The sequence below is a fragment of the Nicotiana tabacum genome, chromosome 8 (genome assembly GCF_000715075.1).
Source record: "Nicotiana tabacum cultivar K326 chromosome 8, ASM71507v2, whole genome shotgun sequence".
In the NCBI taxonomy this organism is placed as follows: Eukaryota; Viridiplantae; Streptophyta; class Magnoliopsida; order Solanales; family Solanaceae; genus Nicotiana; species Nicotiana tabacum.
In genome coordinates this window covers 65,532,337-65,604,425 of record NC_134087.1, presented here as the reverse complement: position 1 = coordinate 65,604,425, position 72,089 = coordinate 65,532,337, and the positions used below count along the sequence as shown (strand labels likewise).

Here is a 72,089-nt window from a genome sequence, read left to right as displayed (position 1 = left end):
GGTTCGAGGCTGAATCTCTTCAACCCTCACCGACTCAGCGGCCTTTGGGGCCTTGGTGTTTTTCTTCACTCGGGCAACCAACTTGGAGCCATCGTCTTCATCTTCTTCTTCTTCCTCTCTTAGTTGCTGAGCTACATCAACAGGCAGAGGGACGGTGTCATTCTTCGGCTTACGAGCCTTGCTTTTCTTGGGTTTCGGGTCCTCGGAGGTAGAGACACTTTTTCTCTTTTTATCCTTCGACAGTTTGGGGGCCGGGGGAGAAACCTCCTCCTCCCTGGATGGAGGCCTCATGACAGTATCTTGTCCAGGGCCTGTATGAAAGGAAATCAAGTGAGTATGAAAAGAAACATTTTAGCAAAAAATCGTCAAAAACGTGAAAAGGGGCTTACCATGATTTTTGGTCTCCCATCGGCCCCTTGCCAAATCACTACATGAGCGCTCAACGTATGAAGAGGTCGAAGCCAGGTCTCGAACCCAGCTCTCGAGGTTAGGAATTGCACCGGGAATCCAAGAGACCACTACATCGTAGAAAGGGATATCGATGAGAAGAAGCAAACAAAACAAAACAACAAAATGGAAGCTATAGGTGGGATTGTACTTACGCTTCATATTCCATTTCTCAGGAAATGGCATCTTCTCGACCGGGATTAGGTCGGAAGTCTTCACTCGAACGATCGGCCTATCCATCCTCAATCCTTGTCCTCATCTATGCTCGAGAATAGCACCTTGGTAGCCCGACGCTGAAGTCTTATTAACCCGCCTCGATAGAGACGAGGGTTGTACAACCTGATGAGAGGGTCGAGGATAAAAGACATCCCCTCGACTTTGCTTGCAAAGAATCGGAGCAGAATAACAATCCGCCAAAAGGAGGGACGGATTAAACCTAGGGTTATTTGATATTGACGGCAAAAGTTGATGATGATGGGATTGACAGGGCCCAACGTGAAAGGGTAAGTGTAAACACTTAGCAACCATTTCACATGGGTAGTGATGTCTTTTTCGGGGCCCAGAATCACCGCCTCTTTATCTTCCAAATGGCAATCTTTCTATCGAGGTCACTCTCAGTTATCGAGCATATATTTCTCGACATTGGCTCACATCGACCTGGGACCTAGGAAGTTTTCTCGACATTGAAGTCGGAAGTAAGGACACACCCCCGGGAACGCACTCCTCAAGCCGCGGTGCCACCAGTGTTCTATTGCCGGTCGGCCGCGATAAAGAAGCTTTTTCCTTTTGAGGAATAGTTTTCGATATTTTGGCAATTTTTGTGTGAGTTGGAAGAAAAAGGGAGATGACAGGACTTGGTGTTTGAGAGGAGATTAATAATAAACCCTGGGAATTCTGAAGAAATGAGGGACTTAAGAGGTGCAAAAGCTTAAGAGATTAGAAGAAAGTAAAAGTAAAGATTGATTCAATGAAAGAGGGGGCCTATTTAAGGGATTCACGGTGACGGTTCAAAGCCATTGGTGCCCGACCACCAACTGACTCTCATTAATGACTTGGGGAACTGTACCGATGGGGCGTTTCAATCACTTCCGCCGCCTACATCATGAGGATGTCGTCATGACAGAACAAAGTACAAAATCGAAGGCTTGATTCGTTTCTTCTCATTACATTCCAAGAAACGAGGGGACTATCTGTATACGGTTAAAATCGGGCCTACCCGATTCTACTATTTGATCGAGACCAGGGAGTTGCATCGAAGGTCGGCACCGCAGTGGATCAGACCGGAGCACGAGGACGAGGTACCGAGGTCAAGAATCGAGGTGCCTGTCGAGATCGAGGCTAGTAGCAATCGAAACCAAATAGGGCAGACGTCGAGCAAAGCACAATAACAGAAAAGCGAGATATCAGTGACTGGTCGAAGATCATGGCGGAAATCTCGGAACAGATCAAATCAAGGGTGGTTGTTTAGGCTAATCATGAGATTTACTTCCCTAATTAAAATTGTACCATAGATAGGATTCATCTACTATATAAAGAGGGTTCTAATCATTTTGTAAGCACCTTACATTCACGCATATCAAAGCAATACAATACTTTCTGTCCAATTTATATTCTTGTTCATTTGCTTGTTATATTTCTAATTGTTCTTGCACCTATCAATTCGAGGGTATTCAAGCTCGAGGGCTGAATTCCGTTCAAACACTGGTTTGCTTTATATTATTGTTAATTTCTATTATTACTCTTTACATTTATCAACTTGTATTAGGTAAAATCACGTTTCCTTAAAACTACATTATAATTTAATTGTTATCCAATTTTAAAGGTAAACACTACTTATTAAATGTATAGCTTTGGACTTAACAACTTATTTATGATTTATTTGAGTCATACAATGATATCAAATTGTTATATCCCTGCAAAGAACACGTTAAGAATACTATTCTTGAACTATTTAAAGAATTCCACTAGTACAGTAAGTTTGAATCATTTTAAAAAGAGTGAAATATGTGCTTTTCTCATCTCAGTCTATAGAATTGTTAACTTTACATTTTTTTATTGATTTACGTATACTTTCACCAAAATACCATTACACCTACAACTATTCGCAAGTGGAGTAGCAGCACACACATTATCTTATGATCCTCTCATCCACTAGACAGTAATTATGGTTCTCACTTGGAGCAGTACACACATTATCTTATGATCTTCTCATCAATAAGTTCCCATATATATTTGTAACTTTAGGTCACTATGACCTAGGAATAGTAGTCATTTGAATTGTCACGCTGGATACTTTGAGAAAAGTCAAACTGTTCCAATTTGTAGGGATAACTACTTATCAAATATACTTGACAAAATAAAGGAACAATAAAATTTGTTCCTGGTAGAATAAGAGCAATAGCTATTTTAGATATTTGCATATTCGACCCATAACAACTATATTATCGACAATAACAGTCAAACACGCAAGTGATAGAAACACTAATTAATGTCTGATTAATGTTTTTAATAAACCCAATGTTAAAATTGATCAGTCAAAAAGTAATTAGTTGAAATAATAACTTCGCACACCATTCTCTGTGTTATATTTGTACCGGGTGTACAAAGGAAACCAACAAATTGTACCAACCCGATAATCTGAGTTAAATCGGGAAAAAAAAATCAACTATAGTTTGGTTTGATTTAGTTTGGTGTTGGAAAAAAACCCGACCATAATTGGTTTGGTTTGGTTTTAACTAAAGAAAGTCAAACCGAAACCAAACCAACCCGACATTAAATATATAGAAATTTTAGATATATTTAATATATAAATATACTTATTGTGATGTAATTTATAAATATTTCTTAAAAAATTTCATAATTTTATCTTTTAAGATATTATTTCAAGGTTGGACTTAGAACTTTTGAATGTTCCAATAAGTTTTATAGTCATTAATATTAGTAAATTAAATAATGCTAATAAAAGCCTAAACCAAAATCAAATCAATACTAATGCTAACAAAAGACATTCATTTTAATACTACGAACATGAATGTATTGAATATCTATTTTTTCTTTTGCAATAATTTAGATAAAAATGCATAACCTATTTTTATTTTTTCTTTAGCATTTAGTCATGTAATTAATACTCCCTTATTAGTCTACTTATTTTAACATGACTAAGAACTTTTAGATTATGTTTATTTTTATTATGGTTTTTTTAATTAGCAATGTTTATATACATAATATTATTGTCTTTATTGTTGAATATTTTAGGATAATGCCATGACACATCTCATATTTTGTATTATTTTCTTGAAAAATACTTTAGATAGTTGTATCTTACTAGGATTAAAGAAATATTTTGAGCACAAGTTATGTGTTTTGTTCTACGAAGATTTTACCGAAAAAAATCCGAGAAAACCTGAATAACCCGAAAACCGAGAAAAACCGAAAAAAATCGAGATTGAAAAACCTGAGTTTTATTGCTTTGGTTTAGTCTTTAAATTTAATAATCCGACACAATTGATTTGGTTTGATAATTATAAAATCCGAACCAACCCGACCTATGTACACCCCTATTTGTACCTTTGAAAGTCTTTTGCAACCCTCTGTCCTCAAATTACATCTGTCTATATGTCCTTTAAATAATACCAATACTTCAAAAAACGTAAGAAAACAGTAAATATTTGAATGTTGTAAAATAAAGATCATAAAGTAAATAAACCGAAGACAAGTATGGAAAGATTGATATATTATGCAATTTCAAACTGATGTACATAATGAACTGAAATCTCCTCTATTTATAGAAGAAAGAAAGCAGTTGCGAGGCTTTTTAGGAAACAGCTCCGAGGCTTTTCAGTAGCTGCTTGTAAGCTGTCTGCATGAACTACTCGCAACTAATAAGAAGCTGCTACAAGTCATTTTATTGAGTTGTTTGCAACCTGCCTGCATCAGTTGCTTATAGATAAACTTCAATGAAATACTAAATGGATAATCTTATTCAGGAAAATTATTTACGACGGAGTATTAAATGAACATCCATAATATAATAGTTTCATAACATGAAATGAATAGCTTTTTTGTTTTGTTTTTTTTCTTTTGCGGTCTCTAAATATTAGAACCTGTTTCGTCACCTGTTCCGTCATGCTTTGCCAGTAAGTTTTGTACGCCGCTTATTTTACTAGAATTACGTGCTTGTAGGAGTGGTAAACGGGCGGGTCAGATCGGGTCGGATATGGTTCAAATCAAAAACGGGTAATGAAAAAACAGATAAATTATCCGACCCGAGCCATATTTAATACGGATAAAAAATGGGTAACCATATTATCCATGACTTCTTGTATATGATCACTTTTGGGAGAATTTTTAGTCTCCCTAACTTGAGAACCCCCAATTTGAGGATTTACAAATGTAAAAGTTAGACTCATTGATTATCTATTGGTTATTCATTTTCTAAATGGATAATATGGTTCTTATCCATATTTGATCCGTTTTTAAAAAATTCATTATCCAATCCATTTTTTAGTGGATAATATGAGTGGTTAACTGTTTTCTTTAAACCATTTTGCTACCACATATGTGCTTGTATGTATAGCAAATATATGAGGGCGGCTAGCGATCGAGTAGCTCTAGAAAGAAAAAAAAGAAGAAAGTTTAATATAAAAAGCTAGGAACTGGTTCCAAACTTTGATTATGCCATACGTAATCAAAAGTTCAACATAAAAGAGCTAGGATTTGGTACCCTTCACATCTTATATGAAATTAATCAACGAAGTGTCAAGAATAGATAGAAATCATGAATGTAGCATGGTCTTTTAGGTAGTCTCTTGCGAAAGGAATTTAGTTTCGAAGACTACAAACATTCAGTACAAGTCTTGAGCTTGATTAAATGCACTCTTCGATTTTAATTGCCCCCAAAACAGCTCTCACCTTCTTCTTTTTTCTGAAATGTTTCTAGTTCCTAAAAGAATGGAGTATTTCTCTTTCCTTTCTCCAATAAATGTGATTGCCAAAACAGAGAACTCTTTTGAAAACGGACACTCATAATATTTTTTGGTAATTAAGGAATTTTATTACCAAGTAAATATTTACAGCATACACCAAGAGAATAAAAAAAAAAATGCACTCTCTTTTGTTGGACATGAAGCCCCAACATAAGATTTCTTCACTACCCCCTAATCAACTACACCCCTTCCTAGATTATACTGGATACCAGTTCATAGTACTTAGGTAGACTTTCAGTTTTTTACAAGTTTGAGCACGTATATGAATCTCCTGTACTATCATTTTCACTATACTCACTACATTAATTTTTTTTCTTTTGAAATATACTATTATTCCTAGTCTGCCAGACGTAGTAGACAACTGCAGCCAAAGTAATTCTGTATAGCTCTGCTCCAGCACTCTTTCCTGTTGCTTTCTCCACTGCCCATTGCACTTCTTCATGTCATTGTTTCTTCCTTCTCACGATCTCTTGCCAGTGTGACAATTTCTGCCATATTTCCCATGATACTTCACACTCAAAAAATAGATGTTGTACTGTTTCATTGCTCCTTTGACATATTGAGTATACTGTTTCATCAACTAAACCCCATCTTGCAAGTCTGTCCTTGGTAGCTAGTCTGTCTAGAATTGCCAGCCTTATGATGAAAATCCATTTAGGCATTCCCTTGTTGTTGCATACTAGACCTCTCCATGGCACCTTTTAGAAGTCCTTTTTTGCAGTTTTTTGAACAGCTTTTTGGTAGAAAATTTGTCTATCTGCTTCACATCCTTTTCTGAATATCCTGCCTCTTCAAATTGTGTCTTTGCTTTAAAAATATTCTGTATTACCAGGATGCATTATTTGGCTTTGTGTCCCAAATACATTTCTCTTTTATGTAGTACGTATGAACCCACTGCACCCACATTTTCTCCTTCTTTTTACATATGTTCCATAGCAATTTACATATAGATGCTTTGTTCCATAGCTCTATGTTTGTGAAATTTAGTCCCCCTGCCGATTTAGGTACACATAACTTGTCCCAAGCTATCAGTGCCTTTTTTGTTGGCTCAGCATTCTCCGACCATAAAAACCTTCTGCATATTGTCTCAATGAACTGTATAATTTTCTTTGGTAAATGAAGACTTGTGCCCAGAAGTTTTGGATTGTACCTAATACACTTTTGATCAATGCAGCTCTCCCTGCATAGGATAGGAATTTGATTGTCCAGCTTTGCACTCTACTCAGCATTTTATCAATCAGTGGCTCGCATTGGATTGTTGATATTCTTTTTGTACTCAATAGGACACCAAGATATCTAAAAGGTAGATCACCTTTAGTATATCCTAGTATTTCCAGGATCATTTGTTGCACCCTGTTGTCTACACCACCAAAATAAATACTGCTCTTGCTTGTATTTGCCACTAGTCCAGAAGCTTTAGAAAATCTTTGAAACTGATTGTGTATTTCCACCACAGATTTTTTCTCATCCTTGCAGAATAATAGTAGATCATCAGCAAATCCCAGCTGTATGAGATTCATTTTAGCACACCTTGGATGGAACCTAAAGTTTTTGTTGCTTCCTAGTTGCTTTAGCAATCTACATAAGTACTTCATTGCAATGACAAACAGCAATGGTGAGAGTGAGTCTCCCTGCCTTAGTCCTCTTTTTGCTTCAAATGGCTTGATTCGCTTTCCATTGACAATGATTAAGTATGATCTTATGCTAATGCAGGCCATCACCCATTTTACATACTTCTCTGGCAGTCCCAACAGCCTCATTACCTGTTCCACATACACCCATTCTACTGAATCATAAGCCTTCTTCATGTAAATCTTTAGCATACATCTGGGTGATGTATTCTTCCACCCATAACCTTTGATCAATTCATGGCTCATTATAATATTATCAGTGATCACTCTACCTGGTACAAAGGTTGTTTGGCAATTATCTATCAACTCTGGCAAGACTTCCTGCAGTCTGGATGTTAAAATTTTGGATATGATCTTGTATAGAACAGTGCAACATGATATAGGTCAGAACTCTTTAATATTACTGGGATTTTTCACTTTTGGTATTAGTATTATAGTTGTGCAATTGATTTGCTTACACATCTCTGGGTTCTCAAAGAATTCCAATACACCTTGAGTCACCTCCTTCCCTATAATATGCCATGATTTCTTGTAGAAAAAAGCATTGTATCCATTACGGCCTAGGGCTTTGTTGTCATCAATATCCTGAAGTACTTGCTTAACTTCTTCTTCAGTTACTGCTCTTATTAGACTCAATTGTTGCTTCCTGTTCAGGTTGATCCCCTGCTTCATCACTTCTGAACTTACTGCTGGCAATTGCATTACTGCTGTTCCAAGTAGTTGCTTAAAAAATTTTAGAATCTCAGTTTCCACATATGTAGCTGTATTTAGTAATTGACCTGAATTATTAAACAAACTACCAATATGGTTAATGGCTTGCCTACTCTTAGCACAAGCATAAAAATATGTTGTATTTGCATCTCCCAGTTTGAGCCATTTGATCCTTGATTTTTGCTTCATTATGCTTTCCTCAATTCCACTCCATTTAGCTAGCTCCTTCTTTGCCTTTTTTTCTTGTGTTATACTTTCAGTATTGCAGCCATGTCTATCAATTTGCTTCTGAATCCCCTCCAACTTTATTCTTGCTTCTTGAATTCTTTGCACAGTATTGCTAAATTCTTTCCTATTCATCTGCTTCAGTTTGTTCTTTAGTATCTTGAGTTTCCTCCATACTTTGTTCATTGTGTTCCTTCACCTCTTTTTCTTCAGCATTCATACACAGCATCCTCAAATTCTTTATGTTGTACCATACAATTAAAGAACTTAAAATGTCTTCCTCCATATTGTTGCTCATAGTCCAGTGTTATACTTAATAGGCAATGATCTGAAAACTCAGGTTGCAGTACCCCCCTTCCATTACAGGCCATTTTTGGATCCATGCAGCATTAACAAAAATTCTATTAATTTTACTGTGGACATGATTATTAGTCCACGTAAACTTCCTTCCAACTGTTTTTAGTTCAGTTAATCCATTTTTCCAGATGAATTCTTTAAAGTCTTTCACTTCAAATTCCTGCACTGGTGTCCTTTGACCCATGTCTTCATTAGTTAAGATGGTATTGTAGTCCCCCATTAACACATAAGGATCAGTAATACCAGCTATAGCTTTTCCCATATCTTCCCATAATATTTTCCTATCCTGTATAGTATGCATACCATGAATAGCACCAAATTTGAATTTGTTACCACTTTGCATCTCTGTAACCCCCCTATTATATATTGTTGATGCATTTCATAACACTCAAAGTCTACCCTTGTCTGATCCCAAGCAATCCATATTCTACCACCTGGAGCATTTGTATAGTTTGTTATCCATCTCCAACTATTAAACACCTTCTTTTTGACACCTTCAGCCTTTGTTTCTTTAACTCTATTCTCTAAAACAGCCATTAGTACCACCTTATTCTCCCCAATAAATTTTTTTAGTTCTTTTTGCTTATACACCTTATTCAGTCCTCTAACATTCCAAGCTATGATGTTCATCATTATATATTTCTTTGATTCATGTTATCCCCTCTGCCGCTGTCTCTAGGCAGTTCCCTCTCTTTGTCATGCTCCCCTGTCATTTGAACTAATCTTTGTGCAGTGTCTACCAAGGCTTTGAAAGCATTGCCAGTGTTGATTTCCTTCCCATCTCTCCCATCTCCATTCTTCTTTGAAGCAGACTTGCCTTTTGCCAATTGCCATTGTTCTTCACTTGAGTTGTTACTCTGAATCCCTTCACTATTCTCTTCCAATTGCTCCAGGAATCTGCCTATTGTATCAATTTTATCAGTCTTTGGGTCTAGCTTCCTCACAACTTTTCATATCTTTTCCTGATTCTGCATACCATATGTTTGTTGTCCCACATCTTGATTCTGCATTTTCTTGTTGTGGCATGAGTGACCAATTTGACAGCAAGTTTGATAGTATTGGGGTTTCCAGTCATATTGTACCATTTGCTCAATCACTTTACCATTAGGATCAATCAGTTTAATTGTCCCTGATAGAGTCCTTGTGTCACACCTCCTTTTTACACACCCGAAGGTAGTACAAGGGAGTTTTTCCAATTAAAGTGATATTATTCGAAATGGGATTAATTTATTCAATTTTGTTCAGAGTCGCCACTTGGGATAGTTTATTTGGTGTCCCAAGTCACCGATTTATTTTAAATCCCAAATCTAGGAAAATTTTGACTTTCCTTTTTGAAGTCTGCGAACCAGAAATTCTGAATAAGGAACTCTGTTAACCTGGGGGAAGGTGTTAGGCATCCCCGGATTCCGTGGTTCTAGAACGGTCGCTTAAACTATTATAACTGGCATATTATCTGATTTTAATACATGTTTTAAACTATTGTGCATTTTTTCCTTATAACCGCATTTATTTAATTATTGTTACATATTGTGAATCATGTCACGAGAGCCGTACTCACGATCTACAACATATTTAATTTTTTTAAAGATTAAATTGTGGCCAGGTCACATAACTGTACCCCGGATTTTAGTAACTAGGTGTCACAAACTACGTTACGGGAACCGTACCCGTAGCTATGACAATTATTCAATTAACGCACCTAAAGCAAACTACGAAAGTTCAAGCCAATTTCTATTTTTTTAGCTTGCGTTTTCTATCTCTTTTATACATATACATACTTCAAAAGTTTTTGTAAAAAGGAAGATATATATTTAAATTTGCTCGACTTATGTAACTTAATGTACAAGTCATGAAAATACATAGACTAGTAAAAAAGGATTGGATAAATCAGGAGACAAAAAGTCCAAGAACAAAAAAACGTGAGGCAGAGAGGATAGGGGGCAAATTTTGACGTTAAACTAATCAAATAAATAAAGTAGATTGTGGTTGTAAAAGATGGAGTGCACAAACAACTCATTAACAAACTATTGAGGAATCATTATGCCTACGAGTTGAAACATGTGATACTATATATCTTTATATTTTTGCTACTAAAAAAACTATATACCTCATGATGCCGCTTATCTTATTTCTGAAAGTGGAGTATAGAATATAATTTACGGCTTGTTTGCTATTAAAAGATAACCATTGCTGGCCATCAGATCCTCGATTTAAGAGCAAATTTGCTTGGATTTTACTCTCTTCCTCGATGACAAGAAGTGAAAATTAAAGAAAATGAGTAAAGACTCCCAAAGCAAATAACAGATTCCAAAATCTTTACAGCATTTACTTCGTCAACATTTAATCTAAAGTTTAACATTTTCGATTCATTACACTACTTTATTCAAATGGAAACCAAACATTCATCCATGACACACTAGAATAGCAGAAATCGTATTTTTGAGCAAATCCAAAAATCTAAAAGGAATTCAATAACTTTATATAGCCATTCAGCAAAACATAATACAAAGGATGTGGGACTGACCTAACAGAGTTAAGCGGACACCAAGAGATAAGCCAAAGAAAAGCAGAATCCAAATCACATGAGGAGCTCAAGAAGCAATTTCAACAGTAGCAACAGAGCAACAAACCTTTACCCGAATCCAACTGAAATTTTTGAATTTTGAAGCCTTTGCTTTCAGCTCTTTTGAGTGTGAAGAACTTTCAAAGTGAGTCTCTCAAGTGTTAGGTGTGAATTCAGGTGTGCATTTTCAGAGAAGCTTCCGTGGTAAAATGAGTGTGTGCGACCGTTTTTCTTGGGAAGAAAGGGTGAGATCTGTTGTATTTGTCTGTTGGTTGGAGAAAAAAATCCAAGAAGAAGAAGAGAGCTCTTTTCTATATATAATTTTTTTAAGGTGAGGTCTTGATGTGTGTGTTATAGGTAGAGAGCATGATGAAGAGTGGGTGGAGGAAATATTTTTTTTGGGGAGAGTGGAGAACATGAGTGGGGAAAGTTGGGAGAGTGGGGAACATGAGTGGGGAAAATGGGAAAAGTGGGTAGTGAGTGGAGAAAGTGGGGAAAGAGGGTAGTGAGTGGAGAAAGTGGGTAGTGAGTGGGGAACAAGAGTGGGGGAAATGGGGAAAGTGGGTAGTGAGTAGAGAGAGTGGGGAACATGAGTGGGAAAAATGGGGAAAGTGGGTAGTGAGTGGAGAAAGTGGGGAAAGTGGGCAGTGAGTGGAGAAAGTGGGGAAAGTGGATAGTGAGTAGAGAAAAGTAGGAATAAATTGAAACATGGTCAAAAATAAGCTGCTCACAGCTTCCCCTCTTTGCTCGAAAACATGAAGAGTTTTCGGGCAAAGATAAAGTGAGCAACTACAAGCAATTTTTGCCCGTTTGAAACTCCATTTGGAAGCATTTTGGAAAGGTTTGACCGAACCTTGCTTCGGAGGTTGCCTACATATCCTTGGCTATAAAGAAATCAGGTCGGTGTAGTTCTGAAAGTTTTGGTAGCTGGGATTACCGGGAAACTGTGGTTTCACTGCTGTTGCTGCTGTTTCTGCTTGCTGAGCTCCTTATTACACAAAAAAATGGAAAAATAAAAAGCTAAACTAGCTAAGCCTATCAACTATGAGTTACAAGATTCTCATCTATTAGTTTTTTGAAGCTTGATATTGAGTCTTAGCTGGTTCTTGTTGTTGGACTCCGATCTGAATCTTGATGCTCATTAGCTGCAATCGCTGGTTCATTCTTCAGCTTTTGGATCAAGGCAGGACATGCGAAGCTTGTGACTTCAATCCTATCTTAAGCAGTCCGCATCTTTTCTCCGCTTCTGCACTTTAGAGCTCACTTATTTTTTCTTGTTTTTCTTTTCTTTTATTTGAAAAGAGACTTCTTCTTTTGGTCGCCTCGAAACTTGTCCCTCAAGGTAAAAACCTGCTTAGGCACCAAAACAAACAAACAAACGAAATTTTTCTGCCCCGGTTTTCACTAGGAAAATTTTGTGAGTTATTGCAACAAAATCTAAATTATTTCTTTATTGAAAGCAATAAAATCGGGATTGTGTATCCCAGAGAAAAAGAGATTATGGAATGGAGACCCTATATCTAAAATGAAATCAAATGGGGATCAGAGGCCCCAAGTTGGAAAGATTACCAGGTTATGCTGGAAAAAATGATCGGGTTATGCCGGAAAGGTCTTCGGGTTATGCCGGAAAAGAAAAAGGTCCTCGGGTTATGCCGGGGAAGACCACGGGTTATGCTGGGAAAGTCATCGGGTTATGTCGGGAAAGTCATCGGATTATGCCGGAAATAAAAAAGGTCCTGGGGTTATGCTGGGGAGGTCCACGGTTTATGCCGGGAAATTCATCAGGTTATGCCGGAAAAAGGAAAGGTCCTCGGGTTATGCCGGAAAAGAAAAAGGTCATCGGGTTATACCGGGGAGGTCCACGAGTTATGCCGGGAGAAAAGAATAAAAAAGGTCTCTGGGTTATGCTAGGGAGGTCCACGGGTTATGGCGGGAGAACATGAAAAAGGTCTCTGGGTTATGCCAGCGAAGTCCACGGGTTATGCCGGGAGAGTCATCGGGTTATGCCGGAAGAAAAGAAAAAAAACGGTCCCTGGGTTATGCTAGGGAGGTCCACGGGTTATGCCGGGAGAAAAAGAAAAAGGTCCCTGAGTTATGCCAGGGAAGTCCACGGGTTATGCCGGGAGAGTCATCGGGTTATGCCGGAAAAGAAAAAGGTCTTCGGGTTATGCCGGGGAGGTCCACGGGTATACCGGAAAGGTTCATCGGGTTATGTCGGAAAAGAAAAAGGGTCCTCGGGTTATGCCGGGGAGATCCACGGGTTATGCCGGGAAAGTCATCGGGTTATGCCGGAGAAAGGAAAAGGTCCTCGGGTTATGACGGGGATCAACTAGAGAGTGGAACTCAATACTAAAAGAGACTACCAGGTTATGCTGGCAGTGACTAGGGAATGAGACCCTAGGTGGGAAAAGATTACCAGGTTATGCTGGCATCGACTATGGAATGGGATCCTATGTTGGAAAGGACGTATCTAGAGATTGGAGACCCTATGCTACCATGATTTTGAATTTCTCTTCTTCTTCTTTTTACTTTTTATCAATCTTCATTTTATTTATTTTTTTTATTTTTATTTTTTGAGTTTAAGAAAATGAGTAAAAAATGCAGGAAAGAATTGGGAGGAGACTTCCCTTTTGGGTTGATTATTGTAGCATAGCTATTTCTAACCCTTGCGCATTTTCTTTTGGTTGCACCTGCTTTTTGCATGGTTGCTTTGGATTGCAACTGTTTCAATTTTTCAAACAAAGAACAACGGTTAGTTTGAAATGGTGGTCGGTTTTGTGGCCTTCATTATTTTTGATCACTTAATCTCGGCCTAGATCTTTTGGTGAGAACCTCTGCTGCTTGCTGAAGATTGATCTCTCTCCTAAAATCGAGGAACTCAACTTTTCAAACTTTCCAAACGACGGTTCAACCATGCGGGGCTTTGTCCCTTTCACTTTAATCCACCTCTAGGGCTTTGACTTCGAATTTCTTTTCATTTTCAATAACTCTGGTTTTAGAGCATCGGCTATTATGGTCAGTCGGGATCGACTTGATGCACCCGCTGAGGCTGGGGTACCTTTCTTTGGACTTGGTTTTTATCAAGCAGAACTCTGTAAAACCAATCTTACCACCTTTTCTTTGTATTAGTTACGGAACAGAATTAGACCGAAAGAGGTTCAAGGAAAAGTAAACAAAGGACAAGAAAATGAATTTAAAAGAGAAGCATCCCTTTCGGGGAGGAAGGACGGACTTATCTGAGGTGCATGCAGACTTCAAATAAACATGACATACTTCTTGGACTAGACAACCGATCCGCAAAAATATCCTATCTTCTCATAAACCCATTGCGACCCGTGTTTCAAAACCGAGAAACCTTGCCAGGACTCTTTCAATACCATTGGTGGTGAGGGGTTTCTTCTTTTCGATCGATGACGCCTTTTGTGGGTTTTCACCAATCGATCTCTCTCATTTCTCTTCTTACCGTCGCCTTATAGTGCTCATTACGAGTTTTCACTAACAAGACTCTCTCATTTTCGATTTCTCTGCTCGCCATTGTCTTATGGTGCCCGTAGGTTTTCACCAATAAGACTCTCTCATTTTATTTCTCTCATCTTGATTGCATCAGATCCAAGCAACTGTGTTCTTTGATTTTGAAAAACCTTTTGTCGATTGATCGAAAGGACTTGAAACAGGTTTGGGTAAAAAGAACTTGGATCGAATTACAACTTTGGAACCGTTCGGGCGGGATCATCGCCGAATTATTATAACGTCTGCCCCAGTTTCACTTTTGGGGAAATTTGGATTTTTGTTTTGGTGTGACTGAACCCCAGAGAGAGGCTGCCTACGTATCCTTTTGGAATCAAGTCGAACGTAGTTCAGGAAACTTTGTTTTTGATTTTTCTTTTGTTTTTCTGTTTTGTTTAGTTTTCTCTTCTTTTTTTTTAATGACACTTTCAGGTTCCAAAGAGGGTAATGAAAGAAAGGTAAACGGCTCAAAGGGTTAGCAAAGGATTGGAGTGTTTGGGGTAGCGAGAATGAAGGCCTTCGTCATCCCAATCGGATAATGTTATTGCTGCAGAAGGATTAGACATAGTACCTTTTGACCGCATCTGCATTTACAGCTGTTTCAGAGTCATTTCCTTCAATATCTCCCAGATATAATGCCCCTTTTGGCAACAATTTTCTGATGATGTATGGGCCTTTCCAGTTAGGAGCAAATTTTCCTTTGGCTTCTTGATGATGGGGGAGAATACGCCTTAAGACGAGTTGCCCTACTTCAAAGTTTCTAGGCCGCACTTTCTTGTTGTAGGCACGAGTCATTCTTTATTGATACAACTGCCCGTGGCAGACTGCAGCCATTCGTTTTTCATCGATCAGGGTTAACTATTCCAAACGGGTTTTGACCCACTCACTGTCTTCAATTTCAGCTTCAACAATGATCCAGAGAGAAGGGATTTCAACTTCCGCGGGTATTACGGCTTCTGTGCCATAAACCAAAAGGTACAGGGTTGCTCCGACCGATGTGCGCACAGTAGTGCGATACCCCAATAATGCAAACGGCAACTTTTCATGCCACTGCCTGGAACTTTGAATCATCTTTCTCAAAATCTTTTTGATGTTCTTGTTTGCTGCTTCGACGGCACCATTGGCTTTGGGACGATAAGGAGTAGAGTTCCGATGCGTTATCTTGAATTGTTCACAGATCTCTCTCATCCATGTGATCACATATCCAGGTGCCCTAAGATTTGCCTTCTTAGGTCCCGAACATGGTCGTCCTGGGTTCTAGATTTGATGATCACATCATCCACATACACCTCTATCTCTTGATGCATCATGTCATGAAATATGGCAGTCATGGCCCTCATGTAAGTTGCCCCGGCATTTTTCAAACCAAAAGGCATGACCCTGTAACAATAGGTGCCCCAGAGTGTGGTGAAAGCTGTCTTTTCGGCATCTTCTTCATCCATCAACATCTAGTGATATCCTGCATAACAATCCACAAAAGACTATATTTCATGTTTGGCGCAGTTATCAACAAGGATGTGGATGTTTGGCAGAGGGAAATTGTCCTTGGGGATTGCTTTGTTCAGATCTCGGTAGTCAACGCACACCCGAATTTTCCCATCTTTCTTTGGCATGGGAACTATGTTAGCCAGCCATGTGGTGTATCGGACCACTCGGATCACTCCCGCCTTTAACTGTTTTGTGACCTCTTATTTAATCTTGTCACTGATATCAATTTTGAACTTCCTCTGTTTTTGCTAGACAGGGGAATAATCGGGGTAGGTTGGCAACTTATAGACCACTAAATCGACACTTAATCCTGGCATGTCATCATATGACCAAGCAAACACATCTTTGAATTCAAACAAAAGTTGGATCAATGCGTCCCTGGTTCTTTCATCTGTGTGAATGCTTATCTTGGTTTCTTTGACTTTTTCAGAGCTACCCAGATTAACCGGCTCGGTTTCATTTAAGTTCGGCTTAGGTTTATTTTCAAATTGTTCCAATTCTCGATTTATTTCCTTAAAAGCCTCTTCTTCATCATATTCCATTTCTTGATTCATTATTTCACATTTAGACAGCATGTTTGGATCTGGGCATGAAGTCCGCAAGCATGTCATGTTATTTAAAGCCGCATTATTAGAACTGAAAGAAGAAATAAGAAAAAGTAACAAAATCAGAAAGAATAAAGAGAGATGAACCATGCCTGATCATTTCCTTGGCAACCATAACTGACGCTTTTGAGAGAAAGGTTGAGGGCAAGGGCTTCCTTCTTCATATTGGTCTGCGACCACAACCTCGAAAACTTGATAGACTATATGTTCACTACCTTCCCTAGCTTCGAGGCATGGGACCAACGGGTCCCGATATATCGATTGTTCATCCTCTCCGTGACTATGATCTCCTGATCTTCATATTCCAATTTCACCATCTGGTGGAGAGTGGAAGGTACGGCTCCTGCCGCGTGAATCCAAGGCCTTCCCAAGAGGAAATTATAAGAAATATCCATGTCTAGGACTTGAAATGTCACCTCAAAATCCACAGGTCCAATAGTCAAAATCAAATCGATCTCGCCTATGGTTTCTCTTTTGATTCCATCAAAGGCACGAACACAGACGTTGTTGGGACTGATTCTCTCAGTCTCGATCTCCATTCTTTGCAGAGTTGAGAGAGGGCAGATATCTACTCCGGAACTGCCATCCAGCATAACTCTCTTCACATAATACCCCTCACATTTAACTTTTAGGTGGAGGGCTTTGTTGTGGGTGGCCCCCTTCGGGGGCAGGTCATTCTTGCTAAAGGAGATCTGATTGATTGTGAAGAATCTTTCTGCCATCCTCTCCAGTTGTTCCACAGTAGTTTCAATCAGAACATAAGCTTCATTGAGGGTTTTGATCAACACTTTCTGATGTTCAGTTGAATTCATTAATAGAGACAACAAAGAGACCTGAGCAGGAGACTTTCGGAGTTGGTCAATTATCTCGTAGTCCGCAGTTTTCATTTTCCTGAAGAACTCTTCTGCTTCTTCGGCACTAACTGGCTTCTTGAGTGGGAAACGCTTCTTCGTGGCATTATTCACTTCCTCCAAATTGAGGTATTTCTCAGCCGAGTTAGTTTCATTTACTTCTCCCAGGACTTATTTTCCTTTGTAGGTTACTACCGCCTCGTTATAATTCCATGGGATGGCAGTAGGATCTGTCATGGGCCTCTGCGGTGCGCGGCCAATAACCATGGGCTCATTCAGCCTTGGTGAAATTATTGGCCCCCGTACCACATAGGTCCCTTTTGGCACATACATTTTAGATCATTTGTTCAGCTCAAACCTTCTTAGAGGGCTCAATGTCACTTGTCCTTTCCTAGGACCCCGGGGCACATAAAGGATGGCATCTTTCGAGGGTACTACCTCAGTTTTGGTTTCCACTGTTTTTTCTGTGTTTTGACGGGTGGGTTTACTCTTCTTCTCCCCTTTCTCTTGCTTTGCATCAGCCTTTGGCTTTTTCTCGATGTCAGCGATTGCAATGATGGCTTTCAAGGCAGGATCAAACTCTTTATCTTCGCAGATCATTCCAATAATCAGTCCATTGTTGTGAGCCGGTAACGGGTTGTTGGTCACATTAGGAATGTCTTCATCCTTTAACACTGTCCGCTTTTGTTCTATGAGATTTTCAACAACCCTTTTCAAAGTCCAACAGCTCTCAATGTCATGCCCTTCCACCCCAGAATGATAGGCACATCGGGCGCCAGGTTGGTAAGAGGGTGACTCTAGGTTTTGCCTATTTGGAGGTACGGGTTGTAACAAACCCATTTGGACCAATTTAGGAAAAAGGCTAGAATATGACTCACTAATAGGTGTGAAGTTCGTCTTCCTGGGCGGCTCCCGAGCACGGGCATTGTAGGGAAAATTATTTTGTGGAGGTCGGGGATTATACTAAGCTTGGTGAGGAAGTTGATTTCTGGGAAATTGAGCTCGGTTTTGGTGAAATTGTTGTTGTGGCCTAGCGTATGGTTGTGCATTCATCACTGCGTATGGCTGAAGATCCATAGCATAGGCCGCATCTTGATGGGGGTAGTAGTGTTGTGGGGTTCTTTCAGAGAAATGAAGTCTGGCCGAACGGGGTTTTCTTACACTCGAAGTTGCCATTGCTACTTCTTCCTTCTTCTTTCGATTTGCTACTCCTCCAGACCCGCCTTGGATTGCTTGGGAGGTAGCCCTTATAGCAGACTGACTCAAGATTCGCCATGTTTTCAACCCATTCTCAACCATTTCACCGATTTTTATGGCTTCGGCAAATGGCTTTCCCATTGCAGACATCATGTTTTGATAATAATCAGCCTCTTGGGCTTGAAGGAAGACACTGACCATTTATGTTTCGTCCATTGGAGGCTTGACTCTGGCCGCTTGTTCGCGCCATTTGACAGCATACTCTCGAAAGCTCTCCGAGGACTTCTTCTTTAGATTTGATAATGAATTCCTGTCAGGGGCAATGTCGATGTTATATTGAAACTGCCTGACAAAATCCCGAGCCAAGTCGTCCCCGATATGCCAACGAGATATATCCTGATCCATATACCATTCAGAAGCAATGCTGACCAAAGTCTCTCCAAAGTAGGCCATAAGAAGCTCTTCTTTTCCTCCCGCTCCCCGCAACTGGTTGCAGTACCTTTTGAGGTGGGTAATGGGATCCCCATACTCGTCATATTTTTCAAACTTTGGGGTTTTGAAACCCAAGGGTAGATGTACGTGCGGGAACATGCACAGGTCAGCGTAATATACGCTCTTTTGCCCACTCAGACCCTGTATATTTTTGAGACTTTGCTCCATGCTTCTCATCTTTCTGGTAATTTCCTCTTGTTCAGGTGTTTTTTCGGCTTTTTCCTGCCCTGGGGTAAACTCGTACCGGGGCGGCTGAGGGTAAGCATTGGTAGTAAACTGGGTAGGTTCCAGTGGGAAAGATGATGCTTGAAATGTGAAGGAAGATGAATCGAAGTTAGGCCTGGGTAAAGCAGGTTGTGCCATAGCTGAACAAGCTGGAGCGGTGAATATGTTTGAAGATGCACCTGAAGCTAACACCTGGGGGCGAGACTCAGAAGGTGTTCCAGCAAAGTGGGCTGAAATGGTAGGATATCCCAATGGGGTATTTGGATAACTCATGGGGATGTTGGAGGTCCCACTTGTCCTGGGAAAAAGCTCAGAGAATCCAGAGATCGCATTTGGTGGTTCTTTTCCATTGGCCCAAGCGTCCCACATTTCCATCATGCGAAGACGCAGAATTCTATTTTCCTCAGCAGTTGCTGACTCAGAAGTTGGGATGGTCGAGATCGGACTATCCTCTGGAATAGGAACTGTTGGCAGAGGAATTTCCGAAGACATTTCAATGCTTCCTTTTGACCTTGTGAAGTATGAATGTAAAGCCAGACTACCACAAAACCAACCACCTTACTATAGAACCTAACTAACAGTAAACAACAAACCAGTCAGTTTGAAGCAATTAACACATAGGTAATCGCACGTTGGGGTGTGATGCACCTATACAGTTAAATGTGTTTCTACATGTTTCGCAACGGTTGCATGGTTCATCCCGGCTCTGCTTATTTTCCCCAATTTTCTTTTTCTTTCCACTTTTGGCTTTTGTACTTCTCCTCTTATTCCTATTTTCCACTCTTTTCTTTCCTCTCTTTCCTTGCTTTTTTTTCGTTTTTCTTTTGGTTTTTCTTTGGCTCTCTTTTTCACATCCCTCTCTTATTTGAGTTATTTACAAAAATGTGACCGGATCCGATGAGGATTGCCTACGTATCACGATGCCGCGTGAATCAGATCATTACGTAGTTCAAGAAAAACAAATGCGAAAAATAAAGAAACAATTTTTGGGAATTTTCAAATTTTCATTAATAAAACTCCTAAACTTTCTATTACAAAAGACTTCCAACTACTCATTTTCTTGGAATTTTAAAAACTACCAACAGACTCAAAAATAATTTCCAAAATACAGACTCAATAAATGAAAAATCATGAATACATCAATGCTTCGACTCCTGGGGCCCGTGGGACATCATCCGGTCTCACGGGCCTACGTGCGAGATACCCTTGAAGCCGCTCCAAATCACTCATTATCTGGCGGACAAATGTCATTACAGCAGCGAAGAAAGTGGTCTGAGTCATATCCTCACATGCGTGGCATTTCATGACGATATAGTAGGCAATGGCTCTAACCCTCTCTCGGACAATACCCTTTTCCTGAAGTAAACGCCCGATTTGCTGATTCCGAGCTTCCAACACTTGAGTGTCATGATGATTTTGATTCCGCAATTGTTGCATATCTTCGTCCATTTGGGCCATCAGAGCATAACAATGTTCCCTATCGGCTTTAAAATTCCTGGCCTATTTGTCCGCCTCATTTTCAAGGGTGGTTAGCTTTCTCTTTAAATTGGAGATTGTCCCCTCATATTTTCTTTTCATTTGTCGCACAAACTCTGCCCGCCCTTCTGCATTCTCTGCCAATTATGCTCGGACTTTTGCTAGACTAGCCTCAGATTTTTCTAGGTCATCTTGACACTCAAGTACCTTCTTTCTCATACCGCTTATAAGCATTTCATCTGCCCGGCTTCTTTCCAGGTTTCTAGCAACTATTCTCATTTTATGGATTTGAGCTTTGAGAGCTTCGTTTTCCTGAGTTAGCTTTTTCTTTTCCCCTTCATCTGCGGCAGCTTGGATACTGTGGCCAAATTTGAGGTCCCTGATTTGTCCCTCTAATTTACTTATCTTGGCCCTATAGCTTTCTTCTTTTGCCAACCAGCCCCACTGTTCCTGCGAGTCGTTAGTGAATTGTTGGACATGGGGTCTCTTAGCAGGTCTCTCGGGCTCTCGAGGAATTTGAAACCTTTTGCCAAACCAAACCATATAATTGGGGTCCACCTCACCTCTAGCTAGATCCCGCACCATAGTCTTGGGTTCGAGAAATCTGCACTCATTCCAAACTTGGCGAACTCTTCCTTCTGGAAATACAACCTTTGGGCCAAATTCAATGACATGTACACTCAAATCTTCGTCATGGGGGACGATTTGAAATCTTCCCAGTTGGCGCAAAACCCTATGAGGAGTATATGGTTGGATGCTCCGGATGCTCCGGATGCCCATTAGGAGAAAGTAGCAGACTTTAGCTGACATGTATACGACTTCGGTGGCAGGGAGCCATCCGAACGTCCACTCAATTTTATCCGAAGTTAAAGAACTCAAGTGTGCAAACCAAGCTTCGGTACCCTCTGGAAATTCAACCCCAACCACTCGGCTTTCAAATTCTTCGATGCAATCCAAACCGGTCATGCCGTAGTTCATATACCCGACATAGTGGCAGAGATGTTCCAGTATCCACAATTGTAGTAGTAAGTTGCAGCCTTGGAAGAATTTTCCCCCTTCTCGACAGATGGTCAAAGCTCAGTAAATCTCAGATAAGATCAGGGGAACCAAAGTGCTATTAGCTTTCTTGATTGCGACATCAACCATTCCCACGAGGCCCAATTCTATGTTGCCGTCTTTTCGCGGATATATTATAACACCCAAGAATGCTACTATAAAAACCAAACCCCTCATTGCCTCCCATTTATCTTTATTTCCGGCATAGGTCAGACCAGTATTCGGTGCTTCGAAACCTCGGGGATTGCCATAGCGTTGGTACAGGAACTGGAAAGTGCAAAACCCTTCAGATAAATTCTCATCCTGAATATCCCGGCTAATACTCAACATATCCAGAAACTTGTAAGGAGATACTGGTCTCGGTGACACCGGGTACCGACTTCTAAAGTTTCCGCTAAGGCCGGCGTAACCCGCAATTTCCTCTAGCGTGGGTGTGAGCTCAAAATCAGAAAAGCGAAACACATTGCGAGTCGGATCCCAAAAAGGTATCAAGGCTTCAATCACGTCCAATCTTGGCTTGATGTTCAAAAGTTCGACAAGACCACCCAAAACGTTTATCATAGTTCCTCGGCTACCTTTTCCTAGGTCATTCCACCACATGTGGAGCTGTAAGGGGATCTCTTCAAGAGCTGCGAAGGGTTCGTTTTCATCTGTGCTCATCCTGCACATTTATTAGGGTGATTTAATTTAAAAGGTTATGACTCATTTTGACTCAAGAAAAGGTTATCACTATTTTTTTTAAAATTTTCATAAAAAATCCGGCTTTGCAAATACGGCCTTTCAGCACTTCGGGGAAGAAGATTTTAACGTTGTGTTTGCTAAACGGCCAAAACCTTAAAAAAAACTACTAAAGGTGGTTGTTCTTGCAAAAACGGCCTTCCGGCGCCCTTTGGGGACATTCAACTATTTTAGACAAGAATGACATCACCTTACTTATTTACAATCAAAACAAAATTTTTTTGTTCTTTTGGGCTATTTTTACAAAAATGAAGTTGTACCCGATTGGGTTACCTACGTATCCCACATCCGGTGAGAATCAAACTGCCGTAGTTCGGGAAGACCAGAAATAAAGTAAATAAACTAACTCTTTTTTTTTTGGAATATTTTAATTTCCGCAAGAAAGACTTAAGAAGAAAGAAAATTTTTTTGATTTCAAATTTTTTTTTTTTTTTGGGAATTTCGAAAGAAGAAAGTTTTTTTTTTAATTTAGACTTTTATTGTTTTTTTGGAATTTCGATAGAAAAAACTTCTAAAGAAGAAAGAAAAAAAATTTTGGAATTTTATTTTGAATTTTCTTTTCAATTTTGAAAGAAGAATGAAAATATTTTTGGATTTTTGGAAGAAATTAAAAGAAAATATTTTTGTATATATCTATATTTTTTAAAAAAAACAATTAGGGTCTAAAAAGCAGTAAAAGAAAATATTTTTTATATATTGTTTTTAAATAAACAATTAGTTTCTAAAGAAGCAAGTAATGGAAAATATTTTTATTTTTTTTGGATTTTTTGAAAATTGGAGTCTAAAAAAAGACTTTTCTAGAGAGGAAGTAAAGGAAAATATTTTTGGATTTTATTTTTTTTTTTGAAAATTATGGGCCGGAACCGATGAGGTTTGCCTACGTATCTCACATCCAGTGAGAATTAGACCCGCGTAGTTCGCCAGTTTTGACAGAACAGGGGAAACATGGCAGTTGAAAACTTTGGCTCATTTGGAGATGACTTCTTCTTTTTTCAGAATTTCGGTAGAGTTTCAGAATTTTCTAAATACCTACCTCTCACTCCTATATTATTATTATTATTATTTGATGTTTTTGATTTTTTGTTTTTTTTTATTTTCTTCCGCTGTTCTAGAAGCCGGTCAACATGCAAGCCAAAACAAATAGACGCGCAAGTAGCACGTAAAATGCATCAGGATGGTCATTTTCATTTGGGTACACCTGTCCTAGACAGACTCAACCCCTGTGTTGAGTCTCCAAGGTCAAATGCACGTGATGTAAACAAACGTTCCTACTAGGGATCCGGTATGAGGCTTGTTATACTAGGTTTAAAAACCTGGGTTTATTGTTCTAGACCTGGCTTACCCGAGCGGACAGCTCGAGCCGAGGGCAGCGTACCGGGAATACAGAAGCTTCACCGGCTTTGCAACTTGTCCGAACCTCGTTCTAAAATTGGGATAAGACTCTAACAGAAAAGAAGTCACACGAAATGCACACTTTCCAGATGATTTAGAAGACTCAGAGAGAGGAGGGTTTCGTAGCAATTTATATACAGTCCAAACAATATCAAAGCGGTAAAAGCGGCATTTAGTACATTAGGCTCAACATGTAAAAACCAAATAAAACAAGCCAACTATAACAGTTATTCTAAGCTCGAATTCTTGAACCCTGAACCAGAGATTCTGGGTATTTCCCCAGCAGAGTCGCCAGAGCTGTCACACCTTCTTTTTACACACCCGAAGGTAGTACAAGGGAGTTTTTCCAATTAAAGTGATATTATTCGAAATGGGATTAATTTATTCAGTTTTGTTCAGAGTCTCCACTTGGGATAGTTTATTTGGTGTCCCAAGTCACCGATTTATTTTAAATCCCAAATCGAGGAAAATTTCGACTTTCCTTTTTGAAGTCTGCGAACCAGAAATTCTGAATAAGGAACTCTGTTAACCCGGGGGAAGGTGTTAGGCATCCCCGGATTCTGTGGTTCTAGCACGGTCGCTTAAACTATTATAACTGGCATATTATCTGATTTTAATACATGTTTTAAACTATTGTGCATTTTTTCCTTATAACCGCTTTTATTTAATTATTGTTACATATTGCGAATCATGTCACGAGAACCGTACTCACGATCTACAACATGTTTAATTTTTTTAAAGAATAAATTGTGGCCGGGTCACATAACTGTACCCCGAATTTTAGTAACTAGGTGTCACAAACTACGTTACGGGAACCGTACCCGTAGCTATGACAATTATTCAATTAACGCACCTAAAGCAAACTACGAAAGTTCAAGCCAATTTCTATTTTTTTAGCTTGCGTTTTCTATCTCTTTTATACATATACATACTTCAAAAGTTTTTGTAAAAAGGAAGATATATATTTAAATTTGCTCGACTTATGTAACTTAATGTACAAGTCATGAAAATACATAGACTAGTAAAAAAGGATTGGATAAATCAGGAGACAAAAAATCCAAGAACAAGAAAACGTGAGGCAGAGAGGATAGGGGGCAAATTTTTAATTGCAAAGTATGGGTTCATGTGACCTGTAAAGCACTAATGACCGGCAATAAGGGATTCAACAGACAAATGCAATATATTGTTGCTGCCATACTGTGAAAAATATCCTGCTTTATTATATCAGTGTATCTTTATGTGATAAACATAAAAGTTAAGGCCCCGATCGAAAGCAACATCCACTGTAACTTGCCAATCCATGATACTGATCTAATGCGAAAACTGAGCTAGCATGATGGTAATGTGCATTAATTAATCATCATGTTAAAAATCAGGATCACATTACGTGGAATGTGCGACACTAGTTTTTGAGAGCCCCAGAAGATAAATCTTTCTCGTATTTAGAATTATTCATCCACAAATACAGAGGAACAAATTAGGGACCTACCAAACAACATCGCATCTCGGACCATTTCAAAAAATTAAAAAATTATGAATAATCTGCAGATACGTATCACTAACCATAAATTTGGCGCCCCATATTTCTTCCTCAGTAGCAGGAACGGCAGTGATCTTGTTTTTGGGGTTCTCATAGCTTCTTAATTCTCCAACTGCTGTAGAGAAGAAACACCCTAGAAAAATATCCAGATTCAATACATTGAGGCAGTCTTTATCGGCGTCATTTTCTCAAATTAATTTATTCACATGTTCAATTGGACATGACAACCCTAAAAAACATATCTAGCTCATTATGCATCCCGCTTGATGATGGACCAATAACCGCCTAAAGCACAAGAAATAATTTACCAACCCACCTTGAGGGAACGACGCAAGTGATTTGCCACAAGCACCTTTAAGCAAATTGGCATCATTGGCGAAGGCCACATATCCGTCAGTAGTGATTCCCCAATAGAGAGGTACCTTACCGAATTGATCCTGCCACAAAGATCCAGGATTTGAACCCGGGTAATGACATGTTTTACCCAAAACAAAGGTGCTACCAAACTACTACGAGGATCAAGATTCAACAAAACCAACTATATATATACAGGGCAATTTGGATAGGGAAAATTTACTTACACTAGCTACAAACAATGTAGAAGTGGACTTGTCGAAAACGATAAATGCAAAATTGCCTTGAAGGTGACCAACGACATGACTCGGAGGGTAAGGTGCCCGATCACGAAGAACCTTGTATTCTTCAATCATCAATACCACCTCATTTGCCGACTTGGCAAGGCCATATTGTTGTCTCAAACTCCCTAAGTTGTCAAGAGATCCCTCAAACAAGCAAAAGATTTCTTCCTTAACAGCAAATGACCAGTCATTTCAACACCAAATTAATCTTACAAGTTGCTTATTCACGGTCAATTAATTTTATTTAATAGTCACTGAACTTTACCCTAATCACTATAATAATAAAGTTATCATTTTTTTTCTTTATTGTCACATTAAAGCAATTGAACTATGTGTGAATTACAAATGAAGGAAGGTCAAATTCCACCAAATAAAAATTTGACTTTCCTAATAGGACAATTTAAAATATTAAAATGAAAAAGAAAAAGAAAACTCAAAATTGGACGTTCCCATGATTTGTACTTTCAAGCAAACCTTAGATCACAAGAATCTTGAAGTGTTACGCAATTTGCTTGCTTCAAAACACATGCAATATAAATATAAGTAGTATTATTTGTTGATGAACTCCTAAAAAACCTCCCAACTCATTGACCAACGACAAGAATTATTTGATTTTTTCCATCAAAAGTTAAATTCCCACCTACTTATTATTTCTACTTTTTTTTCTTGCATTAGCTGACAATATTTTATTTACTTTTTAGTTTTTTTTGTCTTTTCAAGTAATTGACAGAGCCTGCCAAACTGCCACGTTCATGAAGATAAAAAATCCAGATGGTATCAAAGGGAACACCAAGGTTTTTAGTGCAGGATTCTAACACATGTTAGCCATGCAAAGAAAGGGCTGATAATAGAGCCAATAAATTAATGCTTTCATCATCTCCGATTAAACCGTCAGATGACATAATTAAATTCAACATATCCAACAAAGGAAATGCTAAACCAGTAAACTTTGTTAGTATACATAATTAGATATGGTTATCAACTAAGGGCATCCTGTAATCAAACGGGGATCAACATGTCTTTAAAATCATCAATAGCTCAGACATGTGAATTGTGATCAACGCCGACAAAAATAATTCCTCACAAGCTCCTCGGTTTTCTGCTCCAGATAATATTTTTTTCGTTTGTTTTAATTTGGTGTTTTTATTTCTATTTTTAGTAACAGTTTTTATTTTCAACCATTCTTCCAAAAAACATCCTTTCATATTTAAAAATAATTTTAATTAATTTCAAATTTTTCATTTTACTATTTTGTCTTTAATAAAATAAATTTATATATAGCCACGACGCATTCAGAGGCGTGAGGTAGTGGAATTGAGTTGAGAATCATATGGTCTCATGTTAAATTTCCAAGTGAAGGTAAAAATACTAAGCGATTTCTTGTTACCTGAAGTATCCGTATCAAAAGAAAATTGGTGAAATGGCAATCTTTCTTTCTTAATTTAAGCTCGTACCCAGACAAATAACTTGGCAAACAATAAAATGGGGTGATTAACACTTTTGGTACCTTGGCAGTGAAGCAGACTCATCCATGTGAGTGTAGGCGAGTTGGACATGACCGTTGATCTGAATGGACACCGCCGAAGAATCGCTTGTAATGAAGCGGTTCACCAGAGCCTCCGCCGTTATCTTAGGCGACGGAGTCCGGCTTCCAGCGTCCACCAGCTCATCCGGCGGCGTCACAATCGAGCTGCTAAAAACGCCCAGCATTTCCAAATCTAACAACCAAAAGAATAAGCAAAGTTTACACTCTCTTTGGTAGAGAGTACACGAGGGAAGAGTAAGACGAGGAGTAAGGAATTTATAATAGGAGATGATTGAGGACCTTTTGGTCATTTAAAACATGCAATTGTCTTTTTGGGAGTTTTTGGACTGGTTTTGTTCGCAAAGATAGAAGATGGTACAACGCAAAGAGTGGCACGTGAAGTGGGACCCAAAAATGAGGTAATGATTCTTGTGTGGGGGAGGAACTTAATCATGCAAATGATAGATGTACGAGGCTTCTTTTTGTTTTACAATTTTGTGGATTCAGATTTATGTGGACTCAGAAGTATAAGATTGGGGTCTACAAATTTGTAAGATAAAAAAAGAAGCCTCATACAATTAGTGTCAGTTGTACGAGACACAAAATAAAACTTCTCCAAAATCTATCACAAGAATCGATAGAACTTTGCAAGCAAAAACTTTCTCAAAGAAGAAAGATGAAAAATGTGCTCTGCCAGGACATCGTACACTCAAAAGTAGTCACAAAATGTGATTCGCTTCGGTTGAAACTATATCAATTAGAATAATCAACCTGTACACAGGAATACTACCAGGCAGCAAACAGACGCTAATTCTTCAACGAAAAGCATCACCTAACTTCGAAATAGAGCTGAAAATACCATCTTAGTAGCATAATTGTGGAATTTACAAAAAATAAAAAATAAACCCATCGTTCAGAGTGAAATTGCGCAGAGTGACCTTCTGCGCATCTAGTGTTTATTTTTTTGGCCACCATAAAGAATATGTTGATTTATTAGTCTCGCATGTTTTTTGTTTTGTTTGTGCACGATAAGATTTCAGCCACAAATACTGAAAAAAATTTCTGATGGTTCGTCGGGTTTGTGGTCGAATTCTGATGATAATCACCCTAAGATGCTTATGTTGATTGGCAGAATATCGTGATCACTAAGATTTGGCCAGAAATCTTGACGTGAACGTGATCATCAGGATTTTTACTGAAAATATTGACGATCACCATAAAAATTTGGTGAGCGCTAGCAGCGTGCTTTCAAATTTGTGACGCGAAGGCTATATTCTTAAAAAATTTCTCAACGAAATCACAACCTAAACAGTGGGACTAAAGATCTTGTTGGTGTAAATCACCTTTTCCAATCTCTAATGTTAACAAATTTATGATTTTTACTTATTTATATTATTTTTGATAAGTGTTTACTTTCAATATAAGTTTTAATTTAATTACAAGTTGATATACAATTTATCATTTATATATAGAGTTATGTATTAGACTAGCTACAATCATTCCATTTTCTTATATTAAGTGGTGTCATCCGATACCGTTTTGTCGGAAAATTTTAAATATATGTGTATAATTAATACACAAATTACTGCATATAAACAGGAATGACACCGCTTAAAAATTCTTCATCCGTAGCCTAAAGGTTAAGCGACTGCTCTTTTTGTTTCTAAAAATGGATGTCCTACGGGATTGAACTCCTGATCTCTCCATAGATGAAAAAAATTAGCTAAACCAATAGGCTAAGGCTTGGTTGTGTGAGCTAAAGCGAAATATATATATATATTAGATATTCCATAATAGTTACAAAATATATTAACGCATTAATTTTTCAAAATTAATATAGAATTAACAGTACTGTAGCTATTTGAATTTTCTGTTTTCATAAAAACTTCTCCAGTTTTTGCTAATTTGGATGTAGGCCAAATTTAAGGGCCAACAAAACGTAAAGACATGAGTCTAAACTCCATTGTCATCCATTAAAAGACTTCAAAGGTTTGAATTGAAAAATAAAATTTTGTAAAGTTGTTATTTAGTTGAATTTGGTATTATTGCAAATGATTGAGAATATCCTTTGAAGTGTATATCTCAATTTTGACAAACTTTGGTGAAAATTCGAGGTGATTTTGACTAGAATTTCAGATTGAAACTAGAAAAAGAAGACATAAATAAATTGTATATATTTTGTAGTCAGGTGTAGAAGCAGAATGCAAAATATATACAATTAGCATAATTGTATACAAGTTGTATATAAGTTGTATGTAAATTATAGTTTTTGACCGAATTATGTATACAAAATTTATATTTAATTTGTAGATAAATTATAGATTTTAACTAAATTCTTATACTATTTTTGAAAAACTTTAGTTAGTTTTTGTAAATAGAAAAACTTAGATAAATCGGGTAAATAAATTTAAAATTTTGTATATATATAAAAAAAAAGTCCCTTTATAAACAGATCATATGTCCGCTGGGCCCAAATGAAAGTGCAAATTGGTCGGGAGAAATTCAAAAATAGACAGATTTACAAGTGTTCATTCAAAAATAGCCACAGTTTTAAAGGTAATCGAAATTTAGTCATTTTTCATGTAAAGATAAATCTGAACGAAAACACTGTTCAAAATCCGAAAAAATACTCTAGCATAATATACTGGAGTTCCAGTATATATACTGAAGTTTCAGTATAATATACCGGTCCAGCATAATATAGTGAAGTTTGGAGCATCGGTGCTCCAGTCTCCGGTATATTATATTGGAGCCAATAAAGTATATCGGTCCAATATAATATGCTGGAAGTTCATACACAGGTGCACCGAACTTCAGTATATTATGCTGGACCGGTCTCTGTTGCAGCAAAATAGTGGCTATTTTTCATTAACTTGGTAAACGCTGACTATTTTTGAATGACCAGTCCAAAAACTGGCTAGACCTGTTAATTTAACAAATTGGTCCCACAACCTCTAAAGTCCAGCCCGTCCAAATACCATTCTTTCAACTGCAAAAACTGAAGCGGGTTCGACCGTATATTCCAAATAGGGTTTCGTTATGGCTCTGTTTTGCTCACCCTGTAATAAAACTTTAACTTCAATTTCCTCTTCGTTCACATCATCTGCAATTCCAAAAGCTTTCAAATCCCCATTTCCTCCGATTTTCAGTTCGGAAAGGGTTTCAAATTTTACACCGCGCATTTCGATTGACCTGTCTCGGAAGAAACCTTATATACCCAAGTGCTCGGATTCTTCAGTTGAGCCAGATAATAATACAAATTCTACGACAATTATTTTCCTGAAAGGTACGCTGAGAAATTTCCCTTCAATCAATTTTATCTATAGAGTTCTCATTACAATAGCTTAGTCCAATAAGGATCATTATTAGTGCATTAAGGGAGCAGTAAACCTTACATTTTCCGGTAGTTGGGAAAATATGGAGTCGGGGGATATAGTGAATGAATGCTTCAATATTTTGTCAATTCAGTACCATCATTTCCAATCCTGCTATTTAGTTAGTGGTATGTGAAAAGAACCCTTCAATTGTCTTTAGAGTCGAATAATGGCAGCTCATACAAGGAGAGAAAACTTGGTCATATCTTTAGAGTGTCTCGACGATTTTCATATAATTTGTTCGAGTAGTATAGCAATGAAGCTTAAAAAGGACGTTATATTGAGCTGCATAAAGGCTACACACATGCAAATAAATGTTATTGAGGAGAGCTGTATGTCCGGTGAAGGTTGTTAAAATTGTTATTATTATCTTATACTCTGAATAGGTTCGAGCCGTGGAAACAGCCTCTTGTAGAAATACAGGCTAAGGCTGCGTACAATAGACACTTGTGGTCCGGCTACTTCTCCCGACCCCGCGCATAGCGGGATCTTAGTACAACGGGCTACCCTTATCTTATACTCTGAGAACCTCCAAGCTCTTATTGACTGAAAGATATGAAGATTCTGATGTATCAGTTAAGTGCTTAGTAGTCTTCTCCTTGTGAAACTATGGTCTGAGCAGTCACCAGCAAATAGGTCAAGAACTTATAAAAAAAACTTTCTGTTTATCCAAGCCTTTGATGACGATACTCTTCCTCCTTGTTTGGGTGTTACATCCAAAAATTTGATTGATGCAGGACTAGCAAAATCTACAGCAGAGGGAAGATTGAAGGTGGTATTTTCACAATTTGGAGATGTCAGCCGAGGTGCATATATTTTACCATGGAATTTCTATGTACACTTTTATCTTTGCATTTTTCTTGGTAAATATCATACGCGACAACATTTCTGGTGGATAGTTATTACTTATTCGTGTTAAGAAGCTCATACTTTTCCTCCCTATGTTGCACAGCCAAATTATAGCTATTGATAAGAAAACTAAGCAACTGTTGGGATTTGCATTATTCATTCTAAGAATATTGTACTTTGTGTTCCTTGTGTTGCAGTCAAAATCATAACAGATAAGATAAGTAAGCAACCGTTGGGGTTTGCATATATCTGGTTTTCCGATAAAGAATCTGCACAATCTGCTGTCCAAGAGATGAATGGAAAGGTAAAATACAGATGCATTATCTCCTGATTTGGATCCATTTGCACATCAACATCTGAGAATTTCCTTTGCTGTCAAGTTCTTAGATGGCAGGTTCGTACAGGTTCAGATAGCAAAGCCTGAATCTTGCAAGCCAAATGTCAGGACAGCAACTTACAAATTCTAGGCAACCCTGATCTGCTTCTGGCGAGCATTAATAGCCCATTTAAGGTTACCAAATTAAGGATATCCGGACATGAACGAATCCACGATTCAGGAGCACTCGAGCAAACCTTGTAGACAGCCGCAAGGACCTATCTGATGCTAATGATATCTGAATCTGGCTACTATTGCTCCTTTGTTGATATAACTTGAGGTCGTTTGTGCATAAGGCTGTATTGTGGTCCGGGCCCGGGCCTAAATGGGCCAAACGGGCCTGGGCTTAGTCGGGCCGGGTTGAGGCGGTCCCGGGCCTAACGGGCCAAATGAGTAGAACCGGCCCACTGCGGTCCTAAGCCCACATGGTCCCGGGCTAAATGGGCCGGCCCGCGGGCCTAAACGGACTTTTTCGTTCCGGGCTATTTTTTTTATCTAAGGCAATTTCTTGTAAACTATATATGTATATACTAATATAAATTGCTTATATATAGCTATATAAATATATATAGTATATATAGTATGTATATATAATTATATATTGCCTTATATAATATATAGCTTATATATATTATATATACTATATCTATATATATATATATATATATATATATATATACTATATCAAATTTAAACACAAAATAAATTGCAAAGAAATATTCAAGGGAATGTCTTATAATTTTTATTATTACGACATTAACAAAAAATGGCAATATCTTTCTTAGTCTTCCTCCCCCCAATGGAATGAGCACAACAAGGTACTAATACCACCATTAAAAGGAAAAAAAAAAACTAAGGAAGATGTGCCAAAATACAAGTTACATATTAGTCTATGTATTATCTCTAACAAATCTCATAAATCCTTCAAGGTCCGGAGGACTTTCCGTTGGTGGTGGAAAAGAAGCTTGTCCATCACCACTTCCGGGCGAAGCAGCATCCTGCGCAAGTTCCGCTAGCATTTCTTCATAAGCTTCGTCTATCTCCGGTTGTGATTCTGCAAGTCCAAAAAATCAAGGGTTATCACTATCAAGAATAATAGGCAAAATTGACGGGTAACATTGACTATCAAGAATAATAGGCAAAATTGACTATCGGAAAATTGAAAACAAGGGTTATCACTATCAAGAATAATAGGTAGAGGAGGATGGGTAACAGGTCTGGATCGGGGAACCGGGGGAAGAGTAGTAGCTTAGCGAATAGATTTACCAATTTTAAATTTTTCCTTACCCTTACCACCAAATGTTTTTTTCAAAGAAAAGTCCATATTAATTATAATTATACTAAATAAAACAAACAAAACTATAATATTAAAACTTAAGAGTTGGAACGAGTTTATCGAATTGATGAACAACTTCTTGAAAATTGAATATCGTTGAAGACTTGAATACTTCAATCACCAACTTCATAATTTTTCACGAAATTGCAATAATAAAGTAAGCAATTATAGAAGAAAATTAGAGAGAGATTCAGAGAGATTGATGAATTTGTGAGTAAAAATGAAAGAATGAGGGGGTATTTATAGTTGAGAATAGGGAAAAAGTATAATTATAAAAAGTTTGGGGGCCAAATGACTATTTTTTAAAGTTCCAAACGGCTGAAAATTGAAGGCCAACAGCTAGATTTTAAAAATCTGACCGTTGGCCATTTTTTTAAAAAAAAATTTTAAATTGGGGCCCGTTTGGCCCGGTTGAACCGGTCTACCGGTCCCGGTTCACGGGCTATTTGGTCAGTACCGGCCCGATATGGGCTTTTGCACCACTAGAGACCGGCCCGTTTGAACCGGCCCATTTGGCCCGTTTGGCACGCAGGCCCGGGCCGGGGCCGGCCCACAATACACCCTTATTTGTGCATGTGTTTACTCTGTATCTGCCGTATCTTTTGGCAATTTTTAAGGGACTACGTTTTGTTTTTTGTTTTTTTTTTTTGGGGGGAGGGAAGGGGAGGGTGGGGGAAGCTAGTTCAGAACTCTTGGACGTCATGACTAGTCACTTTTCCAGAATGATGGAGTTAAGCAAGTCATTTTATATATTTTCATGCCCAACATTTTATTTTCTTATTCGCGGAAACAGAGTCAATAAACTTGTCAATGGGTGATTTACCACATCTGACCATTAACAGAAATGAAGAAAAACAGACAAGATAGATGGATAACTTTAAAGCACTGTAAATGGTTTAATCGGTAAAGGTGTGTGTACAAGTACAACACAACAGATAAAATAGGATAATCTGATTTTGTATTTCGTAAATCTTCATATGCACTAATCCACAAATGTAGCAATGTGACGATAAAAAAAAGGGATAAAAAAATGTTTTAGATGACGTTATGTAGTTAAGATTGACCATGTAAGTCTAAGTATGTACGAAAAATAAAGGAGAGGAAAGAGGAGAGCTTGTATTGATTTGGTTGTGAGCAACATACAAGAGGTTAGTTATATAGAAGTTTAGACTACCAGAAATGAGCGATGCTCCTAAAAGAATGCTAAATGGATTGATTTCTCAAGACATAGTATCTAATCGTAGCGTACCAAATTAGTCTCTTTTTATATTCTTTGACACCCAACATTTTATTTTTTAACTACTCCCCGTTTATTTAAATCTATTTTCTTTTTGGTTCGTTCCAAAAAGAATGACTTCATTTTATAATTTGGAAATAATTTAGCTTAAACTCCCAATGAGTAGCTTCTATAACCACACAAATACTTTAGACTCATTTTTTTTTTTAGGATCACAGATTCTAAAAATATTTATTTCTTCTTCTTCACTTCTTTTCGACTCTTCTCTGGTTTCCACGTGTTGATTATGGCCAGACCCTTTGTCTTTCCTTTCTTCTTCACCTTCGAGTGATTTTATTTTGTGTGTGAGGTCTCTCTTTATACCCATATATGTCTCGAGATAAAAACAAAAAGAGCTCACACAACTAATATCTTCTTTCACCTTCTCACTCTCTCGAGTGCTTCTTCTACCTCTTTCCCTTTTTCCAGTGTTTTCTACTGGACTTTTTCTGTTATTTGCTTTTCCTGTTCTTTTTTAATGTTATCGCTACGGAGAAATGGACTTGCTAAATTGGCTGATTCCTTTATCTTATGTAGGAGTGTACCAAAATAGCAACGAAAGATACTGCGAGATATGCCACCAGCTTTTCTAATCGTAGTGTACCAAAATAGCAACGCAAATCCAAACCAGGGCCGACAAAAGGGACACACTTCTTTACCATTTTTCTCTAATTTAAAGAAGTCGTCCAAGTTTCCGCCACGTGTCTTTTCTCCTTGATTACTACTCCTAGTAGCTCGTAATAATTGAAATAATTGTTACATATGTTGTTACATTCTGTGTTCATCTCCAATAGAATAAAAAAAAAAAAAAGGGAAGGTCCAAGTTTGAACAAGAAGAAGCATAGTCGAAGGAGGGGAAGTTAAAAAGAACAAAATTATGCAGGTGATCAATGCAGCGTCACTGGTTCGAATGGCAACGAGAGCCTCCAATTCGCTAGGGGCAGAAATAGCATTTGGTACTGTCACTTGGTTCGTCTATGCCGGGATCTCATGTTTTTAGTTCTGTTCGCCGGAATTATGTCCGGATTGACATTAGGCCTCATGTCTTTGGGCCTCGTTGATCTCGAGATACTTCAGCGAAGTGGCACCCCCGCTGAGAAAAAGCAAGCAGGTATTTTCTTTCACTAATTTTGTTCACTCTTCACTTTTTGATGAATATGTCACCTTTTGATCAGCGTACCTAGCGGCGGAGCTAGAATTTTCGCTAAGTGTGTCAAAATATAAAGGAGGAAATACAGGAAAAAATCAAGAGACATATAGTAATATATACATTTTAAAAAAATTTACCTAGCTACACGGTGTAGTGTGTAATTTTCTGGACGAAGTGTCAGTTGACCCCCTTTGAGATAAGGTGGCTCCGCTCTGCCACTAAGTGTACCTAATTTTTCTGCATTATCAGAGGACATCTACTTGCCAGGAGTATTTGTGTTGCTAACTGATTCTGATTTTGTTTCACAATATTATCAGTTGGATTCAGTATATTGTGTGGATTACCTGTTAAAATTAGTCCAGATTAACTATGAAATGAGAATTTTGTACTTGAGTCCTCTTACTCATAATAAAGTGGTTTGGACTTATTATTGAGAACTACTCTGCGCATTGCAATTTGCTCATCTACTGGTAAAACAAGTCGAGTAAGGTGATAATTTCCTGATATACAGTATCAGCTTTGTCTCTCCATTAAAACAGGATGAATGGATGAGATATAAGCAGAAGTATATATTCTAATATAAGGTATCATTGTGATTAAATACAAATGCAGATAGCTTTGAGTTTATCAGTTCTGAATATTGTCTCATTCTTGGGGAGAATCTTTATCATCACATAACTTCTACTTTTAATGGAATTTTCGCCTTTTCAGCTACAATACTTCCTGTTGCTCAGAAGCAACACCAGCTTCTTGTGACCCTACTTCTATGTAATGCCGCTGCAATGGAGGTAAAAACTGAACATCTGGCTTCTTGATTTACTTTAGGATATCTTCAGTAATACTCTATAATAAGAAAAAAGGGTTGCCCGGTGCACAAAGCATCCTACATTCACGTAGGGTCATAGGAAGGGCCGCAACACCAAGGGGTATGATGTAGATAACGTACCCTAATGCAACCATTAATGGTTGCTTCCACGGCTCAAACCTATGACCTATAGGTCACACAGAGACAACTTTACCGTTGCTCCAAGGTTCCCCTTAAAAAAAAGCTCTATAATAATATGATGCAAAATCATAAAGAGTGTGTGTGTGTGTGTGTGTTTTTTTTGGGGGGGGGGGGGGTTAGCAGGAGTAAATGGGACAGTTCAGCCAATGCGCACACGATAGATGAGAGTGGGAGAGAGCGACAAGGAAACACCAAAGAGAAGCTTTGCTTGCATAGTTGGTATAATGAATGTCCACTAGACTTGTTTAGATTTGAACTCATTTTTGGAACTTATGTAGCTTTCCTACCACAGAGTGTTGCAAGTACTGTTTAGAGATGAGATCACTTATCAGAGACGAATTGAGGCATAACACCATTGAGAAAGGGGTGGGGTGTTGGGAGAGAGAGACACATTCCATTTGGTGTCATGCATAAATTGAACTAATGAATCCAAAAGAAAACTGAAGGCAAAAATTAGGCTGCTGCTTGTCTAGATTAAATATGAAGAAATTATTATGATTTTTGTAATTTACTTAGTTCTAGTACATGCAATTGCATATTGTGGTTGGGAGAATCAGGGATGGTAATTTTGTATCTTTCTGAATCACACTTGCAATTTCATATTTCGTGGTTGAGGAGGTTGGTGATCTTTGCTTCTTTTCCAATCATGCAATTTCTAGGCCCTACCCATATACCTGGACAAAATGTTCAACCAATATTTGGCCATTATACTGTCAGTAACTTTTGTCTTGGCATTTGGAGAGGTAAATTGAACCACTTGACTTCAATTAAGATCTCAACATTTAAGACCTTGCATGCTGATCCTATTTCCTCCTATTTTTGTTTTGCAGGTTATTCCTCAAGCAATATGTACCAGGTATGGACTTGCGGTGGGTGCAAACTTTGTTTGGCTTGTCTGCGTTCTGATGGTTATATGCTACCCAATTGCTTACCCCATAGGGAAGGTGATTATTGAAGTTCTGAATTAATTGTTTCAAAGCTAAAGCAGGACGTGTATGCTCTTTACTTGAAACCGTTGGATTCCTCAAAGGCAGAAGTACTAAAGTAAAGATAGCCAAGTCAATGAATGATGCCAAACCATAGCCGATTTTAAACATCTTGATTCTGAATACCTGTTGAAGCCTTAGAATACTCGTAACTGATAAGAATTGAAATCTGTTATTCAAGAAATATGTATAACAGAAGAAGCTTTGTTCTTCTTGACGTTCTCCATCTCTTGACTAATGGTGAAGTTCTTTTGAGCTCTTACAAAATTATTTTGTGAATTTTCTAAAGCTGACTTCTGTTGTGTTGGTTTGTCTTTCAGGTCCTAGACTGCGTACTAGGACATAATGAAGTACTATTTAGACGAGCTCAGTTAAAAGCTCTTGTTTCTATCCACAGTCAAGAGGTCAGTGTTGTATCCTTAATTTGCAGTACTAATAAGACTGCAGAGCCAGTAGTTTATTATTTCTAGTTCCTTTAGCTTTTTCAGAAACCATGGTTTTGTAATGGGGAAGTTCTGCAGGCTGGCAAGGGAGGTGAACTTATACATGATGAAACAACAATCATTAGTGGAGCATTAGATTTGACTGAGAAGGTAAGGACACTGAAGTTGTCTTATCATGTCCATGCTTCTCCAAACTCAAGGTTTATAATTTAATAATGCTTGGGTTTTTAAAACATTCTTAGTTTTTTTTTTGTAGATGTGAAAATGGGCCACATCATGAGAAGAGAATTTTTTTTCAATTAGAAACTTTTGCCTAAATTATCAGTACCTGAGATTCATCGTTTAAGACAGACCTCTACTATCTATAATAGTTGCTCTTGGCCCTTCTTTTTGCGGGACAAGCTGACCCGATAAGAATTAATTGACTTTCTTCTTCTTCTTCTTTTTTCTCCTCTTTTCTTTTCTGAATTTTGATAACCTTGATACATTAGTGTGATGACCGTGCTCTCTCTTGTTTGGCTTTTGTGTTGTTGATAGACGGCTGAGGAGGCCATGGCACCCATTGAGTCAACTTTTTCATTGGATGTCAATTCAAAGCTGGATTGGTGAGTCTGGTGCCATTATTCTTCCAAGCTTCTATATTATCCACCTAGTCTTATGATCTTCGTGTCCTGCAAAGCTTCTTTGGATCTGAAGTCATTAGTTCCAAGGCATGAGATTCTGTTATCAAATATCTGCGCTCCATTTTTTGCTTTTTACATTGTAGACGTGTTTTCGCTGTTTTTCTTTTCCAATGTGACTGCAACTTATGATGATCAAACAATTGACAAGCACTAACTTTGACCTTTCAAGGAAAAAGCTTTGCTATTTTTTATGCTATGTTGTCAAAGCTCAGCTGATGGCTAATTTCTTATAAGAAGACTCTTATTATTTCTAAAGCTGAAGGTAAAGAAAATCTCAGCTGACACAAGTTCCATCATGCTTTGGAGACTCGCGATGAAATTTTTTAATGGTAATATGTCATGATTTAACGTTTGAACCAGGTTGTTGATATGGTTCAAATTGAATGGTCACAGGCATGTGATATTGTGTTTAAATAGTACTGCACCATAGTTAACAAGGCAAAATTATCCTCTTCATGTTTTCCCTAATTTTCCTCTTCCTCTGGGCGGGGCTCCAAGGAATTTGAATTAAAGGCTAGCTCTTGCCAACTGAACCTTAGGCGTGACGTATGAACACCATTCTTATTTTCTTTCCAACAAAAAAAGTGTGAAGAAATAGACCTTGGACCTAACTCAAACCCAAAGTCTAGCTCATATGGTGAGAATTTCCCAAGACCATATAAGGAGACTAATCCCACATCCCTCAACCGATGTGGGACAACTTACCAAAAAAGAAGGAAACAAACTCTTTCAGATGAGCTGTATATTATACTACCTTCTTGCTAGCTGTTCACAGAAGTTATATCATACAAATATCTGTGCCTTCATTTATTAGTTGTGAGATTCCTGGCAGGGCTTAGCTCACTATGCATGAACAGTTGCTTGGTAGAATAAGTGCTAATTTCTCTTTACTTCTCAAATTCCATATGCATATAAACTGAAAGCAGCTATATAACTTGGATGTTAACCCTGGAAATATTTTCTGGATGAACTTTAGTAGTAGTTCGCTAACAGATTCTGTGTCCCTATTATAGGGAGGCAATGGGTAAAATTCTTGCTCGGGGTCATAGCCGAGTTCCAGTCTACTCAGGCAGCCCAAAGAATATTATTGGACTTCTACTGGTGAGTTTTGGATCTCACCTTCAGAGCACTTGTAATGTTGCTACTTTAGTGAAATTGTGATAGTTTTAACTCAATATTAGGTAAAAAGTCTTCTTACTGTTCGTGCGGAAACAGAGACACCAGTTAGTGCTGTTTCTATCCGCAGAATTCCACGGTATCAACTTTTTACTCCTCTACTTGCTGCCTTATATACATTTACCAAATAGTTAAATCTTGTTTTCCGTGCATCTTTTCAGGGTTCCAGCTGATATGCCACTATATGACATACTAAATGAGTTCCAAAAGGGCAGCAGTCATATGGCTGCAGTAGTGAAGCTTAAAGGGAAAAACAAAAGACCTCCCTTGGTAGTTGAGGAAGAGAAATGTGACAACAGTGCAGTCACCAGTGGAAATCCTCAAGTAATTACCCCTTCTTTGACGGCAAAGGATGAAAACTCAGATAGTGTCGTCGTTGATGTTGAGAAGGTTACAATACCGGCAGTAACCCCTCCAACATCTGGTGATGCACTGACAAATGGATTGCCTCAGTCGTCATATGATATTTAGGAAGCTGAAGTAATAGGTATTATCACTTTGGAAGATGTCTTCGAAGAACTTTTACAGGTGACCTTTGGGTTCTTCTAGTTTCTTGTTACTTCTGTTACACATTTGACTAACTGATGGAAATTACATTTAAAAATTGTCATTGGTGCAGGAGGAAATAGTAGACGAGACTGATGAATATGTTGATGTACATAAGAGGTGGGTGAGAGCTGGAAGACTTTTAGTTTCACCCACTCAATATAATGACTGTTATTGAAGTGTTGATGGTAACTTTCTTCAAATTTTGCAGGATACGTGTGGCTGCAGCAGCAGCAGCTTCATCAGTGGCACGAGCTCCATCAATTCGGAGGTTAACAGCCCAAAAGGGAGTCGTAAGTGCAAATTGTGTACACACTAGACGATATTCACTGATATATGATGGAATTTTCTTAAATTCAATGTTCAACATAATGATTTCTAGATACACATAGTTGCAAGAAAATAGATCCACTGTGGCATCATCTGATATTAAACAACATACTTGGTGATCCAAGTGTATGGTTAGAGCTTTTCGTGTGCCTGATTCATCTCTAATTATAACTAAAAGTAGTCAAGTAGTTTTATGATAGGTATATCCCTTTCTTTTGGGGAAAAAAACACAGCTATTTTGCAATTAGCAATAAAATGGCTTCTTGAAGTTAATGAACTAACACAAACAACAGATAGTTATCCTGTATTTATCCATTGAATTACAATGAATAAGTCAAGTCTCTGTGACCTCCCACCACTCACATTATCCTTTGTTTTTTGCAATAACTGGCTTCTCGGTGGAGAAGTAACACAGAGAATAAAAGGGAAACAAAATGAAAGAGTGGAGTAATAGAATGGAAGCCTGATATCATCAACTTGCCATAAATTCTTGCTTTGAAGATTACAGCACATTCTGTTTCTGGATATATCCTTCAAATAATTCTTTAATTGTTTGTTTTGATTATGCATTCTTATATATCACCCGGAAGAGCGGGGGGGGGGGGGGGAGTTTTAAGTGGCTTTACTGGTAATATAGATTACTCTGAAGCATTTTTTTCCCCTTGATTTTTGCTTCTCCTTATAGATCATTACCTTGTGATCGTACTGTAATTGGTGATGGGAGAGGGGAGTCTATGTTGCTGCATTTGTGAATGGGCTTTTCTGTTTTATTGTTTGCAAAAAGCTGCTGCATAATTAATTACTGACGTTTTTAATTGGATTCAACAGGGAGGGCAAAGCAAGCAAGGACAAAACCACAAAAAGTCGAGCGAGGACATTTCCATCTCACGAAGGACACAAGGGAGTCTCGGAGAGCCTCTTCTTGGGAACGAGAGATAAAGAGTCGTAGTTTGTAACTTCATATGCTCAGTAGTGTTGAGAGGGCAAGTGCACATCTTTTATATGAAACTATGACTCCTTGTTGACAAAAGCCACGGTGTTTCTAGTTCTATGAAAAAACTATTGTTTCTAGGCTATAGCTTCTTTGTGTTGTTAGTTGTAAGTTGATATCTAACATGAAAACCTCCAGAAACTTGCTTCTATGCACCTCCTTAATAACAGGGACATGGTTCTTAAACTATTTAAATGGCGTCAAGAAAGGAGGAGTTGAAGACACTTAATATTTTTTTTTCCGGTTATATTACATGCGTACAAAGACAACGAACAATGAAGTATATTATACAGTGTATATTCAGTTGACTTTTTAATAATGAAAGTATCTAGTACTCTGGTTGAGAAATACTTTTGGTGTTTGTTGAATAATATTAGATGCTTTTAACATGTATATTTATTTCAGAAAATGAGGTTGTCATTGGAAATTTATTAGTAGAATTTTGGTCATTGTAGTTGTCGACAATGACCAAGATAGGATTTATTAGAAAAAAATAGGATTTCGTGGCGACAATATTTTGCCACAAATACAATTAGTATTAGTGGCGACCCCGGTTGCCGCTACAATAGTTACTATTGTGGCAGCTAAGACCGCTACTCAAATCAGTGACAATAGTTGACTTGGACAAAAAGAAACAAAGTGGCTTAGACAAATCTTTTTTTGTTGATGATATCAGATCAATTAATCAAATATTGATTAATACGTAATCGATCGAATACTACTTGTGGCGATTACTTTTAACTTTTTGTAACGGATAAAGTAGTAGCGACTCGAACAAGTAGCTCGCTGTTAGAAGTAATAGTTGCGATTTTGTAGCGGCGACAAATAGTCCTTTTTTTCGTAGTGTGTGTATATATATGTATATATGAACTGAGATCAGAATGGAAAGATATATACCAAAATCTTCTCTCAACGTATTTCGCTTGAATGAAGTATTTATGGCTTTATTTTCTGCCACATGACTCTCCCAAGATAATCTAATGGGATACATGTGTTCTTAGCTAGCCCCTTGCTTATTTCCGAAGGAGAGAGAAGAGGGAAACAAAACTGATAATTAGGCCTGACGTTTCTAAGATCTCCTAATCCATTTGACACGTACACCTCTCGCGCGCGCATGAGGAGAATTCAGAAGAGTTTTCCATCGACCAATACAATTTAATTTACTGTTATCAGATATACTTGCGGAGAGAAAAAATGAAACAGCTTAATTAGGTGATTTAAATGTAAAATGTTTTCCATATATGCTCTGCTTTTACATTTCAAAATACATAATCTAACAAGAATCAATGCAAGAATTCTCAACAGAATTTTGTGCACCCAATTTTCGTAGCTAGTCTTATTTTTATGACATTTCCTTCTAATCATGGGTCTGTGAGACAGTGTCTACTGCATTTTTCTATATCCATGTAAGTCTCATATATAAACTTTAGAACATGCATATCAACTTGCATGCATAACATTGACAGAATAAAACAATGAGGGGAGGGTTTTGTTTAATTAGTTGAGTATTCTTTACATCAAACATGAATGGACCGATAAATTAAACTTCAAAAACAGAGAGAAAAACAGTGAATCTGTGTTCCTCGCTGCTATGACAAACAGTAAGAATTTTTATGCTAAATATATAAAGATGGTGTACGCATGACATACATGACTATTAATTTCCCTATCAAATCGAATTAATTAACATAATATGTACAAAAGAAAACAAATACACATGTAGCTCTTCAAGGAGAAAAGAATTTAATTAATGCTAACAAATTAAAATATTAGTACGTAGTATTTACATTTGCACGCGAGAGAGTAGGATCTTTAAGGCAAATAGCTAAATAACTCGAGAATGTGGAGTCTATAGCTAAGAGTAGTTGTCCCGACACAATAGCATAGTTATGCAAATCCTTATAATCCAGAGCTTCCCTTTCTGCTGTTTCACCATTCTTTTCAACTTACTCGCAAATCTGATTTTCCTCATTCTTCCTCTCAATTGCACCAAGTACGTATTAATTTGCTGCTATATTATGTGAACTCAAAGGTTCCTTGTGTTTATATAGTACATGAATGCCTGAAGTAATTAGCTCTTAGACTTTTAAACACATGGAGGATTCCAACATATCCACCACTCTAAGTTTGAAGTACGTTAAATTACGTAGGGACATAATGCACAGTTGCTTGCTTAGACAACATCTATATGTCTCACATGCCCTTTCATGTATAAATCTGGTGTTTTAAACATGGAGTAATACTACATTCTTGCCTGCCACTCGTGTAATTAAATCATGAGTGTTTTAAGTTTGAAAACGTCAAACCTTATCTTCCATGGAAAGTTAAGTCCAAAGGTGAAACCATAATTTTAATTTGACTGGTTCAATATATTTATCTTCTCACAATTGAGGGTAAGATGTACACGGCCTTACCCCTAGAAGGGCAGAGAGGCTGTTTCCGGCAGACCCTCGGCAGGAGAACGAATGAAAAAAGTAATGACAACAAATAGAAATAACAATAAGATAAAATAAGACCAGAGCCAAAAAAACAATTAAACTCTAGATAATAATAGCAATCTATGAATAAAAAGTCGACTCTTAACCCCACTAGATATTTTGTCTTTTCATGGACAGTTCCACCTTCCAAAGAGAGACAGATAGGATCCCAGGAATGTCACGTTTGATCAATGCAACATTTATATATCAACCTCAAAGGACTTCTGTGCATAGTTAGAAAAGCGTGTTCTCTTTTTCGCCACTATTTCCTTTCTTATCGTCCCTGTGTTTCGGTTTTAATATTTGCATTTTAGTCCATATCTCTAATACGATAAACTTTAAATTTGTCTAAGTTTTCTGGTGTTGTTAGTATTATTTATACTTGGTAATGCAAAGTGAGATATTTCTTCGTGGTCCCTTTTTCTTTTTTATTATTTTGTTTTATAAAAAATAAAGTGTCCCTCATCGGTCGTGGAAAGTTTCTTTCTTCTCTTTATATTGAATTGCTTTTTGTTAGGGTTTGTAAAGAACTAATAAAAAGGAGTAGCCTAGCGCATATTTGGTCAGAAGGCAAAATGGGTCGATTTGCCGCACATTTTTTACTTATGCATGTGTTTGCCTATATGAAAAAAGTTTGTTCTGTGCGTGCCTTAAACATTAAAAAAACCACATAATTAATGCCTAATCTTTTTGTCTTTTTTTTTAATTGTTAGCAGCATGACAGCTCTCTAGTAGACTTTCTTGGGAAAACAAAAACAAAAAAAACAGTATACTCCTTCCGATACACTTTAAGTGATTTTTTGGTTGTTTTTATACATATTAAGGAATCCAAATTTTAGCATTAATTAACAATATAATTGATCATATTAATCTTAATTTGTTCATTGAAAATACAACAAATACTCCTAGGCTCTTTACTCCAAGGACAACTTTAAAAAAAAAAGTTAATTCTTTCTTGATATTTGGAAAAATCAAATATTATGGACCATTAAAAAAAACTAAAAATTACTTAAAGTGGACCTGAAGTAATAAGATTTGTTGAGTTGCAACTTCCAATTCTCGAGTTATGGATAAATGGATATCCCCAAAGAATGGCAAGGAAGGATTCGTTCCTTAATTTGAGGCAAAGGAATCAACACGGAAGAGGGACTTGCATATGCGGACCTATAAAAATTTCAACTGCATGCTCAAATTAAGCCGAAAAAATACCGAATCGTACCGAATAAATTTACATGTAGAAAATATATTTATATACTCCCTCTGTTTCAAATTAGATGAGGTACTTTCCTTTTTAGTCTGTTCCAAAATAAATGACATATTTTTAAATTTAAAAATAATTTAATTTTAAACACGTCATTTTATCTTAATGAGAAACTTTTATAACCACACAAATATCATGACCCCACAAAACTTTTACCCCTTAAGTTTTTAAGACCACAAGTTTAAAATTTCAAAAATTTTATTTTTTTCTTTAAACTTTGTACAAAGTCAAATTATTTCATCTAAATTGAACTACAAGTTATATGTACGTATTACCGAATCTGTGGAGGGTGATAATGTCAATAAGGGTAAGAGACAACTTGCATATATTGTGAAAATAGTAGGACTGTTCGTTGAACTTAAAGACAAAAATGAATAATGGTGTGGGGAAGTTTGCAATGGGAACATCTCGATAAGGTGATGTGTACGTTTAATAATGCATGGAAGTGGTAATGTTTGATGTGACTGACTGAGACACTACAATCACAACATCCTGTTCTTTTTAAATAACAAGGAAGGCATTGACAAAGACATTAAGCAATCACGGAGTTCAACGCCTCTTCTGCAGGGAATGTGCTGCGCGTTTCAATAATATGGTTGTATTGGTTAAAATTTGGCAACCTGATAACTGCAGATAAATTAGGTAGAAAACGGGGTCTACCACGGCATAATAGCGGGGAGTCGTCCTCAGAAAAATTATTGTCGAGGACGAGCAACTCCAGTGAAGAAGTAATAGTAGGATAAGCTTAGAAATGGATACAAGGAATATTCCTTTGAATATTCCGTATGTTGTACCTTTTAGGGTTTCTTGGAAATGTCCCTTATAAATAGGAAGAGATAGAGAATAAATGGGAATTTCACTTTTCCTGATAAGAACACTTTGTAAAGAGTTGACAAAGGAGAATATACAAATATTGTCTTGTTCACTGACTACTTGACTCAATATACATTATTCATTCTCTATTTGCTTGATTCGAGGATTCCTTATCCATCTTCACTTCCTATCCTTCCACGTTGCTGTCAGGTGGAAGAATGTAACGACCTGGCCGGTCATTTCATGAATTACCGCTTCATTTTCCCCATTTCTGCTTCTTATTGCTTTGTTTGTCGGTTCTATGTGTGATCGGGTTGGTTGGCTCGGGTTCGGAAAGATTTTGGTAAGGTTTGAGACACTTAGTCTCTTTTGAGGAAGCTTAAGTTGGAAAAGTCAATCGAATGTTGACTTATGTGTTAAAGGGATCGGATGTGAGTTTCGATGGTTCGGATAGTTTCAGGAGGTGATTTGGGACTTAAGAGCGTGATCGGAATGTGTTTTGGAGGTCCGGAGTAGATTTAGGCTTGAATTGGCGAAATTAGAATTTTGGCGTTTTCCGGTTGATAAATGAGATTTTGATATATGGGTCGGAATGGAATTCCGGAAGTTGCAGTAGGTCTGTTGTGTCATTTGGGATGTGTGTGCAAAATTTCAGGTCATTCGGGCATGGTTTGGTAGACTTTTTGATCAAAAGCGTAATTTATAAGATTTTGAAATTCTTAGGCTTGAATCCGATGCGAATTTGGTGTTTTGATGTTGTTTTGAGCACTCCGAAGATTGGAACAAGTTTGAAGGATGTTATGGGTTATGTTGGCATGTGTGGTTGAGGTCCCGGGGGCAGTTTCGGGTGGTCAATCGAACCATTTCATGTTTTGGAAAGTTGCAGAAATCTACTGTTGGGTGTTGCAGACAATTGGCCTTCGCGTTTGCGAGTGGAGCCTCGCATTCGCGAAGAGTTAGCAGGTGAGGCTAAAGGTTTGGCCTTCGCGTTCGCGAGGGAGGTCCCGCATTCGCGAATGGCTGGGCCATTGAGCATCGCGTTCGCGAGAAGGGGAGTCGTGTTCGCAAAGGTTGGAGTCAGGAGGCATCGCGTTCACGAGAGGTAAGACGCGTTCGCGAAGGAGGAAAATTTTGGTCAACTTAAGTTTGTGCTTCGCGAACGCAAGGCTTTGACCGCGTTCGCAAAGAAGGTTTTGAATGCGTGTGCAGAATGTTTAAATAGTCATTTGTCCACGATTTTGGGGCTAACTTCTACCATTTTTGAGTGATTTTGGAGCTTCTTGAAGAGGATTGAAGAGGAATTCAAGGGGGAACACTTGGAGGTAAGATTTATGGACTTAATACTCGATCCTAATGTGAATTCTACCTAATTAATCATGGAATTTAAGCCTAATATTGAAGAACTAGGGCTTGTAATTTGAGACCTAGAATTTGGGATTTGAGGGGTCGTTTGTGGTTGGATTTTGATGCTTTTGATATGAATGAACTCGGAGAGTGATAAGGAGTCTATTGATGTAATTTTTATCGGAATCTGAGACGTGGGCCCGAGGGTCGGGTTTGGCCAATTTCGAAATTTGTGTTGTAATATTATTTCTTTCGAGTGGGCTTTGTTCCCTTAGCATATTTTGATGGTTTTGCACTGATTTTGGTTAGATTTAGAGAATCCGGAGGTCGATTCGAGAGGCAAAGGCATCGCGAGCTAGAGATTTGGACCGAATAGAGGTGAGTAATGATTGTAAATGTTGTCCTGAGGGTATGAAACCCCGGATTATACATTGTTATGCTATATTGAGGTGACACACACACTAGATGGCAAGCATGGGGTCGTGCACCATTGGAGATTGTGACTTAGTCCATCCCGAAAGATTGTTTTACTGCGTATTTGACTGAATATTGTTTGCTATCATCATGTTTTGGGCTGAAATGCCATATTTGGGCCTCATGCCAACTATTTGGACCCTTAGGGGATTTTTACTGATATTTCCTCACTGTTTTGACTTTATACTTGTACTCAGCCATGCTATATTCTACTATTTTCATAACTCAGCCATGTTTACTCTATTTTAACACATTAAATGATATTTTAAATGATATTTTGGGCTGAGGATCATGTTTTACTGTTGCCCGAGTGGCTTATGAGATTTTGACTGAGTAAGGACGAGGGCCTGTATTAAGAGGATACACTGATTTATTATTATGAGGCCGAGGGCCTAAGATTGTACGCCACGAGGTGGCTTGTTGATATGATGCCGAGAGCCTATTGATTATGCCACGAGATGGCTTGATATTGCACTTGGGCCGTAAGAGGCCCTTCCCGGAGTCTGTACACCCCCAGTGAGCGCGGGTACACATTGTGATATGAGATATAGCCCGAGGGACTGGAGTTGTTCCATGATATTGCCCGAGGGGCGGATTCTGTTGACATTGTGCCCGAGGGGCGGATTTTTATGTGTTTATCTGTTCCACCGGCTTTCCATTTAATTGTTTAACTATCAAAAAGGTGGTTTAAAGAAGCTTCTTCTGAACTAAGTATTTTTACATGTTTTTACCGGTTGATTGCTTTTACTAGTTTTATACGGCTTTGATAGTAGGCTATATAGTTGATATTTAAACCTTAATAGGACCATACTTTGTTGTTGTTTTATAGATAATTTGCCACCAAAATGCTCTCAATAGTGTTCTTTTGTTTAGCAGGGAATATTATAGGAGAGGAAGCAACATGGAGTGTTTTGGAGGCGATAATGTGAAGAAAAACACCCACTCAAGAAGTACTCAAACACAAAGAAGCATAAATGTCCTGGGCAAGAAGGCCACTGCGACCGCGGTGAACAACGGCATATTAATAAAGTGAAGCAGAAAGGTTGGCGTTCACCGCGGTCGACCGCGGTTGGCCGCGACTGCGGTGCACTGTTCACGCAGCTGGAAGTTTGAGGACCAAAGTGTAATTTCGAGGAAACTTTTGTAAAACCCTTATAAGCTTTAGAAACTCGCTCAACTGGGGGAACAAGCTAATTTTAGACTATTTTTGGAGGAAGAACAAGTGTGAGAAGATCAACCAAACATTAGAGTTTTTCTATCTCCTTTTAATTCTTGCAATTTTACATTATGAACAATTTAGTAGTTATTTCTTAATTTGTTATGAGTAGCTAAACACTTATCTAGGGTTGATGGAACCAATTTTTGGTTGAAGTTTTGACTCAAGTTGTTATAATCGAACCGGATTTATGATATAATTGTTCAACTACGTTTTGTATAGTGATTAATTGAATGGGCCCTTGATTAATCGTGTCTAATTACCTTATATTGCTTGAAAAAGAATATTAGGTTAGACAACTGTTGAACAACACCACTTTTGGGTAATTGAAGAGATTCATTACTTGAACTTAAAAGTGGGTTTAGAGATAACAAAACTTTGGTGGGATAATTTAGAATTGCATACCCATTGTCAGCTAGAGTAGTTCGAGAGACTGCTCTAATAGATTATTGTAGTTGATCGAGAGATAATTACGATAACCCATAACTCTTAATCCTCATAGAGTATTACGACGAGATTATAGCGGAAGAGTCAAGACCTAAACTAGCAATATGTGAAATCACTGCCCTAGACCTCTTTACCATTTAATTCTTTTTGTTTTAGCTTACTGTTGTTTTTAATAGTAGTTGAAGTAGTTAAACCAAAAAAAACAATCTTTATTGATCAAAAATCTTGCATCTAGAGATTGATTGAGTTGATAATAACATTACCGAAGAGTGTAATAGATAGGTTAGTTCCCTGAGGATTCGATTCCGGACTTAAAACCGGATTATATTTGCAGCGACCGCTTTGTCCTTTGAAAGGCATAGTTGGGCGTTATCAAATTTTTGCGCCGTTGCCGGGGAACTAACGGTGTTATTTATTACAACTTAGAAGTAGTGTTAACAATTATTAGTTCAAATCAATTTTCAAAGGTGTTAAACAATTTTCATTGAAATTCTAACGTTTGAACTCTTGTGGAATTCAGGTGTATGCCTAGAAATTCTTCGAGGACTGGAGATCTGTTTGAAGGACTTTCAGACCCCGAGAAAATATTCAGGGCTTTGAATCGTGCCAACATGAGGATCCAACAATCACAACAACCACACCAGCTTGAATTTGACATGGGTGACGTAGAGAACGTCAACAGAAACATCAGAGATGAGCCAGCTGACCCAAACGTTAGAGTGGTGGCACCTCAACCCACAGCTGACAACCTGGCAACTACCATAGTTGTGCCCGCAATTCAAGCGGAGACATTCCAGATCACCAACAACATGCTACATCTGCTACAGAATAAAGGATTGTTTTTCGGGTCACATATTGAAGACCCTCAGCAACATTTGAAAAATTTTCTGTCAATTTGTGTGACTCAAAGGCAGCCAAATGTGACCCCAGAAGCTATCGAGCTATTACTGTTCCCGTTCTCTATGACTGGGGAAGCTCAGACTTGGCTGAATTCGCTCCCAATCAATTCCATTGTCACCTGGGAGGAATTAGTAAAGCAATTTTTGAATAAGTTCTACCCGCCCAACAAGACTACAAGGCAGATTGATGAAATATTGTAGTACAAGCAGCAGCCGACTGAAACCTTGCAAGAAACTTGGGAAAGATTTAAAGGGATGCTGGTGAAGTGTCCTCACCATGGCATTCCAGACCAGATGCTTGGCCAGAGATTCTACATGGGATTATCTGACAATCTAAAGGCCAATGTGGATGCTTCAGCTGGAGGTGCATTTTTGAGTAAGACATTCACCGAGTGCAAAGTCCTTCTTGACAAGATGTCCCAGAATTCGGGGTGGATGACTAGAGGTACAACACTGGCACCTATAGTGCATTCAGTGCCTCTCGACCCAAATAATTCGCAGGCAGAGAACATGGCCACACTCATGACTTAGATGAGTATTTTGACAAAGAAGATAGATGAGATGGGTACCAAACAGGTGCATATTTTTGACACGACAAATGGAGGACTGTGTACACCCTGTGTTAATCAGTCTTATGTGTGTTCATGGAGCAGAGAAGGTAAAAATCAAGGAGAAAGGGAAGATATAAATTATGTTAACAACTTTGGGGGTCAGAGACAAGGAGGACAATAGTGGAGTCCAGCACCAAATCAGCAATACAGACCCAACATGCCTCAGCCTGGGGGCATGCAAGCTCAAGGTCAAATGGTGCCATACCACTAGAGACAACAGGGCTACCCACAGCAGAACCAGAAACAGTTGACATATCAGCTACCTCATCAGTAGCAAGATAACAACATGGTAGAGATTAAGGGGATGCTCCAGCAACTCGTTGGGACAAATGGTAAGATGCAAGAGAAGTTGGTAGTACATGACTCAGCTATAAAGAACATTGAAAATCAGTTGGGGCAGTTGTCTATGGCTTTAAACAATCGCCCCCAGAGAACATTGCCAGCGGATACAAATATTAACCCTAAGGAGCAAAACCCGAATCAATTGATAGCAGTAAGTCTTCTGAATGGGAGAGATTTAGACAAAGAGCAGGAGGTTGCACAAGCCAGCAAAGAGACTACGCCAGCCACTCCAATTCCACTAGAGGTAGATGAACCAACAAATCTGACTGAAGTGGTAGTTGAATAGGGTCAAGATGAAAAGGGTAAGGCTAAGGTAAATGAACAAGCTGCAGAACAGGTGGTGCCTCTTGTGCCACAGAACCCCAACAGAGAGAAGCCAGCAAGCAGTGAACAAAGGGTGATACCTACACCATTCCCTCAGAGACTGGTAAAACAAAAGAAGGAAGATCAATACAAGAAATTCATGGAGATGCTGCATCAAATTCAGCTGAATATTCCTTTGATGGATGCCTTGAGGGAGATTCCAGGTTATGCGAAGATGATGAAAGACCTAATGTCACGGAAGTTTGATTTTCAGGACTTATCCACAGTGACTCTAACGCAGACCTGCAGCGCAGTAGTGACCAGACCGATGACTCAAAAGATGTCCGACCCAGGTAGCTTCACTATTCCATGCACGATTGGGAGTTACGCCTTTGCAAAGGCATTATATGATTTGGGAGCCAGCATAAATTTGATGCCTCTGGCTGTATACACCAAACTGGGCATTGGCAAAGCTAGACCGACTTCGATGCTGCTGCAACTGGCTGACCGCACGGTAAAAAGGCCTACTGGGATTCTTGATGATGTGTTGGTGTAAGTGGGGAAGTTCGTGTTCCCTGCAGACTTTGTTATTCTGGATTGTCAGGTAGATGAAGAGATACCTATCATTTTAGGTAGGCCATTTTTGGCCACTGGGAGAGCCCTGATCGATTGTGAGACTGGGGAATTAAAAATGAGACTGAACGATGAAGAAGTCATATTTAATGTTCAGCAATCTATGAGGAAACCCAGTAAATATGCTAATTGCTCTCTAGTGGAGGCAGTGGATGTGATCATGCAAGAAGATGATGAGACCCTGACTGCTAAAGATCCATTGGAGGCATGTCTGACAAATTTAGAAGAAATAGATGGGGAAGGGTTGGCTGAGTGGGTCATGGCACTTGAAGGCCAAGGATTCTGGAAAAGGGAACCTCAGTTCGAGTCCCTTGAGTTAGAAAAAGGGCTACACCTCCAGCAAAGCCATCAGTAGAGGAACCACCCAAGCTGGAGCTGAAGCCGCTCCCAGCTCACCTCAGGTACATTTTCTTAGGCCCTGATTCTACTTTGCTTGTTATTATATCATCCGGTTTGTTAGATGTGTAGGTAGAACAGCTCTTACAGGTACTGCAGGAAAGCAAGACTGTCATTGGCTGGACCATGGCAGACATAAAGGGTATCAGCCCAGCCTTCTATATGCATAAGATTCTCTTGGAAGAAGGGCACAAACCTTCTAGAGAACATCAACGAAGGCTGAACCCGAACATGAAAGAGGTAGTAAAGAAAGAAGTGATCAAATGGTTAGATGCGGGAATCATCTTCCCCATCTCTAATAGCAATTGGGTTAGTCCTGTCCAATGTGTGCCGAAAAAGGGGGGAATGATTGTTGTGCAAAATGAAAACAATGAGTTGATCTCAACTCGTACAGTCACGGGATGGCGGATTTGCATGGATTACCGAAAATTGAACACAGCCACCCGGAAGGATCACTTCCCCTTGCCTTTCATTGACCAAATGTTGGACAGGCTGGCCGGGCGCTCACACTTCTGTTTCTTGGATGGATATTCGGGGTACAATCATATATCAATAGCCCCCGAAGATAAAGAGAAAACATCCTTCACTTGTCCATATGGCATCTTCGCCTTTCGGAGAATGCCTTTTGGGCTTTGCAATGCACCGACAACATTTCAACGGTGCATGTTAGCCATTTTCACAGACATGGTGGAGGATATTATGGAGGTCTTTATGGATGATTTCTCCGTGGTGGGAGATTCATTCGAGGATTGTCTTCACAACTTAAGAAGAGTGTTCAAAAGATGTGTGGAGACAAATTTAGTATTGAACTGGGAGAAGTGCCATTTTATGGTACAGGAAGGGATAGTCATGGGACATCGAGTGTCCAGTAAAGGAATTGAGGTCGACCATGCTTAGGTTGACGTGATTTAAAACTACCACTGCCCATTTCAGTTAAGGCGGTGAGAAGTTTCCTTGGCCACGCCAGGTTCTACAGGCGATTCTTAAAAGATTTCTCCAAAATTGCTAACCCATTATGCAAACTCCTTGAAAAGTATCACCCTTTTGTGTTTTCTAATGATTGCAGGTTGGCATTTGAGGAGCTGAAGAAGATATTGGTGACCACACCCATCATTGTTGCACCCAACTGGGAGCAACCATTTGAGCTCATGTGTGACGCAAGTGACTACGCCATATGAGCAATCTTGGGGCAGCGATAGGGTAAACTGATGCAGCTGATTTATTATGCAAGCAGAACGCTGAGCGGTGCACAACTCAATTACACTGTGACGGAAAAGGAGATGTTGGTTGTTGTTTTTGCATTCGACAAATTCAGGTCATACTTGATTGGCTCGAAAGTTATTGTTTACACTGACCATGCAGCAATTAGGTACTTGATAGAAAAGAAGAAGTCAAAGCCACTCTTGATTCGCTGGGTTCTTCTGTTACAAGAATTCGATCTGGAAATATGTGATCGAAAAGGGACAGAGAAACAAGTAGCTGACCACCTTTCAAGGTTGGAAGAAGCTGAAAAGAAGGTAGAGGTTGAGGATATAACAGAGACATTCCCGGATGAACAGTTACTGGCAATGACAATGGAGGAGGCACCTTGGTATGCTGATATTGCTAATTATTTAGCAAGTGGTATTGTACCTTATGAACTCTCCTCAATACAAAAGAAAAAGTTCTTTCGTGATTGTCAGTATTATTATTGGGATGAACCTCTATTGTTTAAAATATGTGTAGATAACATGATCCGGCGGTGTATCCCCGAGAAAGATCAACATTCTATTTTGCAGGCTTGCCATGCTTCACCATATGGTGGACACTTTGGAGGAATTCAGACAGCAGTTAAGGTGTGGGAGTCAGGCTTGTACTGGACTACTTTGTTCAAGGATGCCCATGCTTGGGTTAAAAGCTGTGATGAATGCCAAAGAACTAGCAACATATCTCGTAGACACGAGATGCCAGTGACCACATTTCAAGAGGTGGAGATTTTTGACATGTGGGGGATTGACTTCATGGGGCCATTCGTCAGCTCGTATGGTAACAAGTACATATTGGTAGCAGTTGACTATGTCTCCAAGTGGGTCGAAGCAGTAGCTCTCCCGACCAATGATGCCAAGGGGGTACTAGGCTTTCTAAATAAGAACATTTTCACGCGTTTTGGTACCCCAAGAGCTATATTCAGTGATGGTGGAACCCATTTCTGCAATAGAGCATTCGCACGGCTGTTGGAAAAATATGGAGTTCGTCATAAAGTGACCACCCCGTACCACCCACAATCGAGCGGGCTAGTTGAAGTGTCCAACAGGGAGATTAAAAGTGTCCTCACAAAAATAGTGAATGCAACAAGGACTGACTGGGCAAAGAAATTGGATGATGCATTGTGGGCATACCGCACAGCCTTCAAAACCCCAATTGGTATGTCACCGTACAAGTTGGTATTTGGCAAGGCATGCCACCTCCCAGTTGAGCTAGAGCATAAAGCACTTTGGGTATTGCGGCAGTTAAACTTAGACATGGAGACAACAGGTACTAACAGAATCACTTGGTTACATGAGCTAGAGGAATTCAGGTTCCAGGCCTTTGAGAGTGCTAGATTATACAAAGAAAGGATGAAATTAATGTATGATAAGCACATCTTGGATCGAAACTTCAAACCCGGAGATCTAGTGTTGTTATACAACTCGAGATTGAGATTGTTCCCAGGTAAGTTAAAGTCCCGATGGTCAGGACCCTTCAGAGTGGTGCAATTGTTCCTGACTGGAGCTGTAGAGATTGAATTAGAAGATGGGACAAACAAGTTCACAGTAAATGGGCAAAGGTTGAAACATTACCTTGGCATGGCTGAAGAAAAAGAGGATAGAGTGGTAATCACTTTGGGAGAGCCCCAGTGCGCGGATGAGGAGTGATGATTAAATGCTTGCGTCGTGCCACGACGTTAAATCAGGCGTTGCATGGGAGACAACCCACGAGTGTGTTGTTAGTGTGTTCATGTAACTTCATATATTAAAAAATAATATCAGCGTCAGCACCGCGACCGCGGTGGAAGGCAAACATTCTGCCTCAGATTTTTCATCTCACCACGACCGCGGTGGATCGCGGTAAACCGCGGTGAAGTGTAAACTTTCTGCCTCAGAATTTGAAACCCACCGCGGCCGCGGTCGGTCCCAGGTAATTTTTTTTTTTTTTTATTTTTTTCCATTTTTCTTATTTCTTTTCCTCCTCCAATTTCTCTCTCTCCCTAAACCCTAACCCCTCCAATACTCTCTCCTTCTTCTTTTTCTTCTCTCATACTAACATCCCCCACTTCCATTCCTCTCCCCATTCTTCAACTACGGTATGTTCCTCACATTTTCTTTCTCTTTTCTTTAGTATTGTGTTGTATTGTGTTGTAGTTTATGTAATTTTATGTTGTGTTGGGATGTACTTCTTGGTATACTCTTTTTCTTCTTGTTTTTGCTTTTCAATTTCATTTTTGAGTTTGATTGGTGAAGGGGTTGTGCATTGCATGTTTGAACGGTGTTATTGGTGGGTGATTGAATGAAGTAAGTGTGGGGTATGTTGGTGTGGTAGTATACTTGATTGGGGAGGAGCTTTGATGTACCCATGAGGGTTATACATGTCTGGATAGTGCCTTGCTCACAAGGTGTTTGGGAAATTGACCCAATGGAGATATAAAGAGCTATTGTGACATGGTTATGGTGAAGTCTGAGTAACCATACATAGTCACATATTTTGTGCACTCACTAATAGGTGTTTCGTTGTATGACAGGTACAATGAGCTCCTCCAGGAAGAGACGAAACACCGGACCCTCCATCAGTGGACCGGGAAGCTCCTCACGATCTAGGAGCCAAGCCAGTGCACCTCAGTTCGATAGCACTCGGTTTGTCTCCAGCGCAGCGGAGAATAGGTGCAACCAGAAAGCAGCCAAGAAGCTACAACCTGAGATGCATATAGATCGAACGGCTTTGGAGGTGGAATGCCCCAATATGTTTAATGAGTTGCGGCGGTGTCAGCTGGACATCTTCTTCAAGGTACCGGAGGAGGCTAATGTTCAACTAGTAAGGGAGTTCTATGCGAACTTGCCAGAACATGAGAATGGGGTTGTGATGGTGCGCAATATCCCGGTAAATGCATCCTTTGACGCCATCCACAGGGTATACAGGCTGCCTGTGTTTCGGGGTGAATTTGATCCTTATCGTACTTTTAGTGGAACACGGGCCTTATGGGGCACTCTTCTTGATACTATCTGTATGCCTGAAGGAGAACACCTATGGATCAAGCACAGGATTACTCTCAACTCCCACTGTCTGAACTGGGAGGCCAAGTGTTGGCTCACCATTATCAACAGTCGATTGTTGCCATCCAGCAACACGACAGATGTTAATCTACCACGGGCGTCCGCAATCCACTATTTTATGTCCCACAGTGATTTTGATGTGGCCCGGCTCATTCATGAAGAGATGTTCATTCGATCACCTGAGCTAACCAAGGGCCACTACTTCCCTTCGCTAATCACTCGGCTATGCCGTATTGCTCTAGTCCCTGAGGACCCTCGGGTTGATGGGATATTGCCATTAAAAGCCCCGTTTCGGGCGAGAAAATTGGAATTAGACAAGAGCCGGTGGTGAATATGGATGACTCTGATGATGATGATGATGACACTGAGGTAGCTGAGGTTCCCCCTCCTCTGAAAGTTGATGTGGCAGGCCCATCACAGCCACATCGGAGCACCCATATGACAGCTTTGGAGCAGGATATGGCTGGGTTGCATACCTTAGTCACTGATTTAGGTGTCCGTGTTGATGCGGTTGCTGAGAGGCAAGTGAAATCGGAGAAGAAATTCTTAGGCTGGTTGAGAGCGCTGGGACGTGCGTGCAACGTGAACCCAGACACTGTCTCCGATCAAGAGTGAGCCTTCAGGGAAGTTCCTTAACCTCACTGTTCTTTAAATTTTAAGCCATGGGGACATGTCTTCATTTTAAGTGTGGGGTGGGGATACTTCATTGTATGTTTGTAATTGTAATAATTGACTGTTTGATTTTGTTTGTTTTGTCTTGCTTTGATTGTTTTGATGTAAAGTAATAGTTCATTAGGAAAGCTAAAATAGTAAGTGACTTGTCCCGACGACGGATCTCTTTCGGCGGGGTTCTTGAGGGACTTAGTCGGAAAAAAAAATTGGAATATGGAGACTCTTCCTGATGACGGATCCGTTAGACAATTTTCTTGAGGGAAGTAGTCTAGAGAAAAGACCAAAAATATTTTTTTATTTTATTTTTAGGTAGTGTAGTAACTCCCCTTGGTTTTTCTTTGAGCCACGGTTCTTTTCCATGGGTTTAGCTTGAACTGGGTATAGGTAGTTTTTGTTTTTGTTCTTTTTAGTTTTAGGTTAGGATTAATGGGCTACGAGCGAAAAATTAATTTTTTACACCTCAACACAATAGACACTAGAGTGTAACGCCTAGCTTCATTGGTTAAATCCTGTTAGAGTGCCTTAAAATTGTACGTTTGTATCTAACTTGAACACTCAAAAGATAATATCTTGATAACCCAATCCGGAGTGAGTCACGTGCCATGTGTGTGTGAGTTTTACTGTATTTCATGTTTCATATTTGATGCCTAGAACTTGCCCTGTGTGTTTGCAAAGCGAAATAGTAGTTTCTTTCAGTTTTAGAAGTGATATAGGCATTTCTTTGTTGAGCCAGATATATAAAGTAAACCCACTTGAATGCAATACATCGTAGTTAACCCCGTTGAGTCTATAAGCTTATTTCTTTGGCAACCACATTGTGAACCTTACCCAATTGTTTGAATAACTTGCCGTTTGAACCCTTTTACCTCCCAATAAGCACTTGAATGATAATGGAAGTATGCAAAAGTAAAAGTGTGGGGTGGTGGTTTGGTTTTTGAGTGGAACCATTGAGATAGAGAAAAGGTGTGGAAATTGAAGCATAAAAAAATATGGGTTATAAACAATGATAATGGTTGATAATGAGGTGGAGTGTTTAGTTGGCACAACTATGATCTTTAAGTTTAATGTAATTGTATTAAAAGTTCTTATGGAGGTTAGTCACTATATCTAAATATATTCTACCCGTCCCTTAGCCTACATTACAACCAAGTAAAGTCCTATTAATCTTAGACTGAATGGGCTTAATAAGTAAAGTATTACACTACGGGCAAGCCTATAGTGCATCTTTGTGGTATGTGAACGTTCTTTCTGAGAGTGAGCGAATTTTGTCTATCTTAGTTCCTACTTGTTCTAATTATCGTTATATGTGGAACTACTCTCGTATGTGGTGTGAGGGCATGTGATTCACAAGGGAAAGGTAAGTCTTGACTCTTGAAAATATTGCCCGAGGGGCGGATTCTGTTGACATTGTGCCCGAGGGGCGGATTCTATTAACATTGTGCCCGAGGGGCAGATTTTTATGTGTTTATCTGTTCCACCAGCTTTTCATTTAATTGTTTAACTGTCAAAAAGGTGATTTAAATAAGCTTCTTCTGAACTAAGTATTTTTACATGTTTTTACCGGTTGATTGCTTTTACTGGTTTTATACGGCTTTGATAGTAGGCTATATAGTCGATATTTAAACCTTAATATGACCATACTTTGTTGTTGTTTTATAGATAATTTGCCACCAAAATACTCTCAATAGTGTTCTTTTGTTTAGCAGGGAATATTATAGGAGAGGAAGCAACATGGATTGTTTTGGAGGCGATAATGTGAAGAAAAACAGCCACTCAAGAAGTACCCAAACACAAAGAAGCATAAATGTCCTGGGCAAGAAGGCCACCGCGACCGCGGTGAACAACGACATATTAATGAAGTGAAGTAGAAAGGTTGGCGTTCACCGCGGTCGACCACGGTTGGCCGCGACCGCGGTGCACTGTTCACGCTGCTGGAAGTTTGAGGACCAAAGTGTAATTTCGAGGAAACTTTTGTAAAACCCTTATAAGCTTTAGAAACTCGCCCAACTGGGGGAACAAGCTAATTTTAGACTATTTTTGGAGGAAGAACAAGTGTGAGAAGATCAACCAAACATTAGAGTTTTTCTATCTCCTTTTAATTCTTGCAATTTTACATTATGAACAATTTAGTAGTTATTTCTTAATTTGTTATGAGTAGCTAAACACTTATCTAGGGTTGATGGAACCAATTTTTGGTTGAAGTTTTGACTCAAGTTGTTATAATCGAACCGGATTTATGATATAATTGTTCAACTACGTTTTGTATGGTGATTAATTGAATGGGCCCTTGATTAATCGTGTCTAATTACCTTATATTGCTTGAAAAAGAATATTAGGTTAGACAGCTGTTGAACAACACCACTTTTGGGTAATTGAAGAGATTCATTACTTGAACTTAAAAGTGGGTTTAGAGATAACAAAACTTTGGTGGGATAATTTAGAGTTGCATACCCATTGTCAGCTAGAGTAGTTCGAGAGAATGCTCTAGTAGATTATTGTAGTTGATCGAGAGATAATTACGATAGCCCATAACTCTTAATCCTCATAGAGTATTACGGCGAGATTATAGCGGAAGAGTCAAGACCTAAACTAGCAATTGGAAAAATCACTGCCCTAGACCTCTTTACCATTTAATTCTCTTTGTTTTAGCTTACTGTTGTTTTTAATTGTAGTTGAAGTAGTTAAACAAAAAAAACCCAATCTTTATTGATCAAAAATCTTGCATCTAGAGATTGATTAAGTTGATAATAACTTTACCAAAGAGTGTAATAGATAGGTTAGTTCCCTGAGGATTCGATTCCGGACTTAAAACTGGATTATATTTGCAGCGACCGCTTTGTCCTTTGAAAGGCATAGCTGGGCGTTATCAGGCTTCTTTATAGCCTATTGATGTGTTTTTACGTGATTTCTTATTGCTCAGTCTTCATTTATTGTTATTACTCACGGAGTTGGAGTACTCACTTTACTCCCTGCATCCTGCGTGCAGATTCAGGCACTTCGGGTCCCGCTAACAAGTGTTGACTTCTTCCAGCTCGGGCGGATTCGGAGATTTACTAGGTAGTTGCTCGGCGTCCGCAGCCCAGTGCTTCTCCCTTTATCTTATTTACTCTGTTTTAGTTATGCAATAGACTATGTAGACTTTTCCTGTTCTTATTCGGATAGTAGATGCTCATGATTGGTAACACCCCGATATCGGGCTATATTTATTCCGCTCTTGTACTGTTACACCTTATTTTGGGATTATTATTATGTTAAAGACTTAGTTTGTACTGCTTTAATTGTTTAAAATGAATTGGGAGTGTGTCGACCGATGTTGTCTTCACGAGAGGTGCCATCACGACCGGGTTTGGGTTTAGGGTCGTGACAAGTTGGTATTAGAGTCTAGGTTACATAAGTCTCACGAGTTATGAGTAGGTTTAGTAGAGTCTCGCAGATCGGTACGGCGACGTCTATATTTATCCTTGAGAGGTTGTAGAACCTTTAGGAAAAATTTCATATTCTTGAAATTCTTGTTGTGCGAATTTGTTGATCAGAGTATTAAACTTCTGTTATTCTATTCTCTCACAGATAGTGAGGACACGTGTTACCGGTTAGGATGGACGACCACCAGTACAACTAGCTGTGGCCACTAGTGGCCGAGGACGCGGTTGTAGTAGCGGTAGGGGCGGGGGTGTGGCCCGCACAGTAGCTAGGGCAGCACCTGCAAATCCACTAGCCACCCAAGTTCAGGATCAGGTCCCAGTTGTGGACGCTCCAGCAGCACCAGCTCAGGCACCAATTGTGCCCATTGTGATTTCGGGTCTTCAGGAGGCTTTGGCTCAGATTATATCAGTATACACTGGCCTAGCTCAGGCGGTCTTAGTTACTACAGCCACAACTACTTCTCAGGCCGGGGGAGGCACTCAGACTCCCGCCGCTCGCACACCTGAGTAGGTCGTGCAGGGACTTCAGATGCCGAGGGCACATCCAACTCAGCCGGTTGCAACTGCACAGGACTATGTAGCTCCTGCCATACCAGAGGACGAGCAGTGTAGGTTGGAGAGGTTTGGTAGACTTCAGTTTCCGACTTTCAGTGGTGCAGAAGGCGATGATGCCCAAGGTTTCTTGGACAAGTGTCAGCAGATTCTTCGCACAGCGAGTATGTTGGAGACCAGCGGGGTCGCTTTCACTACTTTTCAGTTTTCTGGAGCTGCCTTCACTTGGTGGGAGGCTTATTAGAGGTGTAGGTCTGTTGGTACAGCACCCGTTACCTGGCAGTAGTTCTTCGTTCTCTTTCTGGAGAAGTATGTGCCGCAGTCTCGCAGAGAGAAACTGCGCAGGCAGTTTGAGTGGTTGTGTTAGGGAGAGATGACTGTGACGCAGTATGAGATGAGGTTCTCCGAGTTAGCTCGTCATGCTATTTGGTTGGTTCCGACAAATAGAGAGAGGATTAGGAGGTTTGTGGATGGCCTCACTTATCAGCTTTGTATTCTCATGACCAGGGAGAGGGTGTCTGGTGCTACTTTTGAGGAGGTTGTTGACATTGCTCGTGAGATTGAGTTAGTTCATCACCAGGAGCGAAATGAGAGGGAGCAAAGAGGCCTCGAGGATCTGGTAGTTATGGTGGTTCTTCTTCGAGAGGCCAGTTTCAGCACGGCAGAGGTCGTCCATTCAGGCATGCTAGCCAGCTCGCCCAGGTTATCATGGGGCGTCATCGGGTCATGGTTCTCATAGTTCTCATCAAGGCTAGTCATCACTCAATGCCCTTCCAGCTTAGAGTTTGTCCCGTGCTCCATCAGTTCAGGGCTTTTCTATGCCAGGTGCATCTGCTAGTCATTCTGGTACTAGGGGTTCCCTTCAGTCCCCGTCTCTAGCACCTGGGAGTTGTTATGAGTGTGGAGAGATGGGTCATATGTGGAGGCAGTGTCCTCGTCATCTTACGGGTTCATCTCAGCAGAGGAGTCAGCCATCGGCTTCAACGCCAGTTACTTCACCACCACCCACCTACCCATCTAGGGGTGGAGGTCAGTCAGCTAGGGGTCGCCCTAGAGGGGGAGGTCGATCAGGTGGCAGTTGGGCCCGTTTCTATGCACTTCCAGCTAGACCCGATGCTATTGCTTTCGATGCTGTTATTACAGGTATTGTCTTAGTCTTCCACAGAGATGCTTCTGTATTATTTGATCCCGGTTTCACCTTTTCTTATGTGTCATCATACTTTGCTCGTTATTTGGATACGCCACGTGAGTCTCTTATTTCATCGGTTCATGTATCTACTCCGGTGGGCGATACTGTTATTGTAAACCGTGTGTACCGGTCATGTGTGGTGACTATTGGGGGTCTAGAGACCTGAGTGAATCTTTTGTTATTATGTATGGTGGATTTCGATGTTATTTTTTGCATGGATTGGCTATCTCCGTGTCGTGCTATTTTGGAATGTCATGCTAAGACAATAACATTGGCTATACCGGGTGTGCCACGGATTGAGTGGCGAGGTTTGACCGATTATGTTTCCAGAAGGGTAATCTCATTCTTGAAGGCCCAGCGTAAGGTTGAGAAGGGTTGTCTTTCGTATCTAGCCTTTGTAAGGGATGTCGGTGTAGAGACTCCCAGTATTGATTTTGTTCCAGTTGTGAGGGATTTTCCTCATGTGTTTCCTGCAGACCTGCCAGGCATGCCGCCGGACAGGGATATTGATTTTGGTATTGATCTGGTGTCGAGCACTCAGCCCATTTCTATTCCAACGTATCGTATGGCACCAGCAAAGTTGAAGAGGTTAAAGGAGCAACTTTAGGAACTCCTTGATAAGGGGTTCATTCGGCCTAGTGTGTCATCTTGGGGTGCGTCGGTTCTATTTGTGAAGAAGAAGGATGGAACTATGAGGATGTGCATTGATTATAGGCAGTTATACAAAGTAACAGTTTAAGAACAAGTATCCTTTGCCTCGTATTGATGATTTGTTCGACCAGCTTTAGGGAGCGAGAGTGTTCTCTAAGATTGATCTCCATTTGGGTTATCACCAGTTGAAGATCAGGGGTTCGGATATTCTTAAAACAGCTTTCAGGACCCGATATGGTCGTTATGAGTTCTTGGTGATATCTTTTGGGCTGACCAATGCCCCAGCAGCGTTCATGCATTTGATGAACAGTGTGTTCCGGCCTTATCTCGACTCGTTCGTCATAATCTTCATTAATGATATTATGGTATACTCGTATAGTCAGGAGGAGCACACGAAGCATTTGAGAGTTGTGTTGCAGAGATTGAAGGAGGAGAAACTTTATGCGAAGTTCTCCAAGTGTGAGTTTTGGCTCAATTCAGTGGCTTTCTTAGGACACGTGGTGTCCAACGAAGGTATTCATGTTGATCCGAAAAAGATAGAGGCGGTTCACAGTTGGCCCAGACTGTCCTTAGCCACAGATATTCGTAGTTTTCTTGGTTTGGCGGGCTATTATCACCGGTTTATTCAAGGATTCTCATCTATCGCATCGCCCTTGACCAAGTTGACTTAAAAGGGTGCATCATTTGTATGGTCGGATGAGTGTGATGAGAGCTTTCGGAAGCTCAAGACAGCCTTGACTGCAGCTCCAGTGTTAGTTTTGCCATCAGCTTCAGGTTCATAAACTGTGTATTGTGATGCTTCGAAGGTTGGTATTGGGTGTGTTTTGATGGAGGAGGGTAGAGTTATTGCTTATGCTTCTCGTCAGTTGAAGCCCCATGAAAAGAACTACCCTGTTCATGATTTGGAGTTGGCTGCCATTGTTCACGCGTTGAAGATTTGGAGGCATTACTTGTATGGTGTGTCTTGTGAGGTGTTTACTGATCATCGTAGCCTCTAACACTTGTTCAAGTAGAAGGATCTCAATTTGAGGCAGCGGAGGTGGTTGGAGTTACTAAAAGATTATGATATTACTATCTTGTACCATCCGGGGAAGGCCAATGTGGTGGCCGATGCTTTAAGCCGAAAGGCAGTGAGTATAGGGAGTTTGGCATATATTCCAGTTGGGGAGAGACCTCTTACAGTTGATGTTCAGGCCTTGGCCAATTGGTTCGTGAGGTTAGATATTTTGGAGCCCAGCCGGGTATTGGCTTGTGTGGTTTCTCGGTCTTCCTTATATGATCGCATCAGAGAGCACTAGTATGATGATCCTCATTTGCATGTCCGTAAGGACAGAGTTCAGCATGATGATGCCAGAGATGTGACTATTGGTGATGATGGGGTGTTGAGGATACAGGGTCGGATATGTGTGCCCAATGTGGATGGGCTTCAGGAGTTGATTCTGGAGGAGGCCCATAGCTCGCGGTATTCCATTCATCCGGGTTTCGCGAGTATGTTTCAGGATCTGAGGCAGCATTATTGGTTGAGGAGAATGAAGAAAGACATTGTGGGATTTGTAGCTCGGTGTCTCAATTGTCAGTAGGTGAAATATGAGCATTAGAGACCGGGCGGCTTTCTTCAGCAGATGGATATTCCAGAGTGGAAGTGGGAGCAGATCACCATGGACTTTGTAGTTAGGCTCCCACGGACTTTAAGGAAGTTCGATGCTATTTGGGTGATTGTGGATCGGCTGACCAAGTCTGCGCACTTCATTCCTGTGTGTACTATCCATTCTTCAGAGCAGTTGACAGAGATCTATATCTGGGAGATTATTCGTTTGCATGGTGTCCCAGTTTCCATCATTTCAGATAGGGGCACTCAGTTTACTTCGCAGTTTTGGAGGTATGTGCAGCGAAAGTTGGGTACTCAGGTTGAATTGAGCACAGGTTTTCACCCTCAGACGGACGGGCAGTCCGAGCGCATTATTTAGATATTAGAAGGATATGTTGTGTGCTTGTGTCATTGATTTCGAAGGGTCATGGGATCAGTTTCTACCGCTCATAGAGTTTGCTTATAAAAACAGCTACCAGTTGTCATACCTCCTTTTTACCACCCGAGGGATGGGTATATAAGGGAGTTTTTCTAATTAAAGTGACATTATTCAAAATGGGATTATTTTATTTAATCAGAGTCACCACTTGGAATAATTTTTTGGGTGTCCCAAGTCAACGGTTTATTTTTAAAATCCCAAATCGAGGAAATTTTGACTTTATTTTAAAAGCCTGCGAACCAGAAATTCTAAGTAAGGAATTCTGTTAATCCGGGAGAAAGTGTTAGGCATTCCCGGATTTCGTGGTTCTAACACGGTCGGTTAAACTATTAATAATTGGCCTATTATCTGATTTACTACATATTTTAAACCTATTGTGCAATTTTAAATTTTATAACCACTCTTAAATTAATTATTGTTACATATTGCAAATCATGTCACGGGAATCGTTCCCACGATCTACAACATGTTTAATTTTTAAAGACTAAATTGTGGCCGGGTCACATAAATGTACCCCCCAGATTTAAGTAATTAAGCGTCATGACTACGTCACGAGAACCGTACTCGTAGCTATGACAATTATTTAATTAATGCGCCTGAAGCAAACTGCGAAAGTTCAAGGCATCTTCCATACTAATTTTTGTATTTATGTGAGGGCCATAGATTATAGGATTTTTATTTGTGTATGGCGCACCTTAAGTTATTTTCTAAAAGGATTAGCTCTTGATCTAATTTTGTGAGGGTCATGTATTATAAGTTTAAAGCATGTCACACCTCAAATTATTAAAAAAGGATTATATATGTTAAAGGCAAACTAAAAGCGCTTCTATTTTTAATCTAATTTAAAACTAGTTATCACAATCACGTCACGAGAACCGTACCCGTAGTTGTAATAATTTTAATCGCGTGCCTAAAGCATACTACGGAATATTCAAAATATTTTCTACACTTGTTATAATATTAATATGAGGGCCATGGATTAAGTGATTCAATTGTGAATGACACGCCTCGATTTATTTTAAAAGATTTGTACTCAATTAAAGCAAACTACGGATGATGTTCATAATTTTTCCTTTCTACTTTAAAATTTATTGTGAGGCGATGAGTTATGGAAGAGTCATTGGAAAGTATGGATTGTATCGTCAATTTGTTCATAAGATTGATTGCATTGCGTCTTGGTTGAAGGCTAGTATTTTTATCTTTACAATATCTAAGAAGTTGCGAATTAACCAATCTAAAAGTTTGCCTCACGTCAAGATCAAGCCATTGGCTTTTAAACTAAAGACCCCTTCTGCCGAAATTAAATGAGATGGATTGTATAGAATATCAAAATCAAATATGGAATCAAATGTTGGAACTAGTAAACCATAACCCACTTAATTACATAACTAAAAAAATCAAAGAATCACCTTACTTATGGATTTATATCCTACCACAACAACCTTCATGAACTAAAACTACAACAGTAATCAATCTAAAATAATAACTGATTCCAGCGTCACATATATCTCAACCCAACATGAACTCTTTATATTCAAAATACTCTAGTTTTCCATATAACACTACAAGTCCAGTGATTAAATAGCTAAATAAAAAAACTACTAGTTTCAACATTATGGATCTCGTTTGAGAAAAAAAATAAATTTAATCATTTTACCATATTTCAAGTAAAATAAGTAATACATGCTCATGCTGAAACAAGTTGAAACAGCAAATTCCAATTATATAATTCAAAAGCAAATACAGAGATCTGGTGTGTACTTATTTGCAAGGAAAATCAGCTAAACCAAACCAAACCCAGATCTGAAACTAGTATGAACAAGAAACTTGAATAGAAATGATTAAAAGTCGAGACCAACGTGAACGAAGCTCAGCCCAAAACTTCAGCAAACAACAACAGCAAACAAATCTCGCAACTTTGAAATAATATTGAACGGCTCCATCGTGCTTAGACCCTGCTTGAAACTTGGCTAAATGGGTCTGAAAAAGTGAGGCTTCACTGTACGGACTCTTATAGCCTCCAAGTCAAATGAATGCAGCAATTATAAACAAGGAGTGAATGATGTTTCAATTATAAAAATGTTTGAATACAAGTGCCTTTGATTTTTGATTTTTGATTTTTGTGGTCTTTTGGAACTAGAAAACTAAAGTGGACGTCCCTCACTCTGTTCTTTTTCTCTAATTTTTTACCCTTACTCCTTCTGTACATTCTTTGAGAGTGAGTATCATGGTCGTTTTCGGTATTGGTTACTGAAAAATGAGAAGAAGAAGAAGAAGAAGAAGAAGAAGGTCCAGCGGGGGGTCTGTTCTTTGGTTCTCCAGAGATGGAGAAACGGTGCTTGGTCTTTTTTTGGGTGTTAGAGAGATTGGGCTGGTGGAATTTGGGCTAGTTAGACTTCAGCCCAATATACCAAGACTAGATCAATTCTTTGCCTATTTTCCTTTTTCTTTGTTTTCTTTTCTTTTCTTTAATTATTTAAAATTCTAAATTAATCTAAATTGCAATATTAAACCAATTATCAAATTATAAAAATTATTTGATCCTAAATTAAAAGAGAAAAATCACTAATCTAAAAATTAGGAGGTAAAAATGAGCCATTTTTGTGATTTTCATTTTTAATAAAGCAATTAATTAACTAATTAATCTTAAAAATATAAAAATAAAAATCTAAATGCTATGCATGGTATTTTTGACATTTTTATGATTTTTAACAAAAATTAAACGTGCACCAAATGCAAACAATTAATAAAATCCTACAAAAATCCTATAAAATGACAAATAATTGGAAAAAATCTATTTTCTTTGATTTTATAGGAGTATTTCATATAGGACAAAAATCACGTGCTGACAGCTGCCCCTCTTTTCTCGGAAACACGGAGGGTTTTCGGGCAAAGATAAAGTGAGCGATACGAGCGATTTTTGCCCGTTTGAATACTTCGTGGGAAGCATTTTGAAAAGTTTGACCGAACCTTGCTTCAGAAGTTGCCTACATATCCTTGGCTATAAAGGAATCAGGTCGGTGTAGTTCTGAAAGTTTTGGTAGCTGGGACTACCGAGGACTATGATTTCACTGTTGTTGTTGTTGTTTCTGCTTGTTGAGCTCCTTATTACACCAAAATGAAAAAATAAAAAGCTAAACTATTTAATCCTATCAACTATGAGTTACAAGATTCCTATCTATAAACCTTCTAAGCTTGATCTCAAGTCTTGGATGGTTCTTCCTGCAGACTCTGATCTGAATCTTGATGCTCGTTAGCTGCAACCGCTGGTTCATCCTTCTTCAGCTTTTTGAATCAAGCGGGACAATGCGAAACTTGTGACTTCAATCTTATCTTGGGCAGTCTGCATCTTTTCTCCGCTTCTACACTTAGAGTTCAACTTCTTTTCTTGTTTCTTCTTTTCTTTTATTTGGGTTGAGACTTCTTCTTTTGGTCATCTCAAACCTTGTGCCTCACGATGGAAACCTGTTAAGGCACCAAAGCAGACAAACGAACAAAATTTTCTGCCCCAATTTTCACTAGGAAAATTTTGTGAGTTATTTGTAACAAAAATCTAAAGTATTTCTTTATTGAAAGCAATAAAATTAGGATTGAGTATCCTCGGAAAAAAGAGATTAGATATTGGAGCCCTATATTTATAATGAAATTAACTAGGGAGTGAAGACCATATGTTGGAAAAAAAACTAGGGAGTGGAGACCCTATATCTAAACTAAACCAACTAGGGACTGGAGACCCTATGTTGGAAAAGTGACTAGGGAATGAAGATCCTATGTCTAAAATAAAATCAACTAGGGAGTGGAGACCCTATGTTGGAAAAGCAGACTAGGAAGTGGAGACTCTATGTCTAAAATAAAATCAACTAGGGAGTGGAAACCCTATGTTGGAAAAACGACTAGGGAGTGGAGACCCTATGTCTAAAATAACTTCAACTAGGGAGTGGAGACCCTACGTTGGAAAAGCAGACTAGGGAGTGGAGACCCTATGTCTAAAATAACTTCAACTAGGGAGTGGAGACCCTATGTCTAAAATAAAATCAACTAGGGAGTGGAGACCCTATATTGGAAAAGCAGACTAGGGAGTGGAGACCCTATGCCTAAAATAAAATCAACTAGGGAGTGGAGACCCTATGTTGGAAAAGCAGACTAGGGAGTGGAGACCCTATGCCTAAAATAAAATCAACTAGGGAGTGGAGACCCTATGTTGGAAAAGCAGACTAGGGAATGAAGACTCTATGTCTAAAATAAAATCAACTAAGGAGTGGAGACCCTATGTTGGAAAAGCGACTAGGGAGTGGAGACCCTATGTCTAAAATAAATTCAACTAGGGAGTGAAGACCCTATGTTGGAAAAGCAGAATAGGGATTGGTGACCCTATGCCTAAAATAAAATCAACTAGGGAGTGGAGACCCTATGTCTAAAATAAAATCAACTAGGGAGTGGAGACCCTATATTGGAAAAATGTAACTAGAGATTAGGGACCCTAGGCTACCATGTTTTTGAGTTTTCTTCTTTTCTTTTTTTTTATTTAAGAAAAAATGAGTAAGAATGCAGGAAAGAATTCGGAGGAGACTTCCCTTTTGGATTGATTATTGCTGCAAAGCTATTTCTAGCCCTTGCGCAGTTTCTCTTTGGTTGCACCTGCTTCTTGCAAGGTTGCTTTGGATTGCACTTGTTTCATGTTTTCAAACAAAGAACAATTGTTAGTTTGAAACGGTGGTTGGTTTTGTGGCCTTGATTGTTTCAATCACTTGATCTTGGCCTGGCTTCTTTGATGAAGATCTCAATTGCAACTGCTCGTTTACTGGGGACCGATTTCATTTCAGACCCTGAGAACCTCTGGGGTTTTTTCAGATTTTGCCATGACAGTTGGTTGGTGGAACTCAACCTTTTCGACTTTATTTTTCCTTTGTAGGCCTTTCACTTTTGACTTGTTGTTGTTTTTTTTTTTACCATTTAGAGCATTGGGGAACTTTTTGGCTCCTCAAACTTGCTGCAACGGCTAGTCGTGTGAGACTTAACCTTTTCCAATTTTATTTCGCCTTTGTAGGCCTTTCATTTCTGGCTTCTTTCTTCCAACTTTAATTTCAGATCATTTGGGTACCTTGGATTTTCAAAATTTTGCCGAGATGGTTGGTCACGTGGGACTCAACCTTTTCAACTTCATTTGCCTTTATAGGCACTTCAATTTGATTTTCTCCTTCTAATAGTTTTGATTTCGAAGCATCGGCCGCCATGGCCAGTCGAGGCCGACTTATGCCCCTGACGAGGTTAGGTGCCTTTTTTCATATTAGCTTGTATCAAATGAGAACCTTATAAATCAGTCTTACTATCCTTTCTTTTTCTTAGTTTTGGAATAGAGTTAGACCGAAAGGAATTCAAAGAAAACAAACAATGGGATGGAGAATGAGTCTAAAACAAGAAGTGTCCCTTTCGGAGAAAGGAAAGAAGGACTTATCTAGAGTACATGCGGACTTCAATGAACATGACATGCCTTTTGGACTGGATGCCTGATTTGTGTAAATCGTCCGACTCTCAGAAATTCATCACAACTTTTGCCTCAAAATCGAGAAACCTAGCCAGGACTGTCAATATCAGTGACTGAAGATCCTCTTTTTCGATCAGTGGTTCCCTTTGCGGGTTTTCACGAGCTTACCTCTCTCATTTCTCTTCTCACCATCTCCTTGTAGTGCTCTTGCCAGTTTTTACTAACAAGACTCTCTCAATTTCAATTTCTCTACTTACCATCGCCCTACAGTGCCCGTGTGGGTTTTTATCAATAATACTCTCTCATCTTATTTCTCATTATGATTGCATCGGATCCAAGTAGCTGCATTCTCCAATCCTTGAACATTCTTACCGATTGATCGGAAGGACTTGAACAGGGTTTGGGTAAAAAAGGATTT

The 72,089-nt window shown here is 39.0% G+C and overlaps 2 protein-coding genes, 1 non-coding gene and 1 pseudogene across 5 annotated transcripts; 2 read left to right on the top strand and 2 right to left on the bottom strand.

Moving 5' to 3' along the window:
- Positions 1 to 20,267: 20,267 nt before the first annotated feature.
- On the bottom strand, positions 20,268 to 27,897 carry LOC107786595 (asparagine synthetase [glutamine-hydrolyzing] 2). Of its 2 annotated transcripts, XM_075219320.1 has the most exons (5): positions 27,632 to 27,895; positions 26,068 to 26,249; positions 25,803 to 25,923; positions 25,510 to 25,619; positions 20,268 to 22,477 (listed from the first exon to the last, which is right to left on the bottom strand). In XM_075219320.1, the coding sequence occupies exons 1-5, from the start codon at positions 27,678 to 27,680 to the stop codon at positions 22,463 to 22,465; spliced, it is 477 nt and encodes a 158-aa protein (XP_075075421.1). In that variant the 5' UTR covers positions 27,681 to 27,895; the 3' UTR covers positions 20,268 to 22,462. The 2 variants fall into 2 exon arrangements, with proteins under 2 accessions (XP_075075421.1, XP_016463589.2); XM_016608103.2 differs by lacking the exon at positions 20,268 to 22,477 and having other exon boundaries at positions 25,368 to 25,619; positions 27,632 to 27,897.
- A 2,736-nt stretch (positions 27,898 to 30,633) lies between these two features.
- LOC107786594 (organelle RRM domain-containing protein 2, mitochondrial-like) lies at positions 30,634 to 32,805 on the top strand. Of its 2 annotated transcripts, none has more exons than XM_016608100.2 (4): positions 30,634 to 30,935; positions 31,761 to 31,829; positions 32,070 to 32,176; positions 32,260 to 32,431. In XM_016608100.2, exons 1-4 carry the CDS (start codon positions 30,689 to 30,691, stop codon positions 32,284 to 32,286), a joined length of 450 nt encoding a protein of 149 aa, XP_016463586.1. In that variant the 5' UTR covers positions 30,634 to 30,688; the 3' UTR covers positions 32,287 to 32,431. The 2 variants fall into 2 exon arrangements, with proteins under 2 accessions (XP_016463586.1, XP_016463584.1); XM_016608098.2 differs by having other exon boundaries at positions 30,636 to 30,935; positions 32,253 to 32,805.
- A 2,790-nt stretch (positions 32,806 to 35,595) lies between these two features.
- On the top strand, positions 35,596 to 42,358 carry LOC107786593 (DUF21 domain-containing protein At4g14240-like; annotated as a pseudogene).
- Positions 42,359 to 51,279: 8,921 nt separating this feature from the next.
- On the bottom strand, positions 51,280 to 51,386 carry LOC142163668 (small nucleolar RNA R71). Its single transcript, XR_012694613.1, has one exon. It is a non-coding gene; the product is annotated as a small nucleolar RNA R71 (small nucleolar RNA).
- Between the last annotated feature and the right edge of the window lie 20,703 nt (positions 51,387 to 72,089).

Coding starts and splice junctions, on each gene's coding strand:
- LOC107786595 (XM_016608103.2), bottom strand. CDS start 27,680: ATGTCCAACTCGCCTACACTCACATGGATGAGTCTGCTTCACTGCCAA. Junction 25,924..26,067: donor CTACATTGTTTGTAGCTAGT/GTAAGTAAATTT, acceptor TCTTTGTGGCAG/GATCAATTCGGTAAGGTACC. Junction 25,620..25,802: donor ACTTGCGTCGTTCCCTCAAG/GTGGGTTGGTAA, acceptor ATATTTTTCTAG/GGTGTTTCTTCTCTACAGCA.
- LOC107786594 (XM_016608098.2), top strand. CDS start 30,689: ATGGCTCTGTTTTGCTCACCCTGTAATAAAACTTTAACTTCAATTTCC. Junction 30,936..31,760: donor GACAATTATTTTCCTGAAAG/GTACGCTGAGAA, acceptor TGATTGATGCAG/GACTAGCAAAATCTACAGCA. Junction 32,177..32,252: donor TCCAAGAGATGAATGGAAAG/GTAAAATACAGA, acceptor TTTGCTGTCAAG/TTCTTAGATGGCAGGTTCGT.